We start from the raw sequence: 72,089 nt of genomic DNA on the forward strand, positions 1-72,089 counted from the left end.
AAACTGTCGACCGTTATCCGAGATGAGGACCCGAGGTACTCCAAATCGGACAATGATGTTCTTCTTCACGAACTTCCGGACTTGTGCCTCCGTGATGGTGGCCAGTGGCTCTGCCTCCACCCACTTGGTGAAGTAGTCGATGGCGACAATCAAAAATTTCCGCTGGGCCGAAGCGACGGGGAATGGTCCGAGGATATCCATTCCCCACTGTGCGAAGGGCCAGGGCGCGGTGATTGGCGCCAAGGGGACAGAGGGGACTCTCTGGACGTTGGCGTGGCGCTGGCAGGCGTCGCATTTCCGCACGTGGTCCTTCGAGTCCTCCAACAAGGTCGGCCAATAGTAGCCTTGCCTCATGATCTTATGCGCCAAGGACCTAGCCCCCAAGTGCGATCCGCAGATGCCTTCGTGGACTTCGCCGAGGGCGTAGGCCGCTTCCGCGGGGCGGAGGCACCTTAAGAGGGGGGCGGTAAACGAGGTCCGATACAGCCTCCCTTCATAAAGTACGTAGTGGGCGGACTTCTTTACAAGCCGCCGGGCCTGATCTTCGTCTTCAGGGAGGATTCCTTCGGCGAGGTAGGCGACGAGCGGGTCCATCCAAGACGGCTCCGGATCAATTGCCATCACCGCTCCAGCCCCGTCAATGCTCGGGGCATCCAGGGTCTCCAGGTAGATTGCCCTCGACAAGTTGTGCGCGTCTGCGTCCACTAGGCGGGACAACCTGTCGGCCCTGGCATTTTCGCTCCTCGGGACCTGCTGAATGTCAACACTGCCGAGGTCGGGAATGAGTGTTTGCACCTTCCGGACGTAGCTCTGCATGGTCGGGCTCCGCGCCTCGAACTCCCCTCGAACCTGCCCGACCACCAGCTGGGAGTCGGTGAAGACTTTCAGACGCCGGATGCCGAGCTCCTTGGCGAGTTTGAGTCCTGCGACTAGGGCCTCGTACTCCGCCTCATTGTTGGTCACTGGAAATCCGAACCTCAAGGCATACTCGGCTATCACTCCATCGGGATTGGTGAGGACCAGCCCAGCCCCTCCACCTTCAGGGTTCGACGACCCGTCAATGTGGAGCGTCCAGATCGGGAGATCGAGGCTGGGTGTCTCCGGCGGCTTAGGTTCCGCCTCCTGCACAGTGCACTCAGCGAGAAAGTCCGCGAGCACCTGGGCCTTGATGGCTGGTCGGGGCTGGTAGCGGATGTCGAACTCACCAAGTTCTACTGCCCACTTCACCAGCCGTCCCGCATTCTCTGGATTGCTGAGAATCTGCCGCAGTGGTTGATCGGTCAAAAGGGTGACAGAATGAGCCTGGAAATAGGGGCGAAGCCTCCTGGTCGCAGTCAGCAGCGCGAAGGCGATCTTCTCAGCCTTCGTGTACCGCGTCTCGGCATCCCGGAGGACTCGGCTGATGTAGTATACAGGCTTCTGAAGTCTTGCCTCTTCCCGAACCAGTACTGCGCTGACTGCGGTTGGGGAGACCGCCAGGTAAAGGTAGAGCATCTCCCCCTCTTGCGGCTTGGACAGCAGGGGAGGAGACGCCATGTACTCCTTGAGCTGGTCGAACGCCGCATGACATTCGGCCGTCCAGAGGAAGTCTTTTGGGCGCTTCAACACCTTGAAGAATGGTTGGCAGCGTTCGGCCGACTTTGCCACAAATCGTCCGAGCGCGGCGACCCTTCCAGCGAGCTCCTGAACCTCCTTCACTTTGGTCGGAGGGGACATATCTTGGATGGCTTTGATCTTGTCCGGGTTGGCCTCGATCCCGCGCTGGTTGACAATGAAACCGAGGAACCTCCCGGCCGAAGCACCAAAAGCGCACTTCGCTGGGTTTAGCTTCATGCGAAACTTTCGCAAGGTGGTGAAAGTCTCCTCCAGATCTGCAATGTGCTGGTCTGCATGGCGGCTTTTTACCAGCATATCGTCCACGTACACCTCCATATTCCGGCCGATCTGCTCCTTGAAGATTTTATTGACGAGGCGCTGGTAAGTGGCGCCAGCGTTCTTCAGACCGAAGGGCATTATCTTGTAACAGTACAGCCCCCGGTCTGTTATGAAGGCAGTTTTCTCCTCGTCCTGTGGAGCCATCATTATTTGGTTGTAGCCGGAGAAGGCGTCCATAAAAGACAGTAGCTGATATCCGGAAGTCGCGTCGACCAGTTGGTCTATCCGTGGAAGCAGAAAGCTATCCTTGGGGCACGCCTTGTTCAGGTCGGTGTAGTCGACGCACATCCTCCACTTCCCGCTCGCCTTCCGGACAAGTACGACGTTTGCCAGCCACTCGGGGTAGCTCACCTCTCTTATGAAACCTGCCTCCAAGAGTTTGTCTACCTCCTGGTCGACCACCCGGATCCGATCCGGGGCACAGTGTCTCTTCTTTTGCTTTACTGGTCGGTGGGTCGGGTCGACGTTGAGGGCGTGAGAAACGACCTCCGGGTCGATCCCAGGTACATCGGCCGCCGACCAGGCAAACACATCTGCATTGGCTCGGAGGAATTCCACTAACCGGAGCCGAGCTTCCAAGTCGAGGTTGGCACCGACCCGGACCGTGCGGTCCGGGCGGCCTTCTTCGAGGGGAACTTCGATTACGCCCTCGGCCGGCTCCCCGTGCCGCAAGGCCACTTCGTCTCTGGCGTCAAGTGACTCGACGCTTAGGGCCTCCATGGGCTTCTTCCCTTTGAGAGTTGCTAGGAAACACTGCCGTGCGGTCGGCTGGTCACCTCGGACCTCTCCAATCCCGGCCGCTGTGGGGAACCGCATGAGCAAATGGTAGGTAGAAACCACCGCGCGAAGGGCGTTCAGTCCGGGTCGTCCGAGGATAGCGTTGTAGGCCGAGGGGACACGGACGACCAAGAACCCGAGCCGCACCGTGGCTTCTGCGGGTGCAATGCCCGCAGTCACAGGCAGCTCGATGACACCTTCGGCCGAGATAGCGTCTCCAGTGAATTCTATGAGGGGGGTGGATGTTTTGTGCAACAATTGTCGGGAAAAGCCCATCTTTTGGAAGGCCTCATAATACAAAATATCAGCTGAGCTTCCACTATCCACAAGAACACGCCTTACATCATAGTCCGCCATAGTGAGAGAGATCACCATGGCGTCATCGTGGGGAGTCTGAACCCCCTTTACATCTTCATCACAAAAAGTGATTACATTTCCGACCCGCTGCCTCTTCGCGACGGCCACTCCTGATACTTCCGCCGAGCCCCCTGCGTTCCTCACGGGCCGAGAGCAGCCCCCAGTGATGGTGTGGATCACTCCCGCAACGGGTCGATTCTGCTCCCGAGGCTCCTGAGGGGCCGGGTCGGCTGGACGCGGGTCTGCGGGGGGACGTCGGTCGTTTACATATCGACCGAGACGCCCTCGGCGAATGAGAGCCTCGATCTCGTCCCGAAGCTGGAAGCAGTCTTCGGTATCGTGGCCGTGGTCTCGGTGGTACTCACAGTACGCCCGAGAAGGCTTCCTCCCAGGGATCTTCTTCATCTGCCTCGGGACCGGGAGGTCCTCCCGCCCCTTGACCTCCATGAGGATCTGGGCCCGGGGGGCCAGGAGTGGGGTGTACCGGTTGAAGCGTCGGTGCGGAGAACGAGGGCGTGTGGCGCCGTGGTTCCTTGCTGGTGACGGGCTTCTGCGCCGGCGTTGAGGCGTCGGGATCCTCCTCTGGGGTGCCTCTTTTCGCCTTTTCTTCCCGGGCTTTAGAGGGGCCTCGGCGGCCTCCTTGTTCCGGTGGGAGGCTGCCTCCTCGGCGTCTGCATACTGGTTTGCCCGAGACAACAGCTCCGGGAAGCTCCGCGGCAGGCGTTTGTCCAGGGAGAAGGTGAGTCTGCCCTTCCGGAAGCCTCGCTTCAGGGCTGAGAGAGCCACCTCCTGGCTCAAATTCCGGACCTCCAGTGTTGCCTTGTTGAAGCGGGTGAGATAATCCCGCAGGCTCTCTCCCTCGTTCTGCCGGACATCGAAGAGGGAGTCGGAGACCAGTCTTCGCCGGCTACTGACGGCGAAATGGCTGATGAAGAGACGGGTGAACTGGTGGAAGGACTGGATGGAATTAGCCTCCAGGCCGGCGAACCACGCCCTTGCCGGGCCGCGGAGGGTCGCCGGGAAGGCCTTGCAGAGGAGAGGATCCGATGCTCCATGGAGGAGCATAAGAGTCCTGAAACTCTCCACGTGGTCCCGTGGGTCCGCCGCCCCGTCGTAGGGTTCGATCGCCGGCATTTTGAACCCCGGCGGGTTTAGGGTTCGCAGGATCCTTGAGGCAAGCGCCGGCTGGGAGGAGATTTCCAAGTCGGCGAAGGGATCTTTGGAGTGGCCCTTCAGGACCTGGAGCTGTCTGTGGAGATCGTCCACCCGCCGGTCCAGGGAGCGCGACCGGTGGGTGGGAGACAAGGAGCGGCGCGAGGGGGACCGACTGGAGTGCGGGCCCCTCGAGGACTGGGGTGTCTGAGAACGCGCCCGGGTCCGCCTCTCGTACCCCGCGCAGCTCCGATGAGAAGGTCCTGGCAGAATGGACCGCACTCGAGAATCCTCCCCGCGCCGGCGCTCCTCTCCATGGGAGAGGAAGGAGCGCGGGTTGTGAGGAAGAGGCGAGAGCTCGGGGAGCAGCGGCTCCTGAGCCCGCTGCGGCACCCGAGAGATCACACCCTGCAGATTCTGCACTGCCTCCGCGAGGGTGCGAACCTGCTGGGCTAGCTGGTCGAACTGAGCAGGTTCGACCGTCTGAATGGGAGGAGAAGCGGTGGAATGCTGCTGAGAGTGTGTTGGGGACGCAGCAGCCTCCCGGCCAGAGGCGCGAGAGGCTCCGCGACCGGAAGCATTGGAAGCTCCGCGACCACCTCGCCGTGCCATTACGATCGTTCTGAGATTAGTCCCTTCCTCTAGCGCCAACTGTTGCTGGTGGTCCAAACCGAGAACGATTGACACGACGGTGTGAACGGGGTTCCGCCTGAGTTGTCTTGGTTGGTGCTGGTTGCGCTCCACCTTCCGCCAAGGAACCTGCAAACAAGCCTTGCACCACCACCAGGGTGGTGATGGCCCTCCGACGGTCAAGTCAGAGGAGATTGGAGGAGGAGAGATGATAATCACAAGTGGGAGAGAGTGCTCTGGGAGGTATTGCTTACCCCCCCTTCTCCCCCCAGCCGCATATATACCTGGCTGGGAGGTCTCTCAGGGGGGTTTGTCGTCGTGGGGCACGATAGAATGGCCACTGACATGGCCGTTACGGGGCGTCGTGGAGCAGCGCTGGGTACGGTCATGGCAGGGCGTAGTGGAGCTCCGCTTTGTACGGTTGATACAGGAGATCGTGGGCAGCATCGGGTACAGCCGTTGCAGGGAGTAGTGGAGCAGGAGGCCGCGGCGTGCCTCTGGAGAATAGCCTGTCGTTATCAAAAGATCTCCGACTCGGGGTCGGAATGCTGGATCATAGGGCAGCCGACCCGGGGTCGGGCTGCGGAGCCGAGGAGGTCCGACTCGGGGTCGGAGTGCTGGATCATAGGGCAGCCGACCCGGGGTCGGGCTGCGGAGCCGAGGAGGTCCGACTCGGGGTCGGAGTGCTGGATCATAGGGCAGCCGACCCGGGGTCGGGCTGCGGAGCCGAGGAGGTCCGACTCGGGGTCGGAGTGCTGGATCATAGGGCAGCCGACCCGGGGTCGGGCTGCGGAGCCGAGGAGGTCCGACTCGGGGTCGGAGTGCTGGATCATAGGGCAGCTGTAGCTTTCCTGGATACGCGTGCCGATCACGTGGGGCATGGCGGCTCAATTCCCCCATAACAAATACATATGTAAAATTCAACGGGGACATAAAATAAAAGATTTTTATAGTTCGATGTCAAATCTTGCCATAATTTTCTCTGAAGACTCCACGGTGCGCAAAATAAAAAATTATTCATAATTCATCCCATTAGATATTCTTCCGACTCAAATGTATATAAAACCATGTCAGAACTATTCTAAGAACTTATTATGACCGGACAAAAGAAAACGCATTCTAATGCAATTATAAAATTCCTATGAAGTTCTTATTTTTTTTTTCTCTCTCCCGCGATCGTGTAAGATCTCCGGCTGTTTTTCATTGAACACTCCATGCATAAATTGGCATGTAAATCACTAAAAATTCATTTGATTTGTGGAAAAATTTTTATCTAACTAAAATATTTTTTTCTAAAAAGCTGATGCTTGGATATACGATATCTAAAAAAATAATTTTATATATTTGATTGACCATAAAAAAGTAATATGGAAAACATATTTTTCAAAATAATTTATATTTGATTGAGCATCTATTTTTTAATAAAGTTGTATAACATACCTATTATCTTCTTAATAAAATTATATAAAATACTTGTAAAATATCACATGCCTAATTTTTAATAGCTATTTTAAATATATTTAAATCTAAAAATATTTAAAAATATTTTTAAATATTTAAAATAGGTATTAAAGATATTTATTGGGTTGAGTTTTTATAGTTCTAACAATTTTTAATACTTAGACAACTTCTTTATATTGTGATATTTTTTAATAATTATGACTATATTTTTATATTAAAATTACCATAATAGTATATTATTAATAGTTCAAGATTAACTATCAAAAATAACTATTAAGAAGATCATGATGGTTTAAGAATATTTTTTATAATTTTTTATCATCACAATTTTTTTATCTACGGAAAAGTTGCTTTCTTATGTTGCACATATATTTTTCTTTTATAGAAAATGTATAAAACTTATTTCTATAGAAAAATTATCTTTCTATTTTTTCTTTAAAATATCTAATTAAATATATATATATATATATATATATATATATATATATATATATATATATATATATATATATATATATATATATATATATATATATATGATCATATTTTCTCTCATCCTCATCTCAGAACCAAATGAGTCCTGAATGGTTCTGTTCTCACTCTAAAACCAAACACCTGCTTTCCATCAACCCTCCTGCAACCGAACTTGCAGCGTTCACAGGGCCGGCGGCCCGCACAGAAATAATTCTGCGGCTGCCCAGGAAATATCCACAGCCACGGAGGCGCCGCTCGCACGCATGACGCATGGTGTTCTCCGGATCTTTAGTCGCTCTCGAAAGGCTCCAAAGGGAAATCTACGTTCCCCTCCTATCCGAGTGATTACGTGAAAGGAAAGGGGCAAAATCGTCTAATAGAGTTACTCTATATATTCAACCCTTGACCCTCCTTCCGATGAAACGTGAACGCCGGCGCTGGTTGCTGTGCTCTCGTCTTCCGGGGGGAAACGAAAACTGTCGCCGGGGAAACGCGCGATTAAATGCCTTCTTCTTTCTGATCCGAGAGAGGAAAAAATTCCGGATTAGGGTTTCTCGTCTGGTTCTCTCTTGGGTTTCGTTTCTCGGTGGAAATTTCGCACCCTCCCCCGAAAAGAAAGTTCTGATTTAGGGTTTTGGGAATCTCCTCTCCGCGTCCGGAGATGGACGGGCGGGATCGGGCCGGCGATGATCGGACGTTCAAGGTCAATTTCACCACTGAGGGCGTGTCGAAGCTCCGGGATAGGGTGAACGAGAAGCTCAAGGAGTTCATGGGGGATTACACCGACGACACCCTTGTGGTATGATTTCGCCTATTTCTTTTTTATCTCTTCTTAAAATTTGGAGTTTTTGGAAACGTTTGGACCTCAAAATGCTATTTGTAAATCAGTTAATATGTTCTGCAATATAAAGAAGGGATTTTTGGGTCGTATAATAGCGTTTGTCGCTGTTATTTATGGTTCTAGGAACGGTTTGAAACTTTAATTTGAGACTGGGCTGATGGGTTGAAGTTGCTATATGAACGGGCTTGTTAACTCAATTGGGCGTAGTGAACTAACCAGTCATATGGTCTCGAATTTGTACAGTTCTGTCTGTCATGTATGTCACAGGAGGTCCATTTATAGCAATCAGTCATCTGTGTGGTTTCCTGCAATGCATTTTTCACAAAGTTTTCCACTAACTGAAGTGGAGATGTTTTCTTTTAGAGTTGCATGGGATGGTTGGATGCAGTGGGTGTTCTGCTCTTCTTTATCTCAATATGAGCTTATTTTAGGAGAGAACAAAGAAAGTTTCAAGAGAGCAGAATTGCTTGTTTTAAAGACAAGCATATATCTATATATATATATATATATATATATATATATATATATATATATATATATATATATATAGGCACCATAGCATTCCAGCCCACATCCATAAAGGAAACTCAACTACAATGAGAAACAAATGCGAATAAAGTCCTAACTAGGAACTATTTCAAGAGCAACCTTACTATGCCATGTTACTTGCTCATCTCCTAATACTCCTAAAACAATAGGAAATCTTACCAGATCAACACGACAGACAACAGCTACAACATAAAACACTATGTAGTGAACTGCTAAATTACCAGGTACTATAACCACTAACCAGATAATCCAGTAACTGCTTACCAGAATGTATCACTTGCCCTTTCCTGAAACAATTTTGTCTTCATAATGAGAATTGATGAACCATTCTGATCGATTTTGACAAAGCTCCTGTGCGGCATTGCTTTAGCTATTCTTTGCCACTTAACAACCAAATACCTCAGCACCATTCTATGTCCTGGATGGCCTCATGATAATTCTAAATAACTAAATAACTTGCATCCAGGGCAATGGATGTTAGTTTAGGAACATTATCTCCCAACCTTTCTTAAGTGATCATGGTGAAATATCAAGCCTAGATGCTAAGGTGCCAATACATTGTATCACTTGATAGGGAGCATAATTCCTTGGAGATAGCTGAAGGGCCTCTTATAAGGCCACTAAAAGCTGTTGATATGGTTGAAACTCCCACCTAAAATCTGTGCTCAGCCTTTCCAGCGAAGCTTCCGCTTCAAGCAAGCTTTTGAGCGGCATGCAATTTTTTCTTGAAAATTTGTTGAAAAAAAAAATTGACTTTCCTCCTTCAATAACAAACCTTCATGATACCTACAACATGGGATAAGAGACAAGGGGAAGATAGTGCATAGGCTGCTTAAATTGGAGTTGTTTATTTTCAAATATGAAGAACTGTGTTAAATTGCATCTTTGCTGCATGAACGAATTTAATCCACTTCTTTAGTCATGTTTTTGTGAAACACCCTAGGTGATTCTCTCGGTACTTGACAGTTCCTTGGTTAGAGGCATAATAAATCATACATATCCAATCTCCCAAAAGTAAAAAAAAGAAAAAGAGAGATAGAGAGAGAGAGAGAGTTCAAGGGTGGTGCTTTTGTTAAAGTTAAACAGTTATATACGTCGAGATCTTTTCACTCTTTGGTACATATCCATTAAGAGAACTCAACCACAACGAGAAACAAACCCAAACAGATTCCTAACTATTTTGCAAATCCTCAACATGTCAAACCCCTCACCCATCTTTTAGTATTCTTAACAAAATGGGAACTAATGCCTAATTTTACTAGCCGACACCCCGAGAATTAACATCCATAATTTAACATACTACCTCATATCAACTGGGCTCAGGAGAAGAATTTCATTAGATGGTGCAATCAATATTTATTGTCTGCATTAGTTTGTTGCACAATATTAGCTGTCTTTGCGTAAGATGATTATTGTGGAAGAGACTGGGATGCGGTTGAGAAATTAGGGGATAGAATAAGAGCATGTGTGTAGGAAATGAGCTTTCTCGGAAAATCATATAAGCAGCCTCTATGGGTGATGAAGTGATGGTGAAGGAATCCTGATCAAATATGTGCAATTAACTTGCTAGGAGGGCGTATGGATTTGAATTTAGGCATTTCAAGAAGAGTGATGGAAGACATGAATTCACCTTCTTAGGATTCAACAGTAGGACTTGATTTGCTTTTGTTGGCAAAAAATGCTGTTTTGTGCAGGATTAGATAAGGATGAGGACATCAATGATTTTCCTCTGCTGGCAAATAATAACGGTGAAAGACATTTAAAAAATGGCAAAATGAAATGTGTTTTTTTCCTTCCTCCATGTTTATGATATGCCTTTTCTTCAATGCTGGATTATTGGTCATTTTATTATTTCATGTTCTTGTTGGTTCTTATTATCATAGCCTAAATTTGTTTAGTTGATTCTTGAGATTTTGCTAGTGGTTTCATGCTTTGCTTCAGTTTTTGCACAATTTTAGTGATTGTATGATGTAAGCTTAAAATAATTATAGACAATTTTGACAAAGCATTTCCACATTAAGGAGGAAGAGTTTAACTTTTTAAGTCACATTTGCAGGAATATGTTATTGTCTTGCTCAGGAATGGCAGGCGCAAAGATGAGGCCAAGAAGGAACTGGATGTGTTTTTGGGGGACGACAGTGTCTCTTTCATATCCTGGTAATTCTATCTTTTTCTTTTAGATATCTTCGGATGCAACCAGTTCTGAAGGATAGGTGTAACAGTATGATATTTGGCTTGCTTGAGATGATTTTGTTTAAACTATCTTGCCGCAGGCTCTGGGATCATCTCTCTTCAAAGTTGCATCTGTATGTGCAGCCACAAGAACCTTTTCCTGATGAAGCGGTTAGGACCAGTTCCTTATCGAATCAACTGTTGGGGAGAGACAGTTCCCAACAGGAGCATCTGACTGGTAGTGTGCAGACTGATTCTGAGTGTGAGAGAGAAAAGTTGACTAAAGTGTCTAGAAGTCGGCACAATAGGGAGTGGAAAGGATTGGTGCGGGAGAATACTGAAGTATTTCCTCTTCGAAGCATTGTGACTGACATTTTGCACTCCGAGGAAAAAACTCACCACAGAACTAATCATGATAGACAATCTTATTCTCCTGAGCCTCAAGTTCACAAAAAGCGGAGCAGAGAGGATGGACGGCAACAAACTAAGGTTAGTCATGCCTCCTTTTTATTAAATTGATGGACCATAGGCATGTTTGACATTGCAATAACTAATATATGGTCATAAGATATCAGTTAGATCTTATAGTACAAACCAGAGGATATGTATGCATACATATACAGAAACACATGCACATCATTTTGATGCTTATACTCCGAGATTGATTGAATTCGCTAAGTTACTTTGGTAAGATTTTGAAAAGGTGCAGCTAATTTACGAGCATGCATGAATTTCAAGCCTAAGTGGCATTTTTCTGTTAATGGGGATTTTTCTTGTCACATTCAAGCTAAATGACACTTTTCTGTTTTTAAAACTTCCATATCAAAAATATCAAACTTATACCTTGTTGAAGATACAGTTTTCAGCATTCACATTATCACTTATTCCAAGCTGCATCTTAGACATGTAATATGATTTCTTGCTATTTAAAAGTACATAAAAAAGTAAAAGAAAAATATTTTGCTTGTTTCTTTATGTGAGAAATTGTCAGTGAATATGTATGCATGCATCTGTGCATGCGTGTGTGCTTATGCACGTGTGCATGCTTTTGTGTGGGTGGTGGTTGTTTTTTTTGGGGGGGGGGGGTGTAAGACTCTCAGTATGCGAAGTATGTGGTTAGTGAAATGAGGTTTAGCATATCATCAGTATTCTTTCAGGTCCTCATTCCTCTTGTAATTACCTTATTAATTGCATCTCTGAATTGATGTCAGAGAGAGTCAGCTTCCCATCCAATGATTGGTGCTCCGTGCCGGCTTCTTCAATTTGCTGTTCGAGATGCTGTGAGGACTGTGCAACAATCAAACTCTAAAACTGAGCCAGCTCCTAAACGACTTCGTTCTGTGGTTTCCACAACCACTACAGATTCTGTGCAGGATAGGAGACCCCAGAGAACAAAATCTGTTGCAAGAGTGCCGGGTGCTGTGTCAAGTGCACTCAAAGCTGCAGCAGAAGCTGCTGAGGATGTACTAAAGGTTAGACCTCCGCGTAGTGTTTTTGATAGATTGGGTCATGGTATTGACACTGTGGAGCCAGTTAATCAGTCGTCAGATTTTAGAGCACCGGACGTGGAAGATGGAGAGTATGAAGATTTTGACCAGGTTCCAGCATCAAACCATGTTGGTTATCATGAAAGAAGTGACTATAACAGGAAGTTTGCCGGAGATATGACTATGGCAGACAGGGAAACTGGGATGGATGATGATTCTGCCTCGGATAATGATGGATATGATGTAGGTATTGTAAGACATCGCGGTTCAGATGCTTCTCAAAGTGCCTCTTCTGGTCACAAGGACAAAAAATCACTGATGGTGGAGTCTAGTGTTGCACAGAATGCTGATGAAGTAGTTAGGAAAACAAGAGTGATGGATCAGGATCCACCTGCTAGTTCAGCAGCAATGACATCTAGCAAGATTGTAAATATATCTGTTAATGTGAATACATGGAAACCTCCCGACTACCAAATGCCCAGGGATGTTGCTGAGGCGGAGAATCAAATGACTGTAGAAAAGAGTGAGATCGATGCAGGGAAGCCCAATGTTAGGCTGCCAAAGGAGAATGATGCTACTATGGCCAAGAATATAAAAGTAAGAAGTCTTTAGTGAATAATTATCTTCTTTAATGCAGTAAGAATGTCTTATAGCTCTTGTGGCAAGATTTAGCCAAGGGTTGTAAAAAATTGGTTTACTTGTCTATAGTATAATCATATTGTTATGGTGATATTTTCTCTTTAACTTAAATCATGAAGATTTTGAAATGCAAGATATATTTTCAAATACTTGAAGTCACCTTTAAAAAGTGAAAGTTGAAAACAACTGAACTGGAGCTTTGATAAACTTCTATGAAGCTCAGTGTGCAAAATATGGATGCTGCCATCTCCTTAGCTGGACTTCTAAGAATTCTTCTATTGCTACTATGATTCTATTTTTTCTTTTTGTTAGTGCTTGTTCGGAACATGATTGTATAGATTAACATCATAGAATGAATGCCTCTTGTACATGTAGCTATTAGATCTGGGAAGATTCTGTAATTTTTATAAATTAAAGCTCTGTATCAGAATTTAGGGGGTGTTTTGATGTTCAACTGCTTAATTCATATATTATAACATGGGTGTGAAACTGACTTGGACCTTCGATTCAACTGAGAAGGGAAAGGGAGAATTAAAAATGATTGAGAGAAGCCAATCTTTGCAATTTTAAAATTTTCCGGACACTGCATATCAGATTTTGGATCGGTTGCAGAGTCTCCTGTGTTGAATTATTTGAAGACTTATACTCCAACTCAATAATATATTAATGTCATTAATACCCCTTCAGCATATTGTCCTGGGTGCATATCCAATCCATGTACAGGACATTCTATGGATATCTTGTCCAGTCACCAGGCATACCCTGAGGTATGTGCCATAGTTTCTTCTACATTATTATATCTGTCGAAAATGAGAATTGGGACACATTTTGAACATCCAGTACCTTTGCCTTCGTTATATGGTGTGACTAGAATCAAACCAGTAGATCTTCTTTAGATGTTAGCGTTTTGGTTACTCTAGGATGCAAAGGAGTAAGTCGAGTAGTTAAGTGTTTCCATTTACATTTACGTTTAGTATGCTTTATTTTGATTAAAATAAGTATCCTAGTTATCTTTTATATTGAACTTCTGCAGACATTTTCTGTACAAGTTTGATGGTTTCTTCTTTGCAGTGTAACAGAATGGTCTCTGTGAATCTGTTGGTGCTTGAAATATGCTTTTAGAAAATCTTGTTATGAATCAGTTTACTGTACAAGACTCTGAATCTTTTGTTAATGTCGAACTCTGTTTTATATATATTGATAGCCAGCAATATTATTGTCCTTTTTTACCCATTTATCAAATTTAATGGAGGAACTTTTATGGCCACCTTAACATCAGGAAATGGAGCGTGCAGATGTCCAAGGGTCTCAGAGGACTACGTCGACACCTGGTATGTAATGGAATTGAGTCCAAGATGTTTCTGATAATTGGAAACAGTACCTAGCAGATTGAACAACTCATATATAGTTTATTTATCTTGCATCTATTGTTTCGTGAAAATGACTTTCTTTTCAAAAAACACTTCATTTTTGGGGGGGTGTCATGTCAAAACAAAATAGTGTATGTGGTAAAAAATAAGTAATCTATTCCCTTTTTCAAAAAAAAAAAAGATCTTGGAGATTGTGTAATGCTTACTCTCAAACTATTCGTTTATACAGTAGTGATATTCTTTGTTTCTCTCTTCATCTTCGGATTATGATCATGTTGTATAAACCTAAAATAATTGTAGCCGGTGTTAGTTAGAAGACTCATGTTGGAGAGAATCTGCTTCATAATGTAGTATTATGAAATAATAAATTCAAATTTGACCATTCTGGTTGCGTGAGCTGAGAATATCTCAATTTTTTTGCTGGCTCGCTGTTAGGCAGAAAAAATAGTTGGCTATACTAAATGAGGCTATTGCAATAGAAATAGTGTCGTTTTCTTCTTTTTCATTTTCATTGTTTCATATAATCCGATTTTGTACCCTGGATGCATTCACTAAGAATAAGGAATAGAAGGTTCTTTTGTTCATATCTGAAATGAAGTAATGGTTACTTTTCAGTAAACAGCCAATTCCATACCTTAAAAAGTTTCCTGTATTAATGTTCCTGATTTTCTTTTCCCATGCAGATTGTGAAATAAACATTTTTTCTTGCAATTGCAGGTTCATATACAGCTGGCCTGCCTTCCGATGGTGTTGATTCTCGAACTCTCTTTGTCAGCAATGCAAGTATCTCTGTTGACTAACTTCCCTGTGCTAGAAAGATGAAACTCTGCATAAATTCTTATAGTATTGCCGTTGGATTTGCAGGTCCACTTTGCTGCCACTAAAGATAGTCTTTCTCGTCATTTCAATAAGTTTGGAGCGGTGCTGAAAGTAATAATTGTGACTGATCCTGCAACTGGCCAACCCACAGGGTAAGGTTCCTATTAGTGGCTTATGACTAGTGTAATTAATTTTTGATCAAGATTCTTCTCAGGGTAACTCTTGTTTTCCTTCTGAAACAGGTCAGCCTATGTAGAGTTCTTGAAGAAAGAATCGGCGGAGTCGGCATTATCTCTGAATGGCACATCATTTATGTCTCGTATTCTGAAGGTAAGCTGATCAGTTTCCTTACATGTATCAGGATAGCCATTTCTTTTGGTTTATATAGGGGCTATTTGGGTGCTTGGCTTTCCTATCTCGATGATATCCTCCACGTGTTGGGGAAGCAGCTGAAAGATGAGACCATGTGAGAAGTGGGTGAGGAATGTGTAGGCTGTTGATCTGGCAATTCAGATTTTGGGATGCCGGAATCTTTCTGTTTGTTTTATCGGGCAATTAAGATTTTAGGGCTTCCATGAGCTGCAGCCTTAATATCTGTTTGTTTTATCTTGCCCCTTTAGCCACTTTGCTCTGCCATTCATCCATGTGAGGTATATCACATGGAAACAGGCTCTTAGTCAATCATCTATTCTTTCTAAATTCTTAAACCTAAACTAAGGGAAAACTTGCTGAAAAAAGAGTGGGGGGGGGGAAACTGCAAAATCTATCTGATGTTATGTGTGCTAGCATCAACGGAGTTGAATTCAATAACACTTGCATGAAACATTCAAAGTCGCTTACATTTCTTGCTTTTGGAGGTTGCAATATTCGATGCAGAGGCTGCATAATATCATGCTATGCTGCAGGTTGTTCGAAGCAGCTCTCATGAAACTGCTCCGATGGTGGGTTGGCCCCTCATTTCACGAGGTTCTCCATTTGCTCCTAAGCTCTCCAGAATACCATATCCAAGGGGTGCGATTGCTGGTGCCTTTCGAGCCCGCCTCCCAGTTAAGCCTGGAGCCCGGAGCCTCCAGTGGAAGCGTGAAGCTTCGAGTTCTCAGCCCACTGAGGGCACCAAAGGTCCTCCTAATTCCTCACTAAACTCCAGAAACAGTGCTCTCTCTCCAACTGCACGAAGTCTCACCTATACCCGGACTGAACCAAAAGCAGATGCGAATTCTGGTCCAGCATAGTTATTGCATGTAAAAGGAAAGGATGACAAAGGGTTCGGCTTGGAGTCTTTAACTTTTTTTCTGTTTTGTGTATGATTTGGCATGCAAAAGACAGCTACGGGCAACATTGAAGATGGAGATGGAGGCTTTCTTATGACTTCTTGCTTCTGGGGTAGCTCTTTGTAGATGGAGATGGGTAAAGAGCTCCAACTTTCGGCCTGTAGTTATAGAAAATTGAGACAAGGTTCGATCTTTTCTATATGTCGCTTTTGATATTAAAGAACCGTGCTGAGGGAGGTCTGTGAATAAAGGGGAAGTTTTAGGAAATATGTGGGTGCCGAGATTAATTTTTCTCAGTCAGTCAAACAAACCACCTTTTCTTTTAATATATTCAGTGGATCATAAGATTAAGTTATCCTGGTCTTTCTGGTGTCATGTCTTTTTAAGTCGAGAACCTGTGAATTGGGGAGCGCATCTTTTCAAATATATGATTTTAGTTTCATAACTTCTCATTTATCTCGTGGTAAATTCCTGGAAGTGTATCTAGTATTCCCATGCAATTGGTTTCAGCATTTTTTCCTTCGTTATTATCATGTGTATGTGCGTGCATAAAGGTAGATTAGAATCTGATCAAATGGATCTTCATTTAGATTCTTTCAGATTTAGATTAGATAATGAGATCTTGAATCGATGATCTGAACCATCAGATGCGATCGGCTATTTTCAAAATATTAATATATTAAAAGTTATATAGTTTGGAGATTTTTAATTTATATATCAAATGATCAAAAATTAAAATGTTTATAAAATAATGTATATATTATTTTTTTAAAAGAGTGGATTATATTCGATATCTCGGATCATTGATGTAAGATGAGATGTTTGTAATCCAATATATCGATTCGCCTGTCTACTTTTCAGGGATTCTTGCTAAATAATTTACTGGCCAGACCAAGATTGGCATTGCCTATAGGGAAAGCAGCTGCTGGAGTTGCAGCGACGGTACGCCATATGCCACGTACCGACGGGCACGAGGGAGGAAGGCAAACATGGGAGACAAAATAAATGTTTAAGGACAAAATAAATATGGAAGGTCCCACCACCGGACATGGCACGCGTTCTTATCCAATTCTCGAGGACGTTGCTTTAATTGCTGTACCTATTTGAGGAGCTGTTTCCGGTTCTGTTCTCGAACGAGAGGAAATTGCTTGGGGGACCTTTATGGAACGGATTTGAATAGTACTATGCGCAATCATCCTTGTATTTATGTGGCACGGTTCATGTCAAGTTAAAGGCAATGTCGCATAAGGTATCCATGGATCTTTGTAAAAATTTGATGCTGCCTAATGATCTCAAAGGACAATTACTGTAGACTACTGCAGTGGGACTCAGGACGGAATTGAAAAGTCTTCTACGCACGATGTGTGTTTGAGGCTAGGAGCTTATATCGGGCGAATTCTACGGTAGAAGCCCAAAGAAAGGTTATCAAAAATAGTGTTGCTAATTGAGTTGTTTTTTTTTTTTTTTTTCTGCCCATTATTTTAGAAAGATTTTCTGAATTCGTTTTGTATCCGTTCCTCTATCTTAATGTCGATTTTTTTTTTTTTGACTTAGATGACCGTGCTCACACGAGATTAGTATGGGCAGCCAATATAAAAATAAAAAATAAAAAATAAAATAAAAAAGAGATAATTACTATGAACTTTGTTTTGCAACACTCTTCTATTTATGAAATATTTGATGCCCGTGGGACAACCAGCCATACTATGCTCATTAGGAGTGGCCCAATGTATTTGGGGGTCTAAGGCCGTTTTGTCTTTAAAACCTTTTCTGCAGTGTGTCTGTCTAAGGCGGACTCACAGAAGAATTTTTTTTTTCCATTTTGTCTTTTCTACGGTGGCTTTTCTTCGGGTTGTGGTCTTAAACGACCGTTTTAGTTGCCTAAGGATTGGACTAGCCTTGATGCTCATCCATGTATAGTTGATAATACTGTATGAGAATCAAAAATCTATGATCGTAATGTTCCTCATTTTTACAGTCAACCAGAACATGGACTTTGTGGTTGCATCTCACTTACATTTAAAACTTACATTTTCTTAATTAAGTGTTAGACGCATATTAATTTTTTTTTATCACTTACATAAACTTTGGATTTATTTTACTCGGGCAGAATCCGTGCAAGCCTGCAGCAGCCTCCCACATAAATATTTTGGCCGGGACTGATGGATGTCATGTGCTAGGCCTGCATTCAGACACAGCACTGCATCAATCTCATGCATTTCGATAAGACATGGCAAGCAAAACTAAGTGAAGAAGGCCCCCACCATTACCAAAAAGAGCCTAAGATGGGATAGATCCGTGTATTTTCCGCTCACGGTCTTCTTCCACAATGAGATCCCCCGGGCTCTGCTTTCACTATTTTGCCTGCTTTTCTCTGTCCAATCAGAGAAAATGTCACCTCCAAGGCTCCCAGCTTGATCGAGCTCTTGGCCAAGTGCCTTAGAAATGAGGATGGATGGATATCGACGTTATGGTACAGCAGCGGCACAAGAAAAGAAGGAAGGCGTCACATCCTTCCTCGGATAGCCCGTGCCGGATTTGACCCATACCAGAACATCTTTTTCTACTTCGTGTCTGCATTGATATGCATTGCTGTGCATCGGTTTTTATACATACATACATACATACATACATACATACATACATACATATATATATATATATATATATATATATAAAATATATTTGTGTGTACTCAAACAAGCATGATAATATATATGAATACTGTTATCATAGTTGAAAAATTTGTATTGAAAATATTATTTGAATTGTTTGTGTTGCTCATACTAATGTGCTTTGTATGCAAGTTGAGCCTCAAATATAGTATAATATTGCAATAAAATTCTATCATTGTGAAAAAAATACTAAAAATTAGATATAGTATAATACAATGGTAAAATTTTATGATTTAATACAAATATTAAATTTGAACATGACAATTAGATTCCATAACTTTTGGAGTAGGCATGAATCATATGCTAGAGTATGACATGTATTTTGATTAAACATATTTCTTATGTAAATAAATAGTAAATAAATACTAGAGGAAGAATTTGAACTTTAAATTTACGATTGAAACATATAATAGAGGGGGGAGAGAGAGAGAGAGAGAGAGAGAGAGAGAGAGAGAGAGAGAGAGAGGAGGAGGAAATGCATGAGATGGGAAACTATGTAATAGAGAAACAGAGAGTTCGTATGGTATAGATATGAAGGCATCAAAAACCAGCGAGTAAAGACGGGCTCATCACTGGCCCACCAACAGTTCTTGCAGTTGCTTTCGCTCCTCTTGAGGCCTGGAAGGGGCGAGTTAATGAGTTCAACTGCGTGGGTAAAGAAAAGCTGGTGAACTTTTCTCTACCAAACACGCACGGGAGCACCAAACTTCACCATGAGGGGAGAATGAATTGTACCTATTTTTTGTGGTTAATAAGCCCAAAGATCACCGAGATATCCTCAACCAAAAAGTAGAAGAGAAAAAGACGAGATGGTGAGGTTCCCTCCAAACTCCATCCATTAAACCATTAAAGCTAGTTGGCTCTTTGAAGTGATCCAGCTGTGAGGCATGTGTATCCACACAGTGAGAAGGAACCAAAAGGGGATGACACGTCGCTGTAATCATGAGTTACCTTGTCGCTTGTTTGATTGTTCTGCAATCTGTTAATGGAGGTGGCCATGGAATTATTATTTCATCTACCAAATGAAATGACTCTTGACATTGGTCAGAGTTTTCGTCACAACTTTAAGAACAAAAAAAGGGTGATCAAGTGAATTTTTTGCTCACGGAGCTTGTCCCAATTGATCCATATGGTCTCTTTATAGTTGTTCAGGTATGTGAAAAAGGTGCTTAAACTGCTTGATGGCTCTGCTACAATGGGCTTAGATAGACTATATATCTAATATTTTATGGCTTAGAATATGTGAAAATACGCTCCTCTTGCGACTATCTTCTCATAAGTTTATATGGAAAAAGTGAGGTGATACTTGATATTCTATCAATTTGATGCAAAATTAAATTTTATTTTGATGAAGAAATTATACCATTGGTCATGCACAATCAAGATGGCAATTCAACATCACGGAGCATCTGTTTGATGGCCAGCATAAGTCGAGTAGTTTTGCCCTATATGGCACTTCAAAAAAATCGTATACCTTGCCTGCTACCACTGTTCTACGGGAGGACCACATTTATATTAGAAAAGGACTCTAGAACAGTCATCTTCTGAATCACAGCAGAAGACCATCGACAGAGGACATTCATCCATTAATATTGGATATTTAGATACTTAAAATCGAGTATCGCATCATGTGTAATCAAGCATATTTTCAGAGAAGCAAACACAACAGCTATGCTTATTTTCGAGATATTTTGATGACTGATATGATTGATTGTATTTATTCAAGAACAAAAGAAAATAAAAATCTTGCATCTTAAAATGCTTGCTTGGAGTAGTTAGCCTTTGACTCCACAATCCCATTGAAAATTTTCAGCTAAAGAGACATTCTATGTGTTGAAATAGGAGCACTGGTGTCTCATTAGCGTTCTACCGAGGGGCCCATGGGCTTTTATTCCGGTGGGTCCTGGGGGAACATGGTGCGGTTGAGATCACGGGTGGCTTTAAGCCAAGACATCCAACGTGCATTGACTTGTGTCTCTCCTCTCCTCGTGAAGTCCAATCCAACAAATAATCTCCAACCTCTCCCTCTTTAGATTCCGAGTCCTATATTCATGAAATCTATTCTTTTAGAATAGCAACATGTAACCACGTCGCTGTACGCCCTTTTGACGCAATAGAGGGTTAGAACGCCACCCCAATCTTTGCGATTCGCAAACTCCATCGAGTCCGTCCGACTGGAGGAGGCCTTGGAGATCAAACGGATGGGAGGTGCTCAGTAGTCAGGGGCCAGGCCTCGGGGACCGCGTCGGCTCGTTGAATAGAAGAAAGCAAGGTCGAGGCGTGGACTTGTTGTCTCTCCTGTTTTGCTTAGGAAGGAGCGGGGTGGGGATTCTTCTGACATGTCAGCACCGAATCACGGGCCTTCAAACACTAAGCTTGCTTCTTTAGATTATTCAATTGTTAGTTAACTAGAGCTTAATACATCATTATGGTATTCTACCCTTTAAGTTATTCTTGTATTTTATTAATATACATCTAGGTATTATGTTCTTTAGGTTATTTTGTATTCTATTAATATCAATTACTTGGATTATCAGTATTCTATAGATTCAACCGGAGAGAGAGAGAGAGAGAGAGAGAGAGAGAGAGAGAGAGAGAGAGAGAGAGAGAGGAGAGATAAATATATTTCAGACATGGATAACTTGAAGATTACAATACCCATTTTTGTATTTTACACCAATGATTCTACCATCTTATAAATGACAATGCTAATAATGATGGTTTTTATTATTACTGTATATAAGTAATGCTAATAATAACATCTTGGAGGATATTATTTTTCATCTAGAGAATCGTTGATGATAACTTATTTGAGTTGCTAAAAGACTTATGGTTATATTATGTTCTTGTAATGTCGTTCTTGTTACCATGGATGCAAAATTAGATTATTTTGCTGAATAATATTCATTCGGTTTATTATTTGGAAATCTAATTTTGCTTGTAAAAAAAAAAAGAGAAAGGAAACGACTAGTTGCATGGTATTTTATTTCCTTTTTACAGCGAGTATATCTGGTTTATACATTCAGAAATATTATTCAGAAAAGAAAAGGAGCTGTTTGCTGCTTTTTTTTCAACAGGGAATTTGTTTTCAAGGACTGTTTTAACTCAGGGTACTCATATCCAATAATGTCTCAAACCTCAATTAGTAGACAAAAATGTGGCATACCTTGCCTGGGGTTGTGGACTTGTGGGTCCACAAGATAGAGCAATAGGATCTGAATATCTGATAAGTGATAACCCAGTGGACCATAGTTCATGTGCTTTATTTCTGTGGCAGCACTAATTCATATTTCAGCAATGATGTATATACTCTAATGACAGATTATTTTTAACAAAATCAATAATATACTGAAGCAATAAACTCTCAACATATTTACTGTCCTTGTGTCTCCTCCTCTGGGCTGCATTTATGGAGAGAATTTTTGATGTATCTACCGATTTCTCTGGTTTGATGCCGATAGGACTGAATACTACTGCGAACAGCAAGTGAAATACGAGAGGCAAAATAAATTACAAAGCATAAAGCGTTGCAGAAAGGCATCATCCCTGAAGCCTGCTGCGGTGCATAAATACCCCTCTCAAACCTTCAGTCCCCACTCCCACCACCCCACTAAAACCCACCAATGAATATATCCACTACAAATCCAATACAATCCTTTGAAGGGTGGAGGAAAACCAGAGAGAAAACATACATTTTTCCAATGGCCACCACCTTCCCTCCACCACCACCAAACCACCACCACCACCACCACCACCACCACCACCACCACCTCCTCCTCCTCCTCCTCCTCCTCCTCTCTTCTTCCACAACCTCCACCTCTACCTCAGAAGCAGACATCCTCCTCTCCTTCAGGTTTTCCCTATTGGACCCCAGCTCAGCCCTCTCCAACTGGTCTCCTAACATCACCCACCTTTGCAACTGGACTGGAATCACTTGCTCCAAGCCCTCCCCACCTTCAGTCACCTCTCTGGACCTCCACAGCTTCAATCTCTCTGGCGAGCTCTCCTCCTCCCTCTGCCAGCTCCCCCAGCTCTCCCACCTCAACCTTGCTAATAACCTCTTCAACCAGCCCATCCCCCTCCACCTCTCTGAGTGCACCTCTCTGCTCACCCTCAACCTCAGCAACAGCCTCCTCTGGGGCACTCTCCCAGACCAGCTCTCTCAGCTTTCCTCTCTCACTGTGCTTGACCTCAGCAGGAACCATTTCGAAGGCCAGATCCCGCTCGTCTTGGGATCCTTGCAAGACCTCCAAGTTCTCGACTTGGGGAGCAACTCCTTCTCAGGTACCCTGCACCCTTCTGTCTTCAAGAATTTGAGCCAGTTAGTCCACCTCGACCTCTCGGTCAATCCTTTGACATCTGAGTTGCCCGAAGAGATTGGAAAGCTAAGCAGTTTGAGATGGGTCTTAATGCAAAACTCTGGTTTTTATGGTGGGATCCCCGAGTCCTTTGCTGGCTTGCCTGAGCTGGAGTTCCTGGATCTCTCCCAGAACAATCTAACGGGAAAGATACCTCTGGGGTTCGGGTTGGGCCTTGGGAAGCTGGCTTCTTTGGATTTATCAGTGAACAAGCTCTCTGGGTCCTTCCCTGCTGATGTTTGCTACGGTAATGCTCTTGCGGAACTTAGCCTCCATGACAACTCTTTCACCGGTTTGGTGCCTGCTAGTATTGAGAAATGTTCAAGTCTTGCGAGGTTTCAGGTGCAGGATAACGGGTTCTTTGGAGACTTTCCATCCGGGTTATGGTCATTGCCGGAGATAAAGCTTATTAGAGCTGAGAACAATCGATTCTCGGGGCGGATACCTGATTTGGTTGGAGTGCCTTCTCGACTTGAGCAAGTTCAGATAGATAACAACAGCTTCACAGGTAGCATTCCTCGGGGTCTTGGGCTGATTCACACAATGTACAGGTTTTCTGCATCGCTTAATGGTTTCTCCGGAGAACTCCCGGAGAATTTCTGCGACTCGCCTGTCATGAGTATCATCAGCCTCTCCCATAATTCTCTCACGGGTTCAATTCCAGAGCTTAGGAATTGCAAAAAGTTGGTATCTTTATCATTGGCAGATAATAGTTTCTCAGGAGCAATTCCAACTTCTCTGGGGCATTTGCCAGTACTGACATACATCGATCTTTCCAACAACAAACTCAGCGGTGAGATCCCGGAAGAGCTACAGAACTTGAAGCTTGCGTTGTTCAATGTCTCCTATAACCAGCTATCAGGCAGCGTCCCATCCTCTCTAATTTCAGGTCTCCCAGCTTCAATCCTAGAAGGAAATCCTGGCCTTTGTGGACCTGGGTTGCCCAACCCATGCAATGTCCAACGAAAAAAACGAAGCTCTCGAACCAGAGGTTTGATTTTTGCTTTGATCGTGATATGCTTTGCTGTCAGCTTCATGGTATTAGCTGCTGGATACTTTGTGGTGTATCGCTCATCTAGAAAGAAATCCCATTCTAGCAGCTGGAAATCAGTGTTCTTTTACCCTCTCAGAATCACCGAAGAGGAACTTCTGATGGCTTTAGATCAAAAGAACACCATTGGTAGAGGGGCATTTGGAAAAGTTCATGTGGTTCAGCTGCCTGGTGGAGAATTTGTTGCTGTAAAGAGGCTAGAGAACTGTGGTAATTTGTCTCTCAGAGTGGTGAAGGCTGAAATTAAGACATTGGCTAAGGCCAGGCACAAGAACCTTGTTAGGTTGTTGGGTTTTTGCTACTCAGAAGGTATGGTCCTTCTCATTCATGAATATATGCAGAAAGGGAGCTTGGGAGATGTCCTTCGCAGATCAGAGTTATTGTTAGAGTGGAGTGGGCGCTTGCAAATTGCTTTAGGGGCTGCTCGAGGCTTAGCTTACCTTCACAAGGATTATGTCCCTCACATACTTCATCGGAATATGAAGTCCAATAACATTCTTCTTGATGATGATTTTGAGCCAAAGATTACTGCCTTTGGGCTTGACCGTGTTGTTGGGGAGGTCTCGTATAAATCGTCGATGGTTTCTGAGTTGGGTTCCTGTTGCTACATGGCACCAGGTATGATGTTGATCAAGTTAAACATTTACCACCATTTCGGTGTATATTGTTGCTCTGCAAATTCCTCACTTCACCACTCTAGTTTATCTCCCCCAAACGTAGTGAGTCAAGTCTAACTGCATATATGTACAACTTTGCTGAATTTATCAATTTATGTTGTTTGTTGATGTGATTTGGGTTACTTGCTGTATGTCAATTAGTTTATAATGCTGTCAGCAACATAGGTGTGGTTGAGTTGAACTGAGTCTAGCAATAAACTATTTCTTTGAGACCTTTGGCTGCTTGTTAGTCAAGAGTAGACACACCACTCCATGGGAGGCAGTGTGCAGGATTTAGTTTCTCCACAGGAACATAGTTAAGGTGTACCAATTGCTTTGATACCTTGTTTTTTTTTGAGTAGACAGTTTTCTTGATACTAAATTTGCCTAAATGCATCTACTAACAAGCAATGCAGGGAAATATTGTTTGTATAGTAAGTTGAGTCAGTATTAACTCAGTCTTATCATCCCATCAATATATATAATGCCTGAGATGTCTATTTGGATGTGAAATTGTGACTAGATGCTTGTGCTAGTTACTTCATTGCATGGATGGAAACGTTAAGCACATGATTAGAGGATATCAAGGTTTAAGTTTTGAGAAAGGATTTTGAGGACTTTGCCTTGGATAAAACAGGAATGACAAAGTCGATACATGATGCTGACAACAGGATAAAATGAATAAAATGATGTCTTAATTTAATCTTACATATGCATATTGATTATGTTACTGGTTTTTTTTTTTTTTGGTATCAGAAAAAAATCTGGATCTATAATCAATTAATCATGCAGCAATGTACTGTTTGCACCTGAGCTTTTTTTTTTTCTGTTGTTTTTTTGGTGATACCTGACTGTTTGTTGAATGTGTTAAGATTTTGCATTGTTCCACTACTAAGAAGAAATACTAAATGGAGCTGAGATCTTATGCATTCATTCATATTGGGTTACAGAGCATGGCTGTAGCAAGAAACCAACAGAGCAAATGGATGTCTATAGCTTTGGAGTCGTGTTGCTGGAACTCATCACAGGGAGGCAAGCCGAGCAGCCTGAATCCAGGGAGGCTCTTGACGTTGTCAAGTGGGTAAGAAGGAAAGTAAACATGATGAATGGAGCTTTTCAAGTATTAGACGCAAGAATCACCAGCTCAGCCCAGCAAGAGATGTTAGGAGCCCTAGATCTTGCTCTTCGTTGCACTTCAGTCATGCCTGAGAAAAGGCCTACCATGGATGAGGTTGTCCGGTCATTGCTGTCGCTCCAGCCTATTGCCCAACCATCAGGGGTTTCCTCAGGTGAGTTATCTATCTCTGATGGCCACTGAATGATAATTGAACCGTCCGCTATAGTCTTCTATATGCGAGAGTGCGAAAAATGGGTTGAGATGGACTTTAACAATATCTTAGCGTTCAGAGGTGCTGTTTTTAATTTATATTCTCTCTTCTCACTTTTTTGATTGAAACTTTAATTTGTGGAGTCTTGTACAGTGGAAATATAGCAATCTACTGTGGTATCTGGACCTCTTTAAGCCCCCACTTTCATGATATGAAAGATTCCCGTTTGATATTTTTAATGATGATTTCTTTCAGATTGCATAAGTTTGTTAATCGCAGCATGCATACCATATCATGCACATGTTCATCTTTTTGAGTGAATTATGTACCACTTTTTGATGGTCATGCTATCTTTGATGGTGCGTAAAAACAACTCCTAAGCGTATGACTTGTTAATCTACAGTTTCATGTATCTGTCTGCTTCATAGCATCCAAGGAGATTCATTAGAGAACATGAATTAAATTCACACAATACTAATAAAGTAATGCAATGTGGTATGTGCAATCTAGCATTTACGAACAGTTTCTTGTGTTGTTTTCTTTTTCTCTTGTTAATGTGTTATGTTCATTGTTGGTCATGCATAACCAGTTGTGGCTAGCTTTGCCCTAATTCGTAGTAGTTATCTTTTGGTATTATGATGCCATATTTTATTCTCAAGATGAAATAAATTCATCAAAGAAGAAGGGATGAAGGTTCTTGTTGATTTTCTTTTAGAAAAAAGCTCAACAAGATATAAGAAGTGTCAAAACCTATAATCTCTAACACAAACTGCGAAAGTCTGGCAGATAGGTAGCTATAAATGCTACTGAAGATGGTAAAATTTATAGCATTTATGGAAGAATTAACATCAGCCTGTCTTGGACTGCTATGTTTTCTGTGAAGTAGTCTATCTGCTCTCATGGATCTTCCACTTTGGAATGCTTGGGCTATGAATGGAGGAAACAGTTGCTAAGTAGCATCCTAAAGAAGTTGCAGCTCGTGAGAAAAAATGAAGACATGGAAAAGCAGTAATTTCATATATATTACTTTTGCTCTCCAACTCTTACATGGATTTTTTAAGACAATAGCAAGTATTTCCAACTTGGTAGCAAATTTTTCTCTCTTTTCTCTTGTTTTTTTAAAGCTGTAAGACATCCATGCATTGACCTCAGAATTCTGCAATACGCCCCTTGTTGTACAGCTTTCAATAGAAATATCATTCATCTTGACTACGTCCCTTCCAACTAGAGCCAGAAGCACAGGGGTCCCAAAATTTCAAATGAATCTTCGTTAACAGAGTAAGATATCAGATAAAATCTTTAAGCTTCAGTGACAAATGTTGAGCCACATCAGATCAATAATAATGCAACGATGACTTTAGGTTGCTATTCTGACTTGTTCCTTCACCATTTTTGAACTGTGAATCTGTGATCATACTCATGTCCTCTGAGGGCTTCGAGGTTTTCGTTCTTCATTTATCTACCGACCAGCCCTCTCCATATCGACTCTGAATCCTTATTCCAACTGTTCTTGCATAGCCCAAGAAACATATTTGTTGTGGCAATAAATGATCGGTATGATATGGCGTGCGAGGATTCGTCCAATTCATGACTTGTGTGGCGGATTCGACACATTCGAAAATTTTTGAAGGCATTTTGGTTGGACTTTCTTGAGCAAACATGTAGCTGAGCAGACTAAAAGTGGCTGACCTCCGAGGTAGGCTGTTTTTAACCCAGCTCAATGACCTTAACTATTAATCCAAATCGAGTAGAATCCTCCTTATGAAAGAAGCAGCGCGATCTTTACGTCTTGAAAGTGTGCTCAATTTCATCGTGCACGAGGTTGTTAGAGCACGTCTTCAAGATTGTTATGCTATGCCAATAATTTGTTGGGACATAATTTTGAGTTTGTTAGGATGCGATCTTAGAAGATTCGGATTTCTAGCTATAAATAAGTCTGAAAGTCCTTAGTAAAAGAGAAAATGGGAGAGAGAGAGAGAGAGAGGGAGAGAGAGGTAATTACCTGGATTTGGGGAAGATTCTATCTCTCTATTATTTTTTCTTCCTCCTTCATTTCTACTGAAAATCCTCTTTGACTCAAACGTCGGCCTGGCTAGAGCACATTTGCCAAGCTTTAATTTTGTTTTTTTGTCTCGCAGGTCTATGAAGGTGTTCACCTGGATTAGAGGTGATCACGGGCCTTCTGGCCCGCCCAGCCCGCCCGGCCCGGCCCGAAATTTTTCGGGCTTGGGCATTGAAAAAGGGCCCGTTGGTCGGGCCTGGACAGGAAAAGCGGCCCGACCAAAAAAATCGGGCCGGGCCTGGACACTTAAAAAAAAAAGCCCGATTCGGCCCGGCCCGACTATAAAATACTGATAATATTTAAAAAAAAAAGAAACCCTAAAACTAAAACTAAATCCTAAACCCTCCCCTCCCCTCGCTGAGAGCCGCCGCGACCAACCCCCCACCCAACCCCCCCTCCCCCAAACCCCCCCCTTTCCGTCGCTGAGAGCCGGCGCCGCCCCCCTTCCTTCGCTGAGAACCGGCGCCCCCCCTTCCTTCGCCGAGAGCCGCCGCCCCCCCTTCCCTTCGCCGAGAGCCGCCGCCCCCCCTTCCCTTCGCTGAGAGCCGCCGCCCCCCTTCCCTTCGCTGAGAGCCGCCGCCCCCCCTTCCCGTCGCTGAGAGCCGCCGCCCCCCCTTCCCTCGCTGAGAGCCGCCGCCCCCCTTCCTTCGCTGAGAGCCGGCGCCCCCCCTTCCTTCGCCGAGAGCCGCCGCCCCCCCCTTCCCTTCGCTGAGAGCCGGCGCCCCCCTTCCTTCGCCGAGAGCCGGCGCCCCCCCTTCCTTCGCCGAGAGCCGCCGCCCCCCCTTCCCTTCGCTGAGAGCCGGCGCCCCCCCCTTCCCTTCGCTGAGAGCCGGCGCCCCCCTTCCTTCGCCGAGAGCCGCCGCCCCCCCTTCCCTCGCCGAGAGCCGCCCCCCCTTCCTTCGCCGAGAGCCCGACTCGGTGGGGGGGGGGGGGGGGAGTGGGAGAGCTCGGAAGTTCCGAGTCGGAACTCGGAGAGGGGGCGGGGGGGGGGGGGGGGGGGTGGGGAGGTCGGGTCGGGCCTGTCGGGTCGGGCCTATCCGGGGGGGAAGAGAGGGAGGGAGGTCGGGTCGGGCCTGTCGGGTCGGGCCTATCAGGTCGGGCTTGGGACCAGATTTATAAGGTCGGGTCGGGCCTGGACAAAAATTTAAGCCCGACAGTCGGGCCGGGCCGGGTCTGGGCATAGCCATCGGGCCTAATTTCTGCTGTGGAGCCCGGCCCGACCGGGTTTTGATCACCTCTAACCTGGATGTTCTGCGATCAATGATAATAACATCTATCAAAAGCAAGGGGTACACGGCCTTATGATGTGTTTCCATGATTTTGTTCTCGCTATTTCTTCTATTTTTTTTTTCTTTTTCAAAATGATTGATGGTGCCCTTTCTATTGTTGGAAAGAAGTGTTAACTCGTTTAGTTGCTCAGATCTGGCATAAAGGCTGCAAATATCTTCCATTTCGGAGGATGTTTCATTTTGAAACCTCACTTTAGGATATGTTTCTCCAGATATCTGGCAAATTGGCATGCATAATTCTTTTGTTGCTTTTATGAATATCCTAAAAATTTTACTATCATTTGTCACGCTCCATATCTGGAATATAACACGGCCATGCTATCAAGAGGTATAGCTCACGATAACATAAAATCTATTCTATAATCTATTCTATAAAGCCAATAATTATATTTGTTGGAAAAATTCAAATATGTACTTGGCCGCGTGCGCATTTGAATTTTGCGAAACGCCCGCTGGGGCGTTCGCGAAAGACTAAAAAGACTAAAAAATTTCTGCTCAAATATCCCTAAAAATACTTTCTATTTCATCCTATTTTGGACACGAAAAATTAGAAAAAAATACCAGAAAAATTCTGAAGAAAAGTTATTCCTCTTAGCCACTTCTGATTTTTATTTTTGCAATTCTATTAAGTTTATTTTATTCTTTTTATTTCATTTTTCGCTGGATCTGCAAGTTCGATCGGATTCGATTTGGCTTTTTCCGAGACGTACCGAAAAAGAAGTTTAGGGTCGTCGTATCTCCGAGGAGGATTGCTGGGAGACCCGTATGTGGGGGCAAACATTTTTTTGGGATAGCGTCTACGCGCTTCGACTTGCCTTCAATCAGGCTATTTTCTCTTATCTTTGTTTTAAATTTAATATTAGTAGATCTGTAGGATTTGCAATTTTATGATTTAAATTTATTAAATAAATAGATTTATTTTATACTAGAATAGATTTCTTTTGTGATAAAATAGATTTATTTTGATACCAAATAATATATATATATATATTATTTCTTTTAAGAATTTTTATTAATTGTAATTATAGATTTATTTGCTTAGTTAGGTGATATATTGCTAACAATATTTATCTTTCAAATCCATCACAAACAAAATATAATAAAAGATCTAATTTCATCATCTATTAAATAATAAAATGAACACCGGTTCAGAGCATCTAAATTCAAATAAAAATAATAAAATTTATAATCTTTAAAATTCAAAAATTACTAACTATAATTTATAGCTAATTAAAGAACTAAAATTTTGCTACAAAATCGCCAAGTTTGTTAGCACGAATTCTAAATTTGGACCATCCTTTATTTTTAATGATCTTATTCGTCCGAAAAAAGATAATAATAAAAAAAAATGAGTTGTACATCTCAGTAGGTAAAACTTACACTACCTTATCGGATCAAGTATAATTTTTTTCATAACAATACATTATTTTAAAAAAATAATAGATATTACAAATATAAAGTATTTCATCGTACAATATGTTAAAACAAGTCATAAAGCCAATTATGAATGCATAAATCATTAATATTTCATAAACATGATTTCAAATATATATTGTACAAATAAAATCATAAACCGTTCTTTGTCATTTAGCCATATCATAATTTGAAACATTGCTTACAGATATTTGTGCTAAGGTCATTTTATACCCAGGATAGGGCCTATGTTCGTAATCAGCAAGGTATTATGTTTTGTATGCTAACTTTTTATCTGCTAGCAGAGCTTGTGTTGGTATGGATGCTAGCTCCAAATGTCAATCTTCACTAATTTTAGGATTCATGCATAGCTATCTGAAAGTTTTTGAAATATTCATTTTTTTCTTGAAATATACATATAAGTAGATGAAAAAATATTAAACGACATGATCAGATTCATATTTCATAAATAAGTTATTTTTCTTAAAAAGCATTCATGGAACCATTTTTCATAACAACGCATAATTTTTATAATTCATATGTTGATCCTTTATGATGACCCAAAAATATTGATTTTGATGATCACAAAACCTTGAAGTATAAATACTAATGTTTGTGTTGCAAGGAGAAAGATATTTATTTTGCAAGGAACATAGCAAGTTGAAAGAACACAAGAAGGCCTCCAAAGCTCTCAAGAAAAGTTGGAAGAAAGCTACAATTTATTGGCCCAAGTTTCAAGTTCAAAGGATTCAAATTGGAGGAGCAAATTCAAAGGAAAATTCAAAAGAACAGTCTTCGAGTCGACTCCAGAGTAGAACGAGTCGACTCCAGGGAGTAACAAGACAGAAAGACAGAAAAGACATTTAGGGCTGAGATTCGAGTCGACTCTCAGTGTTACACAAGGAAAAAGTCAGAGAGCAGTTTTTCGGACACTGAGATTCGAGTCGACTCCCACAAAGTCCGAGTCGACTCCAAGACAGCGCAACCCCAAAGACAGAAGATGGTATTTTTGTCTCTGAGAGGCGAGTCGACTCCAAGACAGTTCGAGTCGACTCCAAGGCAGCGCGAACCCAAAAATACAGAGGATCAGTTTTTCGGGCTCTGAGAGCCGAGTCGACTCAAAGGGAATCCGAGTCGACTCGAGGAAGAAAATCAGAAAGTATGTCCTCTGGATTCCTGAGAATGAGCCGACCCCCAAGTACCCGAGTCGTCTCCAGCCATTGGCGAGTCGACTCCAGTTTGATTCGAGTCGACCCAAGGACAAGGCAAGCACATTAATTCAAATTTGGAACAGTGGCCGAGTCGTCTCCAGTAAAGCACGAGTCGACTCCTGCAACAGGCGAGTCGACTCCTGATCGCGCGAGTCGACTCCGATCCCAACAGTAATATTGTCAGGAGGTGCAGACTGTGTCCAACGGCTCTATTTTTGTCTCTAACGGCTAGATTCTTGTTTCCACGCCATCTAAAGCTATAAAAACAAGAGGAGAGCTAGGGGAGAAGGCATGGAAGTGGGAGAGAACATTTAGGAAAGAGATTTCAAAGAGATTACAAGCGAAATCTCTCATAAGCACAAAAGGGCCACTCAAAGTGAAATAGAGAGAAGAAGAGCATCCAAGTGCATCCCAAAGCTTCCTCTCCATCCGTGTGCTGCCTCGGTGATCCTCTACTTCGTGCCAAATCAGAAGAGGGTCAAGTAAAGAAGAAGCCGAGCTCCTTCATCTTCAAAACTCGTTTGAGGGCTTCTCTTTACTCTATTTGTTTATATTGTTATATTTGCTTGTTTAAGAAGCTTTGATTTGTTTTAAACTTTGTTTTTAATATCTTGTAACTTGATTCAATCAAGGGATTGAATCAAGGGGTTAAGGTTTGTTGGTGAGCCAAAAGGAAAACCAACGGTGAGAGGTTTGTTGGTGAGCCTAGGTCGAAACCAACGGTGTAAGGGTTTGATTGTGATCCCGGGAAAACAATCGGGGCGGTTCTAGTCGGTGAGCCTGAAAAAACCGACCGAGTTCGTTGTGCGCTCGTAAAACAAGTTGGGTTGTGAGTTTGTAAAACAACCGGCTGTAATCTGTAGGATTATAGTGAAATTCCCAAGAGGTCTTGGGGAGTGGATGTAGGTGCTGGGGTGCACCGAACCACTATATGTTTGTTGTGTTTGTAATGCCTCTTGTCATTGTCTAACTAACACACTTACTTACTTAGATAAATTGCTTGCTTTACTGTTATCCGCGCATCCTTTAGTTGCAAGCATATTCAATCAAGTCACATTCTATACATCAAACTGTTGACTTTCACTGTGCATCCATACAACTTAGCATAATTAATCAAAAACTTTCAGAAGTAGGTTAAAAGCTTTAAAAGACCCAATTCACCCCCCCCTCTTGGGTTGTATCTACTGGGCAACAAGTGGTATCAGAGCAGGTGCTCTAAGATTAATTATTGATATCACGATCAAGAGCCAAAGATCATGACAACTCAAATAGATAGTTTTCTAGGAGAAGGACAATCAATTGATACACCTCCACTATTTAATGGCATAAACTATACACATTGGAAAGCACGCATGCGCATTTTTATACAATCACTTGATTATAATTTATGGAGCATTATAGTCAATGGAACACACACAAACACTAGTCATAATGAGAAAATGGTTCAACAAAATTCAAAAGCCATGAACCTATTATATTGTGCACTAGATAGGAATGAGTTTAATTGCATATCTTCTTGCATGACTGCTAAAGAAATATGGAATATGCTTGAAGACAAATATGAATGCACTAACAAATCTGAAACATCATGTGTAGAACAAGAGCAGTATCATATTGCAAATCCATGCTTCGTGGCACAAGAGGTACATGCTGAAACTGAAAGCAATTTTACATTTGATGAACTCCATGATGCCTTTTCTGATTTGTATTTAGAATATAAGAAACTTATTTGTAAGAACAAGAACTTGAAGAATGAAAATCAAATTCTAATAGATGAAAAACTGAAACTAACTAGTAAAATTGAAATCTTAGTTAAAGAAAATCAAGAACTAAATCAAAGAGATCAACTTCTCACTGAAAGTCAAGATAAACTTAAGAAAAACAATGAATTACTTTCAGAAGATAACAGAAGATTAACTAAAGAAGTTGACAAATTAAAACCTATTGTTGAACGATTTACCTTCAGCTCTGAAAAATTGAACCTAATGATAAATAATCAAAGAGCTGAATTTGATAAAGTTGGATTAGGATATCAACCTTGGTACACCCAAAAATCTTTTAAGAATATGTTTGTTAAAACAGTTTTTAATTATTCTAAAACAGATTCTTATAATACTGATAAACAAAAGCTAAGTAAAATCTCTTCTGTTATTCCTAAATCTATACATTACAAATTTGATGAACCTAAAAGGCAAAAACAGAAAACTGAAGGTTTATCTACTACTTATGTTAGATCTATGTTTGTTAAATTCAACAAGAGGATACAGAAATACATCCCTTGTAATCCTAAAATCTTTAAATTTATGGACAAAATAGCTATTAAGAAAATATGGGTTCCAAAAGGAACAAGTATAGCTAACCTACAAGGACCCAAAAGAGCTTGGGTTCCTAAGTTGAAAATATGATTATTTTTCAGCAAGCATGTCTAGCTATCCAAGGTTCTAATGAAAGATGTTATCTAAACAATGGGTGCTCTAGACATGTGTTAAAGAATTGAATTTAAAATGTAATTAAGAAGAATGATTTAAATGAAAGAAATAATGAAATAAGTAATTCTTGCATCCTCTCGTATTGAAATTACTTTATTAGTTGATTAAAACATAACTTGCAAGTATTAATCATTTTTGTGATATAAGTGATATTTTTTTTGGTATGAAAAGAAAATATATTCAAGTCACTTCATTTTATAGTATGCTCCACTCACTATTGGATAAGTTGCTAAATGATTAATTATTTTATTAAAAATAACTCTATGAATTCTCTATATGCTTGATTAAGAACTTATATCCATGGCATTATTTTTATTGATCATAAACATGAGAATGTGTACTTGGTATACCTTTGAATATATGTATTTAAATACTAAGATCAAAGAATCCTTTTTGGCATGTAAACTTACCTTATGCTAGTGTGGACCTAATTTCAAAAGACCTTGTCATCGGTTTACTTAGATTATCTTCTGTAAGGTCAAAGTTTGTTATGCATGTTAACTAAGGAAATAAACAAGAATCAATTTCTAAATCTAAGGAAGTTGTTTCCATCACTAAGTTTTCAAAAGCTTACATTGGATTTGTTCTTGACAAATAAAATTGAAGTATTTTCTGTATTTGCTAAATCTTGTAAAAGTGTTTCAAATGAAAAAGGTTTCCAAACTGTGAAGATAAAGAGTATCATGGCACAGTGTTGAAAACCAAAATCCTGATAAAGTTTATACAGAAATTAATTATTTCAGCACCAAGGACACCTTAAGTAAAATAGGGTTAATAGAATTCTTGAAGAAATGAAAAAGACAATTGTGTATGATAGTCATCTACTTAAATGATTTTTTTTTAAAAAAGGGCTATCATCACTGCTTGTCATACATATGACTTCTATTAGATCTATTTTTGATGAAAACTTCTTTTGATCTTCTGAAAAATAGAAAATGAACTATTGCATATCTCTCATATTTTTCAGTCGTACATACTATGCTTGATATGTTCTTATGAAAATAATGCCAAATCTGATAAAGATATTTCTATCCTTGGATATCATTCATCAAGCAATGCATATAGAACATTCAATGAAAAGTTTCGAGGTGTAGAAATATCAATTCATTTTATTTCTTATGAGACTAATGATTTATTATGAAGATACTAAAATTAAATTATATATATGGTTAATCTTTTACATATAACAATCTGAAAACTTGTTAATAATTATAACAAAATTGAGTGTTTCAGAAATGCACTTAATGAAGAAAAATTGATGACTACTAAAAGACTAAATCAAGAAAAGATGAAATAGATCTTGATTCTTGCATGATTAGAAGTAAAGATCACCATTATCATTTGCTTGCTTTATGAGCTTTATATTCTATCAAATGAATGTGTAGAATGCACTCCTAGGTGCTTATTTTATTAAAGAAGATATATGTTAAATAACCACCATATTTGAAAACACTCATTACAAATATGATAAAGCAATATATGATTTGAAACAAGCATCAAAAGCATGATATAAAAAGCTTAAGCAACCTTTTTGATATAAAGTAATAGTGATAATTCTTTGCATCAAAAAAATGTGATATCTTACTTGCTCAAAGTATACATTAATGACATCATTCTTGGTTCTACTAATGGAGATTTATATGAAGATTTTACTTAGCTCATGTAAGGTGAGTTTGAAATATGTATGATGAACATCTTCTCTCAAACTCCAAATTAAGACAAACAAGAAAGGAGATCTTCATTGACCAAAGTTAGTCCACAAGAAAATCCTTATAGAAGATTGGCATGAAGAAGGTATGTCTATGACCCCATCTTGTAGAATTTGAAAAGGATGAGCAAAGTAGATCTATTGTTTAAAGCTGTATTGAAGGATGATAGAATAATTATTTTATCATACAGCTAGTAGACCAGATTGTATGCTTATTATGTGCCCTTATGCAAGACTTCAATCCAACTTTAATGAATCATATTTTATTGATAACAAATAAATCATAATCTGAATTTTGATAGAAACAACCGTTTAAGATAAGTTGATTAAAAGTTAACTAGCATGTCTTATTGACAATTATCTTAAGCAAATAAAATCTAAACTAAATCGATTTTGAAAATAAGAAATTGATTTGACCTTGATAAATCTTCCTATTGCCTCACATGCTTGTCCTTGAACTATCTTGGTTAATGAAACTATCTCTTTAGTTCAAGTGATATGTGCTTGCTTATATTTAGGCAATCTCTTGAGTAAAGTGACTCAACATGCAATTATTGTCATATCTTATATTGAGTCATCTAGTTAGAAATATGTTGGATGAATGGTTTGTATCTTAAAGAAACTAAAGACTTTCTTTCAAAAAAGAAAAGGAGTTTGTTAATAATGCAGGATCCTTGAGCAAGAAAATGAGAGATCTCAACTTGAAGGATATCTCCATGTAAGATACAATAAACATTCACATGCAAACAAGAGAGAGGACCTTCTTCAGCCAAAAGTTCATGCATAAGAAATCTAGTAGGTATTTGACTTGAAGAATGCAGAATGAATCGGTAATTTTAGATACCTCTCTCATAAATTAGCTAAGCAAAGTCAATAACTTAAATCTTATTGTGGCATGATTAAAATCTTTAAATATTAATTTCTAGATATCATGTCTATATATGCATTAATTGACTTATGCTTTTAGAAATTGTTTCATGGTTTACTCAAACTAAAATAATTCTTTGCCTATATCATAACCATGAAATATACAAGTAAATGCTTAAAATTTTGATTTAAAATAACTTGTGAGAAGTTATGAATCATTGAGCACAATGAAAATGTTGTTTGCATGATATACATTTATATGATACATAAGATTATTTCTTTATTCTGCTCTTTCATGTAAATTACTTGAGAATAACAAAAAGAGAGAGAGATAAAGAAAAGAAAATGGATATTATTCAAGAGAAGTAAAATCTAAGTAAAGGCAAATACTCCAATCTTAAGAAAAAGCAAAACAAGCATAATATATTTGGCACATTTGTGAGACTTGTGTGAGCATTCTTTTGGAAGGGATAAAATCTGTAATTAATTATACTTAAACAGGGAGAGTTTGAAGTAAACATTTTAACATTTCTATATTGCTCATCATAGGGATGGTGCCAATGGGGAGGCTAGTGGTAGTACCCGGCACTATTTGACCCAACTATTCGGTGTAGGACATATTAGGGACGGCACAAGAGGGAGGCTAGTGGTAGTACCTCGTGCCCCTTCCCAACTCCACCGGATAGGGAGCAAATAGAGTATAGAGCATAAGAAAGTAAACATGAAAGACAAAGTTAATGAAAGTATATAAGAAGAATCAAGTCAAATTTTTTTTTAATCACTTGAAAACACAATTTAGGGATGAAATCAATGCAAGAGTATATTTAAATAGGGGGAGTTTTATTTGAAAAGAATTGATTTTGATCATTGACATGCTTGTTATTTTAATACATGACTTAACACATAATATATTTTGCATGTGGCATGATGTCTTGAATTATGGGCTCTCAATATTTTGTAATGCTCCATGCTTGGACAATTTGATTGAATGTTTAAAATACTACATAAATCTTTGTTTGGTATTATTGAAAAGAAATACTTCACAATCATTGTTAAAATCTGAAAGGTGAATAAATTTGTAAAAAGGAGAAGAGAAGGATATCTCTATTTAGGCAAAATGAATTGAGTTTGTTTTATCCTTCAACTTGCTTAACTTTGGTATATAATGTTCTAATTCATACCAAAACTCAACTTAAATGCAAATATTCTGAATATGCTCTTATATGTTTGAAATATGTGTTTTCAATCGTAATGATTTAAGATGAGCTACAATGTGGAAGATACATATCTCAAATTATGACTTTGAAAGCCTCTATTGAAAATCTTTATGAAATTCAGAATCTGATTTTATATAAAAGCTTAAACTTAACTTAAAAATGCTTATATCGTTGCATCATTATAACCTTAGTTATATGCTTCAATGATCGTGTCATTTTGAAGAATAACTCAATATGATTTCTAAATGAAAACTTTAACACAAGAAAAACAGAATTAATTTTAATGCCTTGGTTGATTGTCTCGATACGCATCCGAAACATATCTTTTCTTATCGTTAAAATGTACTAATATTGGTCTAAATGATGTGTCTTTCAATGATCTTGATTGCAAACAAATATTTTTTAACTATATGATTTCATTTTGATATTAAAAATTTATTGGGCTTCATGTATACATTGCTGAAAAACTATGATTAAGAAATTGAGATCTATAACTATATATATATATATTCTTAAAAGAGTGAATGATCTTAAGTCTAGAAATATTTCAGCTCACTCAAATGACTCTTAAAAGAAAGAAAATGTAAGTGCTTTTGAAAGAATTTGAGCTTCAAATGAATCATTTTCTGATTAATATTTCAGTACATTTTCCCAAAGATTAAGAGGAAGCATAACTTATTCTTGAAAGATTAAAAAGAGTGATTGCTATAAATTTTGAATAGTTCTAGATTACTCTACATTCTCGATATCATAGAATTTCAGTTTTATTCACGCTTGTCATTAAAATCTGAAATTCAACAAAAGAAAAGAATGATTAAAGAGGAATGCATCTTTTGAGGGGGAGCTTTAGATATTCAGTATCTTATCCTAAAGTTACTTTAATTTGATGCATACCTTAATTTTTATGGATTGATTTTGATGAACCTCCTTATATTGCAAGACTTGCTTTAATTATATAATAAGTTTATACCTTGAGATGAGTTCTATAAAGGTTGTCTTATCTCAAACCTTGAGTCTTATGAAAATAAGCTGAAACTTATAGAAAATATTTTTTTGAGATTGACAATTTTATTGAACATTATTTTCAAATTCTAAACTCTTAAATGGAATGATTAATTGAGGGGGAGAAAGAAAATTTCAGAAGGAGAGATCTTATGGAACTTAATCGCATAAATCTATAACTAAAGGAGAGAGAAAGAATACTAAATGAGATGTGATCCTAATACTCTCCAATATGTATCATTTGAAATTTAAATTTGAAAATCTTTATGATACACCTTGAGGCTTGTTATTTGGTTAGTATATCTTATGCATCAATCATGAACCAAATTACAATTCAAACAGTTGATCTTAAGAGCCTCTAGTTTAATGAAATAGAGGAAGAATAATGTGTTAAATTTTCTTGAGTATCTCTTAGAAAATCTATTTTGAACTTCACTAATGAGTCCTAATTGGCTTGCTCTTTAGAACTTCAATATTGTACCAGTTCATTATTATATGTACCAAAATGTGTTTTTTTTTAAAGGAATAAAGTCTTTAAAAGAGCTCTAAAAGAACCTTCAAAGCTTTGAATTTTATGTATGCTCTAAGATACATCAAAAATTGCATGATTTCATATTTTGGTATTTGTGCCCCAATGCTCTTACTATCATAAAAGAACTTTGAAGTCATTAAGAATTAATGATCCAACATGATGATATGTTTTTCAAGTATGTAAGTTTTGATCTTATACTCTGAAAATTAATTAAATTGCTCTCATGTTGATAAAATACTTAATAGATTGGGCAAAAGATCTTAAATGAACAAGCTTTCATACTTATTATTGAAGAGAGGTTAGATTTCCATTCGTGTTTTTCTTGAATATCATTTGTGGTACTTCTTGAATTAATTTAAGAAAGATTCCACCTACACTTGATTAGAAAACTATCTGTGGTATCAAATTAGAAAACTTCTTGAAATCACATTCGATGTGTTCTGCTCTGAAATTATCTTAATTGGCTCTGATCTATGCTCATTAATCTGATTCTAATATTATTGCCTTGAGTTATATGATTCATATCCTTGCAATAATTTGACATGCAACTCAGAGTACAATAAGGAAAAGAAATATATGAGCATTCTGATCTTTGTGCTTTATGTTTCACTATCTTTTTGATGTTGTCAAAAAGGGGGAGAAATATCTAAGTATATGCTCATAATGCTTTGTGTTTTGAATTGAATACAAATCAGCATAATGCTTTGTGTTTTGAATTGAATACAAATCAGCTTAAATTGAAATATATTGATTGTGTTAAGATGATTAAATCTAAAGCATTATCATGAAGTATGTTTTTTAAATATATATGTTTTCTACTTCATGCAACTTAGCTATGTATTACTTCTAGAACACAATATATTTTATATTGCATATACTCCAAGTTTTGTCATCATCAAAAAGGGGGAGACTGATGACCCAAAGATATTGATTTTGATGATCACAAAACCTTGAAGTATAAATACTAATGTTTGTGTTGCAAGGAGAAAGATATTTATTTTGCAAGGAACATAGCAAGTTGAAAGAACACAAGAAGGCCTCCAAAGCTCTCAAGAAAAGTTGGAAGAAAGCTACAATTTATTGGCCCAAGTTTCAAGTTCAAAGGATTCAAATTGGAGGAGCAAATTCCAAGGAAAATTCAAAAGAACAGTCTTCAAGTCGACTCCAGAGTAGAACGAGTCGACTCCAGGGAGTAACAAGACAGAAAGACAGAAAAGACATTTAGGGCTGAGATTCGAGTCGACTCTCAGTGTTACACAAGGAAAAAGTCAGAGAGCAGTTTTTCGGACACTGAGATTCGAGTCGACTCCCACAAAGTCCGAGTCGACTCCAAGACAGCGCAACCCCAAAGACAGAAGATGGTATTTTCGTCTCTGAGAGGCGAGTCGACTCCAAGACAGTTCGAGTCGACTCCAAGGCAGCGCGAACCCAAAAATACAGAGGATCAGTTTTTCGGGCTCTGAGAGCCGAGTCGACTCAAAGGGAATCCGAGTCGACTCGAGGAAGAAAATCAGAAAGTATGTCCTCTGGATTCCTGAGAATGAGCCGACCCCCAAGTACCCGAGTCGTCTCCAGCCATTGGCGAGTCGACTCCAGTTTGATCCGAGTCGACCCAAGGACAAGGCAAGCACATTAATTCAAATTTGGAACAGTGGCCGAGTCGTCTCCAGTAAAGCATGAGTCGACTCCTGCAACAGGCGAGTCGACTCCTGATCGCGTGAGTCGACTCCGATCCCAACGGTAATATTGTCAGGAGGTGCAGACTGTGTCCAACGGCTCTATTTTTGTCTATAACGGCTAGATTCTTGTTTCCACGCCATCTAAAGCTATAAAAACAAGAGGAGAGCTAGGGGAGAAGGCATGGAAGTGGGAGAGAACATTTAGGAAAGAGATTTCAAAGAGATTACAAGCGAAATCTCTCATAAGCACAAAAGGGCCACTCAAAGTGAAATAGAGAGAAGAAGAGCATCCAAGTGCATCCCAAAGCTTCCTCTCCATCCGTGTGCTGCCTCGGTGATCCTCTACTTCGTGCCAAATCAGAAGAGGGTCAAGTAAAGAAGAAGCCGAGCTCCTTCATCTTCAAAACTCGTTTGAGGGCTTCTCTTTACTCTATTTGTTTATATTGTTATATTTGCTTGTTTAAGAAGCTTTGATTTGTTTTAAACTTTGTTTTTAATATCTTGTAACTTGATTCAATCAAGGGATTGAATCAAGGGGTTAAGGTTTGTTGGTGAGCCAAAAGGAAAACCAACGGTGAGAGGTTTGTTGGTGAGCCTAGGTCGAAACCAACGGTGTAAGGGTTTGATTGTGATCCCGGGAAAACAATCGGGGCGGTTCTAGTCGGTGAGCCTGGGAAAACCGACCGAGTTCGTTGTGCGCTCGTAAAACAACAAGTTGGGTTGTGAGCTTGTAAAACAACCGGCTGTAATCTGTAGGATTATAGTGAAATTCCCAAGAGGTCTTGGGGAGTGGATGTAGGTGCTGGGGTGCACCGAACCACTATATGTTTGTTGTGTTTGTAATGCCTCTTGTCATTGTCTAACTAACACACTTACTTACTTAGATAAATTGCTTGCTTTGTTATCCGCGCATCCTTTAGTTGCAAGCATATTCAATCAAGTCACATTCTATACATACTTTCACTGTGCATCCATACAACTTAGCATAATTAATCAAAAACTTTCAGAAGTAGGTTAAAAGCTTTAAAAGACCCAATTCACCCCCCCCCCCCCCCCCTCTTGGGTTGTATCTACTGGGCAACACTTTATTTTAAGAAAAATGTGATATCTTCATTGGCAAATTGTCTGCATGGAAAATATAATAATTTAAATAATAATAAGAAGTGTAAGATCTACTTACAAGTTTGAAAACTAGTAAGGAGTATAAGATTTACTTATCTCTTTAAATAATTTCTATATGCATAGATAACAGAATTCATGACAAGTTCATTTTTTTGTTGACAATTATAAATTGCCAAATTATGAAACAAAGTGAATATCTAAAGCTGTTCTGATTCAATAATCTTTGAAGCAGTGAGCGGCCCACATTTTAAGAAAATTTCATAAATTCCCCCTTAGACCTTCAAACTTCACTAGGCAAATCTACTATACCTTGGTTTCGGTGGTGTTCTCCGGCCTTGATTTTTGATGGCAATAGTGCTAGATTATGGTGAGTTCGAAGGAAGGAAGAGAAAGAAAGAAGAGAAGACTCGGTGCTCGTGGTGGAGGGTCACAGTTGAAAGAGGCTTCCTATTTATAGAGGTAACTTAGGGTTCTGGCAGTTCTAGGAGAGTTCTAGCAGCCTTAGGTCTTCTATTTCTACTAGAAGTCGCTTGCTTCGAATGAGAAAGTAAACTATCGGGAGTCTACTACCGCTCATCGCATGCGATCCATGTGCGAGTCCAGTATCCAAGTTGGGCTGGTCAAGTGGACTGTCCCTGTCCGGGCCATGACATCATCATCTCGGAACATAGCAGCTAAAAATGAAAAAGGTGGGAGGTCTAATATTGAAGCATCTTGTGATATAGGTGTCACAGATAAAATGGTAATGACATAGGTGAATGAATTGATAAGGAGCAGCGGTGATGTTATGATGGCAAAAGTTCATGATCAGGGCTTAAGACTTCCTGCTAATAGTCCCATTTGTCTCAGTCCGCAACTTGATATGGTGAGCCATGAATTGATCAGCATCTCACTATTCTCAGATAATGGATGGAGCTTAAATTCAACACCTGGAAGGCCTTTCTCATTGTTGGTCTCTAGAATTTTGGATCAACTGACCTAATCCATTCGGATGAACGCCTGGTTTGAACTCTAGTAATTTGTCTAGAGACTATTGGTCATGGTGGAAACGATATTTATTAGACATAAGAAGATTCAGATATAGCTTCTCAAAAAAGAAGATTCAGGTATACATTCGTTTGCCATAGCGTCTTATCATTCAAAGGCACGTTAACTCTTCATTGTGGACAAACTCATCTTATTGGATCTACGCCTGTATGAGATTATACACTTCAATTTTTGGTGTTTTGAACGTGGAACCTCTCTTCAAAGCATGCAATGAGTAGAGAAGTTGCCCTGATGGCTAACTCTAATCCAATTCAGCTTCTATGGCTTTTAATCTTAAGCCAAGCCAACCTGGCCTTGCCAGTATCAAGAGAAGTTCGGATTGGGTCGTGTTGCTGTCTGGTTGGGCCGGATTAACAAAAGTAGGTTAGAAGGAAAAGTCTGGAACGCTGCTTCAAATTAATGTCCGGTTCGGCTGGATTTTGACATGGAATATGTGTGATATCTCAACTCTCTCTTTTTTTCTTTTTCTTTTTCGGTAAATCAGATTTATTATACTAGTTTAGTATAAATATAATTGTCAAAATTAGAAAATAAAATATCTAAAAATTCATAAGCAACATCTATCATCTCATAGAAAATGTAGAGTTGCTACTGTCACAACTCAGAACCTCACTCAAGAGTCAAGATAGCTAATCAGAAGATATTTTTTGGATTTTTTAGTTTTGTATAAATACCCAAAATTTTCTCGGCGAATAACCAATGTAGGACTAAATATATGCCCACACGGATCCTCACATACTTTTTTTGTTCATACCCTAATATCTTCGTCATGCTAAGGGTTCAAATCTATTCAAATCTAATTAAAAGCACTAATATCGGCCTGTGATCAGCCTCCATAAATTCGTGCTGCAGTGTCCTCTAGTTCATATAGGCTATGGGTCGAGTTCGCTTTGATACCATTTGTCACAACCCAATACCTCACTCAAAAAAGCTACCCGGAAGGTATCTTTTGAGTTCCTTAGTTCTGTATAAGTACTCAAGATCTCCTTGGTGAATAATCAATGTGAGACTAAACATACACCCGCATCGATCCTCACAGCTACCATTCTCTAGCAATTCTATATGAGAGAATGAAGATTGGCCTATGTAGATGGTGAACTAGATAACCAGCTAGCAACTGCCATAGAGTTTCCTCAAGTGTAATATGAGAAGCTTTGAGAGTTTTTGCAACATATTTCAGACCTTCCTATGCAACATATAAGTCTGCCATTGGAACTGTAGTATCAAGCAATCTGATGCCACGTACTGCCATCAGTGCATCGCCGGTACTTCTAATGATGAAGCTTGCCTCACCATCAAAGTTGATCCCAAGAGCTTGTGGCTTCCAAGAGAAATAAGTCAATTGTGAGAGCGCAGAACCTGCAAAGTAGGAGCTACAGTTTTTTTCCGGCTGTGAAAGATCCCTTTGGAGTAGATGCATAGATGTACTTCTAGGCTTGGATGAAGGCTCTCATAAGGATCATCCTGGGACATTGAAAATTATTTTGGAAGATGTAATCGTTTCTGACCAACCAAATTTGATAAGCAATATAAGATATCAATGGAGTCTTGGTACTCTGATTACCTTTAGAGGATTTCTTTTTATAGCATGGAGCAAAACATCAATAGAGAGATGGTAGTTGTGTCAGGAAGAAGGGACTATCTCCAAATCTAAACTATAGAATAACACGAGATAGATTCCTCAATATTGGAGCATAAATCATAGTGATTCGGAATATGGAGACTATGTTGGTATGAATACCATGATATGGGAGCTGGTTTCATGCAATTTTCTGTATAAACAGAGCAATCTTGGGGTGAACACCAATCTTCCATATCCATGCAATGCTTCGAGTTAACATGGTTTCTGGCATAAAAAAGCTTATAAAGATTTGCAACTCTAATAGTCAACCTAGAGAACATACCCCGGCCAGAATTCTATTTGCCATCTTTCAAAAGTACTGGATGAATTACATGAACACTAGCACTTGACCCAGGATTGGACTAACAAGCAAAATACGTAATGAACACCATTCGCTGCACTTGAATCATGCTTCATGCAAAATACGTAAAAAGCCAGTTAAGTGCAGCCACGGGAAATGATTCATGGATGCAAGTTGATGGGTTTAAGTTCAAACTAACTAGCACTTTACTTTTGGACCTTGCCCCAGACTTCATCGAATTAGTTCGAATAATGAATGGAAACCTAACCTTTTGTCCAATGCATAGATATCGCTGTAACAACACAAAATCATTTGCTTTCCTTCAAACCTAACTTTTTATCATTTTCTTAAAAAAAGATGTTGTAATTGCTTGTAATTAACGTCTCTCTCTATAAAAATAGCTCATGTCATTACCATATAACATTTTCAAGCTAGCCTGTATGGTTAGGTATATAACTTAAACAAAATTATCGGATCTTAACATCATCATTTCTGCGTTGATTGGATTAAAACCGTGTGATCGAGGAGGACGAACGCATGCGACCACATCCTTGATAGGATCCAAATTTCCAAACTTTATCATGCACGAGACCAAGTCTCCAAACGTAGTACTGCGGTACAGTACTCCGCCGGTATTACCTTGACTCACGCCCTCCAGTCGTGGTCTCGGCCGTACGGGTTCTCATCAGCTGATCCATGCCGAACGCGCGACACCATAAATCCGACTCTCTTCGGGATGCCTCTAGGGATCTCCCCGGTTCGTAGGGCTCGTGGCATTTGTCTGTTGGTTGCGAGGCAGTATCTGGTGTTTGGGAAGGAAGGGGGCGAGCGTCGCGACACGCCGACCGGACGACACGTGGGTGGGGGGTGGGACCCTCGTGATGGACAGAAATAGAGTCGCTGGTGGCGGTCAGATTGGGCGGCCGAGCGGCCAGCGGTAGGAGAAATTATTAGATTGGCCAGTTACGGATTTGCCCTTACCTGCCTTCCAAGTTACGGTTTTGCCCTTCGCTGCCTCATATAAACCGAGGACTCGGCGCATATGAACAGGCTCGTTCATCAGATTGCTGGAGTTGATTCTACTTGCTATCTTGTATGTTAGGAGACAAATATGTGGTCTCTACTGTTGGGATCCCATCAAGTTGTGGCCCACATTGACAAATGGCGTCAATATGGTCCAAATGGAAGAATGTTGAATCAAGAGTTCGAAGCAAAAGATGACAGCTGCTTCAACAATGAAGGCTGAGTTATTAGTATGCTACGATGCAGTGACACAGGCTATTTGGTTGAGGAACTTTATCACGGGCCTACAGATTGTGGACACTATTTCAAGGCCCATAAAGTTATATTGTAATAATTTAGCAGCAGTTTGCTCAATAAAGAATAACAAGATATTCAATGGAAATAAGCATATGGAGGTGAAATATCTTGTTATAAAAGAAAAATGTGATGACCATAAAGTTTCAGTTCAATACATCAATACCGTGCTTATGTTGGCAGATCCTTTGACCAAAGCAATAGCCCCGGGATTGCATAAGGAGCATGTCGGTCAAATGGGCCATTTTCTGTATAAATTAATTGATGTATGATGACCCAAAGATTGAGTTAAAGATTGATTTTGATGATCACAAAACTTTGAAGTATAATTACTAATGTTTGTGTTGCAAGAAGAAAAGATAATTTATTTTGCAAGGAACATAGCAAGTTGGAAAAATACAAGAAGGCCTCAAAAGCTCTCAAAAAAAGTTAGAAGAAAGCTACAATTTATTGGCCCAAGTTTCAAGTTCAAAGGATTTAAGTTGGAGGAGCAAATTCAAAGAAAGATTCAAAAAAAAGTCCTCGAGTCGACTCCGGGAAGTTTAGAGTCGACTCTGGCACTCTAGAGTTTCAAGAAACAGTGCTCGAGTCGACTCCGGCACTCTACGAGTCGACTCTGACTGAGAACAAACAAAAAGACAGAAAGTTGATTTTCAGCGCTACAGTGATCTCGAGCCGACTCCAACTTCAGCGCTACAGTGCGGAGCCGACTCCCAGCTACAGTGTCGGCAGACTACTATTCACAGATCGACTCATGTTTCAGCCGAGTCGACTCCTACTTCAGCCGAGTCGACTCGAGCACGCTGGGAGGCATAACGGCTAGTTTTTTCTCGATTCCAACGGCTCTATTTTTGTCTCTAACGGCTAGATTTTTGTTTCCACTCTCTCTAAAGCTATAAAATCAAGAGGAGAGATAGGGAAGAAGGTATGGAAGTGGGAGAGAACATTTAGGAAAGAGATTTCAAAGAGATTACAAGGAAAATCTCCCATAAGCACAAAAGGGCCATTCAAAGTAAAATAGAGAGAAGAAGAGCATCCAAGTGAATCCCAAAGCTTCTTCTCCATCCGTGTGCTGCCTCGGTGATCCTCTACTTCGTGCAAAATCAGAAGAGGGTTAAGGGAAGAAGAAGCCGAGTTCCTCCATCTACAAACTAGTTTGAAGGCTTCTTCTCTTTACTTTACTTATTTATATTGCTATATTTGCTTATATGAGAAGCTTGTATTTGATTTAAACTCTTGTTCTAATATCTTGTAACTTGGTTCAATCAAGGGATTGAATCAAGGGGTTAAGGTTTGTTGGTGAGCCAAAGGGAAAACCAACGTTGTAAGGTTGTGGTTGGTGAGCCTTTGGGAAAACCAACTGGATTGATTATGAACCCGGAAAACAATCGTTGTAAGGTTGTGGTTGGTGAGCCTTTGGGAAAACCAACTGGGTTGGATTGTGAGCCCGTGAAAACAATCGGTTGGTTCTAGTCGGTGAGCCTGTGAAAACCGACCGAGTTCGTTGTGATCTCGCAAAACAACAAGTTGGGTTGTGAGCTTGTAAAATAACCGGCTGTAATCTGAGGGATTATAGTGAAATTTCCAAGAGGTCTTGGGGAGTGGATGTAGGTGCTGGGATGCACCGAACCACTATACTTTTGTTGTGTTTATGATGCTCTTTGTTGTCTGACTTCCTCACTCACTTACTTACTTAGATACTATGCGTGCTTAACTCTTCTCCGTGCATCCTTTAGTTGCAAGCATATTCAATTTACTTAATCAAGTCTCATTCAATTGAATTGCATACTTGGGCAAACTTAGACTAATCTTTTATTGAGTCCGCTGCTTAATAGTTGATTAGATTAGAATCATACTCTTGCTAAGTTTAAATTCCACTAAGCATCCATACAACTTAGCCTAATTAACTCTAAAAGATTAGAAGTAGTTGAAAAGTTTTTAAAAGACCCAATTCACCCCCCCTCTTGGGTTGTCACCTTGGGCAACAATGTATTATTGTGCACATTTCAGATGGTTGTAAATCACATTTATTATATTTTCTGCTTTAATGAATTCATGTGGTTTATGCATACTATGGTAGCAGAAATTGTGACCAAAGAATGGATTTCATGAGAAGTTCATTCATAAGGGTTTGGTTATGATGGTTTAGTAATATAGTGATCATGGAAGGTTATACGCCAATCAAATAGGTGTTATTTCCGTCATGGTTCATATTATTATTCTCAAAGTAGTCAAACATAAAATTTGCCCAAATTGATATCAGAATAGAAAGAATACGCGTATAAAGATTATAAAATTCAAGTGCTAAGGATATTTCACTTGTCAATATGGTCCAAGTGGGAGAATGTTGGGATCCCGTCAAGTTGTGGCCCACATTGACAAATGGCGTCAATATGGTCCAAGTGGGAGAATGTTGGATCCCGTTTAATTAAACCTTGATCCCGTTTAATTAGAACCCACATCTTGACAAGTATTACTTGTAAATCCTGATAATCACAAGGGCATTAAGGTAATTGCACATCAGTGAAAGGTTGCCTTGATGGGGGGTGACTCTTCACGGGTGTAACTAATCACGGCGTTTGGTCCCTGGAGAGGACTATAAATAGCCTGTTAGACCTCTTCTCTTATACATGCATTAAGAGCTCTCTCTAGAAGATCTCTCGCTAATTTCTGTCCAGATCAGAGCAATCTCAGTTGATCGGAGCTGCGCACGTATCTCCGAGTTCAATCCAAGATGGATATAGCGACTCAAGGTATGATTTATGAAGGTTATGAAAGAGTAGATGCCCTACAAGCCAATCGCAATATGTATTGTGAAGGATTTTCTTTTGATTTTCCAAATCATGTACATGACATTTAATATAAATAAAGGCATTGTGTTTCATCATATGCTGTTGATTATATTTGTGATGAACCTCTTAGATTAAGACAATGATTTTGAGGCTATGATGAGATCATACTAGTGAGACCTAAAATCTTAAAATCCTAATCTTAAATATTCCCAGTCATTGGTACATTGAGTCGAGGATCAATGTTTACCGGAAAGACTGGCACATCTTATGTATGCTCGATGCAGAGGGTGATTGATCTCACAATCACTTGTGTGGAGACACTAATACAAAGATGTGGGTGCTCATTAGAGAAATGAGTTCACTGAATTGACCTACAAAGAGAAATCTTATGAAGTCTTACTTACATGTCAAAAGATGATTCTCTTAGTAGGAGTTGTGCAACTGATCCTTTGACCTGAGATCACCATAGTATCTTGTGCACATAAATCCATATCTTGGTTTCCACTCATTCATGACAATAAGTTATGTACGAGGTCTTCTGGATATGGTGGAATGTGTACGAAGGTTATGAGTAGGTCAATAAGGAATTAATCACTTCTAGTAAGAGAAGATCGCATCCTATTTATTCTAATCATATGATAATTCAGAAAGTCTTTGATCAAAGCACAATGAAAAGTAGAAAGAGTTTCTAATATTTCATTATTCGAATTATCATTAGAAAATTGAGAAATATGTGAATATAAAATTGAGTTTGACATATATTCATACTCATATATATATTCGGGATGCAGTTTGATTAAAGGATTGAATTGCACGGTAACTTGCCACTGAAGGGTATTTTTGGTATTTCCACCAAATTCCATATTTTTCGGGTAGACATGACATGTTGCTAGACGTCAATCTTGTCTTATAGGTTTGATCGAATTAAAGAGTTTAATTCGATCACCAATTAGAAAGGATTCTAATTGTTAAGTTTGGGTTCGCGCAGTTTGGACTTAAATCGATTAGAAGAGTTCTAATCAAGTTGGGTCAACTTGCACTCACACCTATTGCTGGCTAAGTATGGAACCCAATGGGTCACACACAAGAAAACTTATTAAGGGTCTAATTGGATTAGATCATGTTTGCAAGATAGACATCCTAGCAGGTGTTGCAAACCCTTAGCTCTTGATTCGAATTGGATTCGAATCTGATTCTTAATTGATCTAATTTGATTAGATCATCTTCTAATATGGGTTAGCCAAGAGTTGGCACCTAATTGGCTTGGTTTGAGTCTAATTGGATTAGATTTAATAAATCATTCAATCTAGACCGTTAGATCTTGATCTACCGTTGGATGAAGACATAATGGAGAGTTGGTTTAACCCAATTGGATTGGGTTAGAGGATGGCTATCATAATTGACCATTGGATCTTAATCCCACCATTGGATGAAGACATAATGGGTCAAGTAAATGGCGCCTTGCATTGGAGCCCTTGGATCATCATCATGAAAGATCAAGAGGTGAGGCGTGATGGACATGTGATTAGCATGTGATGTTGACTTGGTCAAAATATGGCACCACATGAAAGGACATATCATTTGATACACCTCTTCACTTGATCTGCACCTCCTCTTATTTGATATGGCCCTTAGATGATGTCCTTTCATGAAAGGATGTGTGGATGGGATGCATCCCTTGGAGATGCATCCCTACACCTATTATAAATAGGCTAGCACTCCATGAGTTTCATCATTCCAACTCCACCCCACTCCTCTCTTCTTTCTTTCTTACATTAGTTTCTTTCTTTCTAGCATTGCTTCTAGTGTGTCCTAAGCCAAGACAAGGTGGTCTTCTTTAGGACAAAAGGATTAGAAGTGATTTTAGAAGGTTAAAGAAAAATAGAAAGAAAGGAAAGCCAGCCATTAGAGTTCTTTAAGAATTCTGCATTAAGGATCAAAGTCTTTGGAGCTTAAGACTTAAATCAAGTTTTCGTGTGGATCAACGTTGGAGGGTGAACACTTGGGCACCTAGTGGAAATTCTGCATATTGGATTAGCGTTAGAGGTATTCTTCTATTTCTGCATTTATATTATATTATTTGATTGCTTCCATTAAGGTGATCTTGGCTTATAAGGGTTTTATGTTAAGGAACTTTATCAAGAAATTTTTAAAATTCCTAGCTTCCGCTGTACATTATAACATGCTAAAACCCTTCAGGTTAATCATTCCATCAGCTACTGCATGGATTAACCACTTGGATGACAGAGAAAAGCCTTTTTTTTTTCTTCCAATTTTCTGTCAATGATATATAGAATCTGAAGTCACATCATTTCTGAACTAATTGAAATTCTTAATCTCCTATAATTATCTAAAAGGGTACAAATCCAAAATACTGCTAAAAGTAAAATTAACATTTTGGTTCTTTAGACATCCTTACTTTCCATCTCTCTTTATAAGAAAAGAAAGAACAAAGAGAATCCCATTTACATCCTTTTGGATAGCTATGAGGAAAGTATTATCAGTGCTCTCCATTATAACTCCTTTCTTTGTAGCTATCCTTTCCTACAGAGCTGAAAACTGTTCCACTTTTCAAGTTGGATAAGTATTTCCTCCTTAGCTATTGTCGCAAGCTGAGCAATTGGAATCCTCAAGTAGGGTACCTTTGCATTCAACAACTGCAGGTGGCGGAGCTTTTTTAATTACACTTTTTTGAGTTGGCTTGGCATAGTGTAGTGTGTAATAATCATGGAATAATTAAATCAAAAAATTACAACTAATCATCCCAACTTATACTACTCGAGAAAAATAATTTTTTACTTTGACACATAGAAATTGTTGGAGTTTTAACTTCAAAAAGAAATAATTTTAAAAAATAAATATACTAGTTTTATCTTCTAAATTTTTTGTTTAAAAATATTGCATCGTATCAATTATCGGACAGAGTCTATAAATAGGCTCTGGTCCAGTAGCTTAAAAAATCTCAATTCACATTACTACTAGTTTGTTTTATGAAACGAAAATTCTTCTCTCCTCTTTCTACTCAATCCATAATCACAGATAATTAAATTAGAAACTTACAACTAATTATCTCTACTTATACTGCTTGAGAAAAATAATTTTTCATTTTGGCACATGGAAACTTTCATTTTTCCTTCTTAAAGCTTACTTGTTTGTAGCATAAATCCTGCGTGCGGACAGCGCAATGAACCCGGCCCACCATGCTTGGCGGCTGCTATCTGGGTCCACCATGGTCGGCGGCCCACCCGATACTATTCTTCTTCCATAGTGTGTGTATATATATATATATATAATCAAAAATATCAGGGGTAATTTAGCCACCGCAATGCCGACATTATGTCGCCATATCCGTCTAAATAAAGGGCAATTGCGTAAAATAAGCGTCCAATCCAGGGCCAATCTCGGTATTATAGCTTCTAGAGTCGTCTGATCCGCGTGCCAACGCGGCTACATTTCCTAACGTCATGACCGGCCCTCTACCCCTTAAAAAAGCTCTCTCCGCCCCCTCCTCTTCTCTCCACGCTCAAACCCCTCGCCCCCAATTCCTCCTCTCCCAAACCGTAACCCTAACCCTAACCCCAGGGAGCAATTGAAGAGGAGAAATGGCCCAGAGAGAGAAGGAGCTCCAGGTCCCCGAGACCCGCACCCTCTGCGTCAACAACTGCGGCTTCTACGGCAATCCGGCCACCAATAACATGTGCCAGGCCTGCTTCCAGGCTGCCGGATTCGCCGCCCCGTCGTCTCCCCCGTCCTGTTCCAGCCACGAGAAGCCCAGATCCGCCCCTGCCCGGTCGCCGGATCCGGCGGCGGAAGGCGGGTGGGGAGAGGCCAGGGGGCCGCCGGCCAAGCCCGATGCCGCCGCCGCCGCCGCAGGGGTGACGCTGGCGAAGCGGGTGAACCGGTGTGCTGGGTGCCGGAAGAGGGTGGGGCTGACGGGGTTCCGGTGCCGGTGCGGAGAGCTGTTCTGCGCGGAGCATCGGTACTCTGACCGCCACGACTGCAGCTTCGACTACAAGGCCGCCGGCCGGGAGGCCATCACCCGCGAGAACCCCGTCGTCCGGGCCTCCAAGATCGTTAAAATATGAGGAGTTGTTGGGGGAACTTTTCCGTTTTTATTTTTCCTTTTGGTAATCTCTCCTTTGTGTGACCGGAAAATTTCCAGAATCGGAGAGAGAAGCACCTTGTTTTTTTTTTTCTTTTTTTATATAAAGATTAAATTAAGAAGAAAACCGATCTCGATCTTCCGTTAAATTCTCGAATTTCTGCGTTTTTCCTGTTTAATAACTACGTTGTGTTCCGGGACGGAAGATTTTTGGAACTAATCCTGGTTTGGTGATAAATAAAAAAAATGATGAAAGGTTGGTGGCGGTGTGGCCGGCCTCAAAATCGCGTATGCTGTGACGTCAGACCACGTTTATGGGTTGAGGACGTTGTGGTGCGCCCTCGGAACGGAAGAGCCGCCGTCGATGCGCGGTGGTTCGATGGCACTGTCATGGTCGTTTGTTGACCGCATCCGGTCAAACTGTGACTTCCTTCTGGAATCCAAACTTGGGCCGGTGCGTCCCTCCCTACGGCCCAACTTCTTTGGAGGAACTAGGAAGTTGGGTTCATTGCCTCCGAAAATGTCCGCTTGTTCTATTGGTTTTAACTTTGGTATCTTAGAAAGCCTTGTTGCCTGTTGCTATAGGCCTCGGGCTTTTGCTATCTTGTTCCTGTGAATATAGCTTAGCTTTAAAATTAAATAACTTTTTTTTATGAATATCCTTTCAAATATCGAATTTTATATGATGTCCTTTTAAAATTAATATTTGTATTTATATTATCGTAAAATATTTGTTTTGCTATTTTATTCTTCTTTCATTCTTCTTTTAGCATATGCACCAACGCCATCTAACGTCGTTAATAGTTTCAAATTAAAATGACAAAAATATTTTTAATGGATAGATGTACAAAAAGAAATATTTACAAGGTGATCGCGATAAAAAACAAAAAAGATAATTTTAAAATTTTAATTTATTTTTAATTAAAATAGTTATGGTTTCATTAAGGGTGCTAGAAGAACAGTTGCCTTCGGCAGGTCGCTCCAGTGAGCAATAACACAAAAAAAAAAAGGAAAAAAAAGAGATTATGAGGTCTGTTTAAAGTAGCAGTAAAAATTGGTTAAATTATATTAGGGTCTTTGTGCATAAATAGTATTTTTATGAGAGTATAGAAATAAATATAAATTTTAAAAAAAATATTCATGCAAATTTAAATTTTTAGGAGGATACTTGTGTAATAAAAAAATCCAAATTAAATTAGACGATTCCTCTTGTCGGGGAAAATTTAAACCGGTAGTGCTTCGGGCCCAGCAAGAATTTTACTCATTATAGGCTGGCCTTCGCTTCAATGTATGCAGCGGGCCAGAGACACTGCTTCCATGAGTCCATGTGAAAGCCCATTAAGGCCATAAAAAGGCCGAGCTCTTAATGCTTGGCACTCGGGAATATTCCAGCTAAGCCTCGTGCAAGGCGTGACGGCGATTGGTTTAATCTGCATTCCAAATGCGAGTACAAGGAAATTGAACTCGCACCAAATTACTTTTGTTGCATAGCAAATTAATTTTATTGTCTTTATAAGGCGCAGGAAGATGGCCACTTGGCTGGAAACTTGTTCCTGCATGTGACTCCATTAAAACCCCATTTCTCTCTCTTTCTTTAATGGTTGCGTCCTCCAGCCTCTAACAGCTCAGAGAGATTTATGTTAGATGTGACCTGAAGCACTATATAAATATAAAATTACTAATTTATTTTAAATAAAATAAAATTATTTTAATTTAGATATGAACTTTAGGTTTTTTTTTAATTTAATCCAAAAAATCATCACCGTGGAAATAAAAGTTTACGACCTATAATTTTAGAGAATACATAATTGACACAATCGAGAATATTGTGAATGAGAGCTCATCAAATAAACAATGAAAGCTTAAATATAATTAAATGAGAGAAGCTAAGAGGATCAATTAAAGGAGGAACTAGCTGAGGTGAGGATTTTTTCGGCGATTTTGGGAAGGGAGTTTTAATTGATTTAAGTTTTCTGGTGGGCTAAATAAGTTTGGATCTAGGTTGAGTCTATTATTCTATTGGAGTAGAATAACATATGGACTAAGCCATGTTGGATTAGAGGTTACAAAATGTAAATCCTACTCGGTTTGAAATTATATCTATTTTTTTTATCCTGATTAGAAAATGGATAGGACAAATCTAGTCCAGCCCGAGCCTAGGTCAGGCTAAAAGTCAATTTGACCAACCCTAGATGCAAATGCAAACCTTTCGAACACTGAGATGATCATTTAATAAACAAGTTGCTGGGATCGGAGGTATCATTTTCTATCGTAGCATGAAAACTTATTGTAGTACTGACATAACAATTTTATATTTTTTTTCATGAATAAAATTTATTAAACCAATTTAATGTGAATAAATTCGTATGCATCTTAAAAAAAAATAACTAACGATTTAGAAAAAATAGCCACCACAGTTGTCTGCAAAGTAGGTCTTCTATGATCAGCAATATATGACACCATCCTACAATATTATTAGCTTTTTCTAGAAATATATTTTACTTTATAAGACTAAAAAAATGTTTCATTCTTTCTAGGATGAGAATGGAAGGTTAACTTTTAATTACATATGAAACATCTTCTCATGCAGCATGTTAGTTTTGCCATAAAAATTATAGAGAAATAATCTAATATTTTCTATTGTACAACTTGTACTCTTAATAATAAAACTTGCTTTGTTAGATTTATTTTTATTTAAATATTATCATCAAAATTAATTTTGAGAAAATCAGAGAGTGGTGTTTTAAACTTTTTGGATATCTATGGTATTGATTGATTTTTTATTTTTTATTTTTTATCGCAAAGTAGGTGAATTAGTGAAACATATTGACAGGGCCCGAGTGCCGCTCGTGAATGCTGGATGGAACGGGAGGAAACAAGATCATTAGTTTGCGTTCCGAGAAGTTTCATGGTGCTATATGAATTGATGGTGGTGACATCCTCTTAGGCCTGGTCCTCCTCCTACCTTATGGCAGCAAATGCTTGGTTTCTCTCTTTTTTTTAAAGAAATGGTGGAGGAAGTGAGACACTTCCACCAGCTTTATTATTGATAAAAATGCATGCTTTTACAAAAAAAAAATAGCATGGATCTTTCCGATGATCAATATTCTAATAGGGCTCGTTTGGTTCGTCAAAAGTATTTTTTCTTCTAGAATTATGATTCTTGCGAAGGAGATTTCTGAAAAGAGAATTTCTAAAAAAGTACTTATGGCATGTTTGGTAGACAATGAGAAAGTGACAGATTTTCAGAGTGCTTATGTTTGCTTGACCATCTACTTTTCTAAAAAAGTTATGTGCAATTCTTATTATAACTTAATAAAAATTAGGTCTTTAATGCTTCTTTAATGCTGAAGATTTTTTTTAGAAAAAAATAAAAGCGAAATGATTTTTGGATCACAAAAAAGTAACTTTTTTCATGTTTCTCATGGAAAATGCTTTCTTATAAAACGTGGGAATCATATTTCAATGAAAATATAAATTTTTCGTTTATCTCCTTTAAAATTTTCAACCAAATAACAAGCATCTCATTACTTTTTTTATCGGCCATACTGTTCTTTCCCCTTCTTTTGCGAACCAAACGAGCCATGATGAAGGCTGTGGGTTTCAGTGTGTGTCTTCCTTTCACTTTCCCTCAAAATGGTTTCTAATAATGATTATTCAAGCTAAATCAATGCCATCAAGATCCTGCCAGTTTTTCCTCCCCCAAGGAAATAACGGTGGGTAGTTACTAAAAAACAAAAAAGACAACGATAATAGTTGATAGAGCATGATATAACCTCTAAAAAATTACATCCTACATCACATATACTACCATATAGTGATCCACCAAATCAATCACAGATATTTGTTTCTACGAGCCCCATTCATTCATTAAGTGCTTGTCTCCTGAGAATAAGTATCTGTGTTTGGCGTGGTGCACCCCGTGGTGTACGATATAATTTTGCTTCAAATATAGGAGGAATGCAACTGTTGGACTATAATCTAATTATCTGAAGATGACTAAATTAAGCTCAAGGACATAGTTCTTCATCCTTGGTTGTGGTACACAGTCACATTAAACTTAAGATAGCCATTAAAATAAATAATCAAACTTCAATAGGCACCTGCAACTCATGGACTCAAAATCCTAGAGTTCACTTCCATTACTTGATCCGATCACTTTATGCTCAAGGATTAAAATTAACTAGTTGCATAATATATGAGCTTTTCTCTGTGCTCTCTCCAGCCAAAAGATTAATGCTGATATTTCATGAGATTTTTTTTTTAATGATGATCCAGAAATAACTCTAGGAACTCTTGGCAATAAACGAATTGGTAACTTGTGATGCGCCAAAATATTTTTCCATGTACCTGGGAGAAGTGGTAGAGAAGGCACCCGGATAATAACATAGTTTTGTAGTTTTATTTTTATTTTTATTTTTTTACTGTAACGGATGTATCATAGAGCGGATACGAATACATCCAAAAAACTCAAAAGATAATAAGCTCCGAAAAGCATCGGGTAGTCCCTTCTTCCTCAGCCATAATGTCTCTCCAAAGTGGTTAGTCACATAGGAGGCTATCCAATCTGCTGCCCCGTTGGCCTTTCGATACACATACTTGCCTGCTGGGCCATGCCACCCCCACCATTTTTCGAATATTCCTAAGAAGTGAATGGTAATCACTCATCCCTCTCACACTCTGCTGGATCCATCTAATAATAGTGGCTGAGTCGTCTTCAAGTACCAAGGTATTAGCCTACAATACGTGCCAGGCATACCTTGGGCTGGTCGAGGCAGCCGAAGGGGGTTCCAATCATTCATGGATCTTAAGTGCAGGTCTGTTAACGAGCCGAGCTGCTCGGGCTCAGTTTGGGTTCAGCCCGGTAAAAGCTCGGCTCGAGCTCGGCTTGTTAGTCAAACGAGCTAGAGCCCAAAATCAAGCCCGTTTAAACTCGAGCTCGAGCAGCTTACGAGCCCGTTTGAACTCGTGACTTAACCCTTTTTGAGTCTCCCCAGTCCCCTCCCTCTCCTTTGAATATTGCTCTCTTGCTCTAGAGTCCGGCTCCCCCGACCTAGATCTCAGCCTGCCTCGCTCGAATCGACCTCCTCCACGCCTCTCTCGACAACCTCCTCCAAATCCCTCAGGCCCAAGACCCTCTCCGCCGCCCCGCCTCCACCCTCTGGACCGACGGCCTCCTTGACTACTTCCTCCGCTTCGCCAACTCCTACGGCTCCTTCCGATCCGCCCTCATGTTGCTCAGACAAACCCAGTCTGAGCTCCACACCGCGATCCGTCGCCACGACAAGGCCCGCCTCGCATCCGCCCTCCGATCTTAGAAAAGAATCGAGAGAGATCTCGCCAGATCTGGGCACCATCTCTTCCTCCACTTGTCTCCCACCTGCCTCCCTCGACCTCTCCCACTTCTACTGCTGGACCGAGGATATCCCCCCGGCCCTCCAGGCCCATCTCGCCGCCGCCGCCTCTCTCGCCCGCCTCGACCTCCTCCGCCGAGGGCGTCCGCGTTTCCGAGCTCGCCGCCATCGTCGTTGCCTGCCCCAACCTCCGTCCTCCTCGCCCCTGCGTCTTCAACCCCCGCTACTTCGAGTTCGTCGACGACGCTTCCCTCCTCACCCTCGCCGCCGCCTGCCTCTGTCTCTCCCTCTTCAACCTCGTCGACCCCTCCATCCTCTCTCTCGCCCGCCCCATCCCCATCTCCATCTTCGAGCTTAGGCTCGAGCTCGAGCTTGTAATTCAAACAGGCTTTACAAGCTCAAGTCCGAACTTTTACTGTACCAAGCAAGCCTGAGTTTAAGTCCAATATAGAGCCCGGTATCGAGCCCGAGTCAGAAATTCTGTGAAACGAGGAAGGCTGGGGCTGGGCTCGTTAACAAGCCTACCTAAGTGGAAACTTGGGAGGGTTCTCAACGCGGCGGGCGCGAGGAGATAAAAAAATGGCAGGCATGGGCGTGAGACTCGCGCGCTCGGGCAGTGCGGCGAGGAGATACCGTAATCTTAGTCGAGCACCGAAAGTGTATAAAATATGGCCTCTACTGCGTCTTGTACTCTGGACCACTCTGTACGTCCCATCACCAGGGGTTCAAGTGGGATCCATCGTGGAAGCCACCACTCTGTACTCTTTTTTTTCTTATTCAAGGATATTAGAATTAGTCCATAGTTCATGAATTCTGGATCTTTGACGGATTGTTCTTGTTTAATGAAAAATAATATATTTAGTTTAATTATGAAAGATGAAAAAAAACTCATACAATAAATATGATTTGTTCTAAATAAAAAAATCTTTTTAACAAAATTGTGTGGATTACTAGTCATTTAATGGAAGCTTCTTCTGCAACCTTTAGATCTATAAAATATTTTTCTTTTATTGCAGCAAGCAGAAAGTATAACAAAAAAAATATATAATGTTTATGTGGTTTGATCTATTGATTTATCTCAACGAATAAAGACGATGCAAAAATTTTACTATAAAAATTGAAAATTATAAAATATAAAATTTTCTTGGAAACTCTAACCTGGAAAATATTTTATCTCTGCAATATCCTATTATATATATATATATATATATATATATATAATAGAATAAGTTGATTTAGATTCGAATTGGTGTCTCGTAATGATCAGGTTAGCTAACTATTTCCATACCTTCGGCTAACTATTCGAGAGCTCCGCTCCAAAAAAGAATTCCTTTTTGACTCTCTATTACTTGTAAACTTAAAGGCATATTCAATGCTTTTCATTATGTAAAAAAAGGAAATTAAATCTATTTTTCTAAAAATTATTATAATTAGTTATTTCTCAATTTTTGCTCTTACATGAATGGATAAATGTAAATATATTGTATATCATATATCAATAGTATTAATTGCTTGCATTTTATTTAAAATTGTAAAATATAGGATGGACCGCTTTATCAGTCTATTTCATGCTCTAATATGTTATCTAATGAATGGGATATTGGTCTAAATCTCCATGTGACACTTATCTAGCCCCTCAATATTGCATCAATCATCAACCGACACAATAAGTAAAAAATAGAATTGGAATCGATGGCAGTAACCATTCAGTCATTCCAACTTCAATAGAATTTTATAGTTTGTGCTTAGATCTGAATAACAGCCCTAATTGAATCATCGTCCGTCAACCCTAAATGTAGAATTTCAATGGTTCCGATGTTTTCGGTTGTGGCCCATACTTGAGGACCATTGCTAGCTTCTGCTAGAAAATTGATGGATGGGATACCTAGAACTAATCATCCAATTTTTGTGACTAATTGGTAGGTCTATGGATCCATCGGACGGTTCTTAGCAGTGGACCCACCAGTGATGGGCTTCTAGAATTCGGTCAATTGTGGGCTTCTAGCATTGGTGGCAAATGATATCTAGTGATCATCACCTCCAATGAGCGGTAGTGCATGAAATAGTTTATAGGAGGAATGTTTGAGTATAAGTAACCACAGCACGGCTACAACGAAACGCACTTGTTCATAGTAGTGCAATTCGCAGCTTTTACTTCTCTATGCCGTTAGCTCTTCTTGTGTGAATCATCTAGTTTAAAGCTATAGGGTTTCATGGATTTATGAATCCAACCTTCTTTTTTATCTTTTAAAAAGTACATCTTTTTTGTAAAATAACAATAGGAATGCTGTCATTCTTTTAAGCAAACTGATGGAAGATTGAACTCGCGCACCATTCAGTGAGAAAGAAAACGAGAGGAGCACTAACACTAATAGTGATTTCATAAATTAAAATGATAGAAAAAATATTTGTTTGGTGGACTTTGAGAAAAACTTCTAGGCTGGATAAGGAAACCTTTTCCAAGTGGACGAGGGTTATTCAACTCGAAGTTTGAGTGCTTGGATGCCATCAAGGTGGTCCAAGGTTTTGGGGGATGGCTATTGGCAACGACATAGGGCTGGGGTGGTTGTAAGTTTGGTGGTTTAAGCTTACCAGCTAGTGCCTTAAGAGTAGGTTGGCCACTTTTGTGTTATAGTTGAGGCTCTTTTTTTCTATCATAGTGTAAGAATCTATGTGGACGTCTTTAGTCTTATATCAGCTATGCACTAAGTAGATCTTGGGTACTTATACGGGGCCAAGAAACCTAAATAATATCTTCTGACTAGTCCTTTTAGATAAAGTCTTGGGTTGTAACAAATCGTATCAAAGCGGACCCGGCCTCGGGCCTATGTGGATTGAGAGATATTGCAGCACAAGCTTATCGGGGTTGACCACAGGTCGATTACGGTGCTTGTGATTAGATTTGAGTGGATTTAAATCCTTAGCCTAGCGAGAACAGCAGGACTTAAATGACAGAAATATATGAGGATCCGTGTAGACGTTTGTTTAGTCCCACATCAGCTATATACTAGGTAGATCTTGGTTACTTATACAAGGCTAAGAACCCAAATAAGACCTTCTAACTAGCCTTCTTGGAAGAAGTCCTAGATCATGACACATATAAAGGGTAATATATATATATATATATATATATATATATATATATATATATATATATATATATATATATATATATATATATATATATACTTCTATATTATGGTTTTAAAATTTGAATCCCCATGCTATTAATGAAGCCAAAATAATGACCACCAAAATCGAGAGAATTTGAGGAGTTTGACGCTTGCTACTTTTTTTTCTTCTTCTTTTTTTGATAGTGTGAGTTGCTCACATTTACAGAGAAGGATATGGCATTGTGGACAAGCTAGCAAATCAAGCTAGAATGATGGAGGAAAACACTCGAGCTAGCAAGGGCATATGAGATGAGAGGTGATCATGCTTGGTTCAGGAGTTTTCCCTGACAGATGTGCACCAAGAAAGCAATGGTGTAATATGAACTGCACTACCATCTTCTGTTTGTTGAAAAGTCATAAAGATATGCTACGGGGGTGCTTGAACTGTTTGGTTTCCTTTCGCACTAATCGCTTGTCTAACAAGGTCGAAGTCATGATGGGTTAGGTTTGTCCCACAACTCCACACGAACGACTTTCTACAATTAAATGAAGTATAGAAAAGAAAAAAAAATAGTTAAGAAGTACGGGTTTGTGACATAAGTCACTCATACAAAAGAACTAAAACCAACATGCAGACGTAAAGGGCAGTCTGTCTTCCTAGCTAGTTTGGACATCATACCAACCATAGGGGTATTGATTTTGGGCAACTAATATATCTCCAAAACAAAGTTAGTGACATGGTCACAATTTTTCTTTTCTTTTTTTTTTTGTGTGGTAAAACCGGATATACTATATTTATTATATTATATTTGAGTAAACACAGCCACGAGAATCAGCATGTAAAATATTCAATAACTAAGTGAGAATCATGGAAGTAGAAGTATAGTACATGACATTGTCACAATTCTTCTTCTACTGTGGCTAAATGGATAAATTAGAACGATAAAATTATTCTTGCTCAAAAGTGACAACAGCATGAGAGAAAGGATGCCATTTATAAATGATTTGATTCTAATTCTACACCTTTCACTCAGCGTCTCCCTTTTATATCATCAAGGAACAATATTCAAATCATAAACAAGAGCCATTCTTTCCATCATCACCTGGCTGTGATGGCCGACCGTGCCGGTCATAAGAAATTCCCCCTCCCTTTGCTTTAAAGCGCATCATATATACTTGCTGCCTTCCTCTTTAGACAGTGGTGGAACAACACAAAGGGAAGCAAGGCAGCTTTGCCCCCACTCAAGAAGTGGAGCTTAAGAATTTCGCACGACCAAATGATGGTCGACCAAACCCCACATCTTTTTGAGGCTTCGAACGTCTGTTCTTTGTGCAGCTAAAGAGAACATTTGCTCGTGAATGGGTCATGCCAAACATCCAAAAAGAAGGAAAGAAACGGAGAACACTTGGCTAGTCTTAATGTACCCTAAAGTGGGGGAATAGAAACTTTTGGTTGTGGACCTCTTTCTCCCCCTCCCTCTCTCTCTATCTCTCTCTTCTCTTTCTGGATAGGACCAGAGGGAGAAGGGGTTTGCACTTTGGACCTCATGACAAGGCTCGGAATGGGCATCATGAACATGTTTGGTTGTTCTCCAAAACCATCTAAAAGAAAGCATTAAATGGCATCCACACTTTAGCAAGGCCTAGTCATGCACATGGCCTTCTCATAGAAACAAACAAGACATGTATTAACTTTCATGACCTCCACAAGCACACTTGACACTTAAGTTTGGAGCTTTCTAGCTTTATAATGGCTGGTGGATTCGGGCGGTCGATATGGAGTTTAACTTTAGGCTCCATGATTAGTGTCTCTTCGACGGGATTAGCAGCCTGTCTTAGTGCTTGGTACATAACAGTGACTTTAGTTTAATTTTTCTAGGTGATGGTTCGATATTGCGTTCATCTTATCCTTAATAATGCTATGATTGTAATGTCGAGATGGGTCGTTCGAATAGTGAGATATGATTTAGTAACTAAAGCGACTGTGATTTTGACCAAATGAATGATAGGAGGCACATGAAAGTGACCTAAATGGCATTGCAACTCAACTGAAACAGTTATGAAATAAATGAGGATAATGTTACGGGATAAGCCCGAAATCTTTGCAAGTTAGATGATCTAGGAAATTTCCAACAATTAGTTAGTTGTGGTTATACATTTTGCCGATCAACTATTGCTAAAACATCCGAATAGCCAAGCAAACCAAGTCTCTTAACTAAGTTTTGGGGTGTTTCTGCTTGTGAGACACCAGCATCCGGTCGAACATTGAACTAGAGTTGGCAAGAGGATGATATGGATGGAAAGGCAAGCAAGGATAAGATACCATGCATCAACTCCCAAACAATTTATGCAACAACAGTCTAGTGCTTTAATTTGCTTAAAAACAGTTGAACAGATGTTTCAAACATAACTTCTTTCTAAAACATGCTTTATTTATATTACATAACTAGACATACAGACACAACAGCATAAGACTGACCATCACATGGCTTCAGATGGAATGCGCATGGCATACCACATAGCTTCATGTGCCATTGTGCAGGCCACTATATATGACCATATGCCGACATTAAACATTGGATGCTAATCCTTCCAAGTATAACATCATTTGATTCTCTGAGACGCATCCAGGAGTTTGATGCCCACTTCTTGGCTCAATGCATCTGTAAACAGAATTAATTCCATGGAGCCGAAGTAGATGCTTACAGGGTCGACAACAGTAATGGGCTGAAGGTTCTTTTGTGTGCCAGTGTCTCACCCTATTCACACATTCCATGGCCAACTGCAGCCACAGTGGGGCACCATCCATGTTATGAGTTCTTTGATTTGAAGTCCATGCATAAATGCTGCTGGTTCTTTGATTTGAAGTCCACACTGATGAGAGTTTTTGAGCCTACTTGAAGTACTATGATGTAATGTGGGAAAAAGTAATTATAATTTATAATGAAGTGATGATTAGCATGTGGGATAACCCACACATTCCTCAAGCTTTAATATAACCTATGTATTGTGAAATCTTCAATCATTTAATTGAAGACTGGCTGGTTTTCTACTTGAAAATTTTATCTAGTTTAATTATTTTGAATGACAAAAAAGTATAGTCTTTGTTAGATTATTTTTGGTTGGATATGCATGAAAAATGCTAATATTAGTTTAACTGAAGTCAAGAGCCCATTTGGTTGTCTTAAAGGTTCCAAAGAGCTTAATAATTAATTCACTATTTTTTGCCTTGTTGGCTGATTGTCTCTTTCTCTTACCATCTCCTCATTAGATTTTATTTCTCCATTATGGTCGGGCAATTGCTTGAAAACTGTATTCTTTAATGATTGGCAGCCACCACAGTAAACACTAATCTTATTTCAAACGCAAGGCAGTTCAATTCCTTCCATTATTTATAAGAATTTATTTGTATATTTTCTGCACGTGCATCTGCTAATCTTTGTATAAATTTCTACGGTTGGTGGTTGAGACCCGTCAAGGTGGATGAACCTATTACATTAAGGAGACGACCTTTTACTTTTTCTCCAAGCTGATGTCAAGCTTCTAATCAACATACTCCAATCCTCCTAATTTTTTTTGTTATTAATCTCTTTGTTGCGTCGGACCGAAGGAAGAACGAAACAAGAAAGAAAAAATAGAAAAGTATAAGAGTACACCATATTTATGTATTTCGGTCTACTGACCTACATTCATAAACAAAATCGATACAGAAGTTTCACTACACAAAATTGAAGATTGCAGAGTATACGATTTTTTCTCGAACCCTACCTCCCAATACATCTGATTCCTAAAACAATTAATTACTCTCTTTTTTTTTTTAGGGTTATATATATCAGGTTAGTCTGCTTGTGAGGGCTCCACCTCTGTGTCCCTGACTAACTAATCATGCAGCCCAAATAAAACAAGTACGCCTGCTAGGGAGGGGTGTTTGTTCCTCCGCTCTGCTCGCTTTGTTGGCTTCACTTTGGAGAAAAAAAATTATTTTTGCATTTTTAGATCTTACAAACTAAAGATATACTCCATACCCTTTTGAGTAGGAAATTAGTTAACCTATCATGGCAGTCCAAAACTATAACCCCATAAAGTCAAAAAGAGATGGAACGTGGAGGAAACACGACTACCTCATAATATATAGGTCCTCCTAAATATCAAATTTTGCATGAATATCTTCTCAAAATTGATATTTACATGTATACCCTCGTAAAATACTTATTTTGTTATTCTACATTTTTTTATTCTTGTTTTTGCATATATACCCACGTCATCTAACATTGTTAAAAAATTAACTGTTGACTAAAATGCCCTTAATGGATAGATGCACAAAAAAAATAAGGCGACCGTGATGGGGGGACAAAAATTTTAAAATTTTATTTTATTTTTAATTAAAATAAATATAGCTTTTATTAATGGTATTAGAGGTATTTGTGCAAAAACAGTATTTTATGATGATATAGAAATAAATATAAATTTTAAAAAAATATTTACATAAATTTAAATTTTTAAGAAGAGTATTCATGCAAAAAAAATTCTAATATATATATAGTAGAATCCCCAATATTGCCTAGAGAGCATCAATCTTTTGTTTTGGTCACCGGTCATTGGTCACAGCACAGTGCTCGTCACTGAATAGTTCTAGCAATTCAAGGAATGAACCTGTCTGGCCTTGTTGGATGATCACACATCAATTCCTGCAGTTCATGAAAAGAAGAAATATGACAAAAGAAAAAGATGATGATAGATTAAGAGGAGGTCACCCAATTTCAGCCTGAAATCAAGGGGGCAATTATAAAATCATTAGAAAAAAGGTCACCACCAGAAAGTGACTTGCAATATTGAACTTAAAATAGTAGCTAAGAATCAACTTGAAGCCAAGTCAAGCTCACTGTTCCAAATAGTTGAGTCGCAACGACAGGATCTCTACTGTTTTAAAAATGATCGAAACGTAAGAGATGGTGTTTCTGCGTACCATTCGATCACCAGTGTGAAAATTTAAGACCATATCCCCGAATCAAATTCAAGTTGATGGGTGACACCTAGATCTTGTCTCAAGGTCCTGGTTGATTCATTTGGTGGAGTACGGTAGACCAAGCATCCACCAACTCTGTTGTGTCTGAATCAAGCAAATTAAATTGGCTCAATTAAGACTAGTTTTGTGAGACAAGAGGCGTGCAGATGACTATTGAAGGGTCAAGGGTTCAGAAGAAGCCAAGCAGTGTGCAATTCAGCATGTGCTGATCATTTATTTGCATGTGCTGATCATTTATTTGGCAAACTTGAATGAAGGATGATTGCTAGGGATATCTTATCTGAAAACCGACATAAAACCTAGGCGAAGACCCACCGGTTAAGCTTGCTTGGATCATGGGAATTTTACTCGGAGGCTGTTAATCATAGGATATATAGAAGCCAACTCATCATTTCAAATTTTCGATCCCAGTACAAGATGTCTTTTATAGGATTTTAGAGGATTGCAAGAAAAACAAAAACAAAGGTCTTTGTTCGAGCCACGATCTATCCTCAAGGATTATAATCCCTGGAGACCATGGAGGTATGAAACATTATATCTTAGGAATAGACATCAGAATCACCTAGGAAAATCACGCCATTCATAAGGAAACGCTTCAATTTAGTGTGCATCGCCCAATCATTCTCAACCATGTCTTTCCTTGTAGTTTATTTTGTAACTTTTCCACTATTAAAATATTTACAGAAGAAGGAAAAAATAAAAGAAAAAAAGATGAAGAAAATAATTTTATTTTTTTGCTCGATCATATTTGGTACATCTCAAGAGTTATATATGCTCGTGTACAGATTCCACACAAAAAAAATAATATAGGCTGATATAAGATCATACTAATAAAAAAAATAATGCTCGTCGATATAAATTATTATGTTGATTGATACAGGATCATACTAAGAAGCAAAATAATACTAATCAATACAGGATCATGCTAATAAAAAAATAATATGAATTGATATAAATTGTTGCGTGATTCCTAAAATTATGCTAACATCCACATAATCACATCCTCACGTTTGCTTAAGGAGCCTATTTTGTTCTTTTTCCTTCTAGTATTGATTTCTTCTCTCTGTTGTAATGCTCTGACCTTATATCTCTACTTCCTCTCTCTCTGATGTATCTCTCGCCTAAGCTTTGGTAAATTCTCGTGATCTTTGATATGTAATAAAAGCCAAGTGGCTGCGTTATCATCATCCAAAAAAAAAACAGCAAGTAGAGCTTGCAGGCATCCCTTTGGTTAATGCCTGCAGTGATGCAATCAACAAGCTGAATGGAGTCTATCCAGAGAGAGAGAGAGAGAGAGAGAGAGAGAGAGAGAGAGAGTGAGTGATCGGCCCCAACGGTTGAATAAGCTGGGGACCAAATTGCTTAGCAAAAGCACAAGTTAGTCCAGAGTCTTATCCGGTGCTTTCCATTTCGGAGTAAACCGTTTGATGGTGTTGCAAGCGTATTTTTAGGGTTCTGGTACTCTGAAGCCTTCCCATGTGCGCATCCCCCAAAATAAACCGTACGTTTGTCCCTTTCTCATCCTCCACCCCGTCCTATCCAACCTAACCATTCCCAATTCATACATTCTAAATTCGCCCCCCACACGTGGTTATCATACCTTCCCTCCAGCTCTAATCCCCTTCCTTTTTAATTAAGCCTCAAATTTAAATATCTAATCGAGCAATAAATAAATTAGTAAATGTGTTATAATAATTTCATTAAACAAATACCATCTGGGTATCATCTTTGGATTCAAGATTACAAGAGAAACTAATCACAACTTTTAACCCATACAAGTTTTTATATTGTAAATGAAGATTGCCTGTTGCTTGTTTGCTTTTAATTTGTCTTCGAGATTTGGTTCAACATCTTTTTTTTTTATGTTTTTTTCTATGTTCTTTGATTTCACACTTTTTGAATCTTCCCGTGCCTTCCAAGTCCAAACGTCTTGCCTTACAAGTAAATTGAAATGGCATATATATATAATATCTATCAAAAAGAATGGCACGTAATACCATAAATATTAGGTGATGTAAAAAAAAATATTATTATTTTACTTTACTACATGATCATAGTTTCAAGGCAGTTAGGTATGGGATTAAAACCCCTCACTGTTTGAAAAATAATAAAAAAAACACATGTATGTAAGAGTGTAATCACTGTGTTAGGCCAGACATTCTCCCTCCGGCCATTCTCAAATGCAAGAAAAAAAAACACCCGATAAAACGAAGGCAAGCTATTTACTTCACCTACAGGTCGTCGGATTCCAACTAAATAAAGCTAAGAGCTCCTGCTAATTAAAGCAAGAGACAACTAAATAATTAAATAATCATAATAGAGAGACAACTAGACTAGATAAATAAATAATTAACTTAAATCTTTTAAGGGGAAAATAAAAGATAAATTCTAAAAAAGTACAAGTAATAGCCCCACGAGAGCCAACTCACCACCTTTTTCCTCTCCCCACCCCCTTCCCTCCTCCCTTATATCCGTTCTCCTGGGAACAAACCTCTCTCAAGAGTCCTCCTCCTCCTCCTCCTCCTCCTCCTTCCCAATCCCCAAGCCACTACTATAACTACATTCACGAACTAGAGAAGAGGAATAGGAGAGGATATCAGGAGACGAGAGAGAGAGAGAGAGAGAGAGAGAGAGAGAGAGAGGGAGGAGAGAATTTATCGATTGATAAGATTAATGTGATATGGAGCTGGAGCTGGACAAGCTGAGCGCGGTTCGGGTCCTGGGGAAGGGGGCGATGGGCACCGTGTTCCTGGTTATCGACCGGTCGGACCACCCGTCACGGCCGCCGGTGTTCGCCCTCAAGGTGGTGGAGAAGCACTCCCCCACCGCCAAGCCCGACGCCGACCGCCGCGCCCGGTGGGAGCTCTCCGTCCTCTCCCGCCTCGGGTCCCACCACTTCCTCCCCTCGCTGCTGGGCTCCTTGGAGACCCCGGACTTGTTGGCCTGGGCCGTCCCATTCTGCCCCGGCGGCGACCTCAACGCCCTCCGCTACTCGCTCTCCGATCGCATCTTCTCCCCTGCCGCCATCCGGTTCTACGTCTCCGAGATCGTCTCCGCCCTCGCCCACCTCCACTCCCTCGGAATCGTCTACCGCGACCTCAAGCCCGAGAACGTCCTCCTCCAGGCCTCCGGCCACGTCACCCTCACCGATTTCGACCTCTCCCGCCACCTCGCCCCGAAACCCCTCCCCTCCTCCCCCGCCTACAGCAATCCCATCTCCCTTCCTTCCCCACCCGAGAACAACCATCGACGTCGACGCGGCCACCACCACCGCCGCAACCTCACCCGCATCTTCTTCGGCGGCCACGCCAGCGCCACCGGCGGATCCCCTGACAACACCGGCGGATACCCCGACAGCACCGGCCACCTCCGGCAGCAGCTCAAGAAGGCCAAGTCCGCCCGCGTCTCCCCCGTCAGCCGCCGCCGCCCCAGCATCTCCGGTGGGGTCGCCGCCTGCGAGCGGTCCCACTCCTTCGTCGGCACCGAGGAGTACGTCTCCCCCGAGGTCGTCCGTGGCGACGGCCACGAGTTCGCCGTCGACTGGTGGGCCCTCGGCATCCTCACCTACGAGATGACCTACGGCCGCACCCCCTTCCGCGGCCGCAACCGCAAGGAGACCTTCCGGAACGTCCTCACCCGCCAGCCGGAGTTCGCCGGTCGGCAGCGCGCTGACCTCACCGACCTCATCGCGCGCCTCCTCGCCAAGGACCCCGTCCGCCGGCTCGGGTACGCCGGCGGGGCGGAGGAGGTCAAGGCCCACCCCTTCTTCCGGGGAGTCCAGTGGGATCTGCTTGCCGACGTCAACCGCCCGCCCTTCCTCGCGCCGCTGGAGGACCTCGAGGAGGAGGTGCTCGCGCAGAGCGGTGACGGGACCGCCGACGCCGTCGAGGGGTTCGACATCCGGGACTACTGCAAGCGGCTGCGGGAGCAGCAGGCCTCGCCGGCAGCGCCGTCGCCGTTCTCCTCGTCGGTGTCGCTGGCGGAGTTCTGACGGCAACCGTTAGTTGGTTGCTCTTCTTTTTTTTAACCTTTCGTTTTTTTTCTTTTTCAAAGAAGGGAGGACTTTTTCCCGTTATCGGGTTGTACATAAGCAAGGAGGCCGAGACGTGCGGAGACGGGGACTCGGGGAGGCTTCGATGGGGCGGGCGGCGGGCGGTTGTAATTAGGGTAACATGTAGGGTGTATTTCACAAAATTTTGAGAAGACACGTGTGATATGCGCACGCGCGTAGACTGCTTTCAGGGCCAATCATGTTGTATGCAATATTCCTCCCCGTATTTTGGAATGAACAACCACAGCATGTAGCGTTTAGATGGACAAATCTTTATCATGTTTTGATAATTGCTGTGATCTGATCTCTCAATTTTGATGAAATATATCCTTCAATTTCCCTCTTCTCATTCTATTTTTTTCAGTTGGATTATTTCAGCCACTATGAAGTCTAGAACAGCATGTGCATAAATTAAAGTGGATATCTTAGTCTCTTGCCCTTAATCAGCCACTTTTCAAACACTTGTATGTGGTGCACTTGAATTATATGTAGATAATACGCATATATGGTGACATACATAAGAAAAGATATATAGATAGATGGATGGATAGATGTAAAAAATCCTTATTAAAAGGTACACGGTTAGTCTAATTTATGAGACAATAGCTCATCAAATAATCAAACATCACATAATGAACTCTCTTATCTATAATAACTTCACAGTTAAATATAGGGTCATTAACTACTTGATGTTTCCAAGATCAATTCATGGTTTTAATCTACTAAAGCGTGGTCGGTTAGAGTGGATTAGACAGCATAGCATCATATCAGA

The 72,089-nt window shown here is 40.3% G+C and overlaps 4 protein-coding genes across 4 annotated transcripts; all 4 read left to right on the forward strand.

Annotated features, from left to right (window-relative positions):
* The first annotated feature begins 7,199 nt into the window (after positions 1 to 7,199).
* Positions 7,200 to 16,379, forward strand: LOC103717744. The gene is made up of 9 exons (XM_039117371.1): positions 7,200 to 7,585; positions 10,233 to 10,333; positions 10,450 to 10,837; positions 11,560 to 12,432; positions 13,754 to 13,805; positions 14,562 to 14,623; positions 14,709 to 14,815; positions 14,906 to 14,993; positions 15,569 to 16,379. Exons 1-9 carry the CDS (start codon positions 7,448 to 7,450, stop codon positions 15,893 to 15,895), a joined length of 2,136 nt encoding a protein of 711 aa, XP_038973299.1. The 5' UTR covers positions 7,200 to 7,447; the 3' UTR covers positions 15,896 to 16,379.
* A 5,827-nt stretch (positions 16,380 to 22,206) lies between these two features.
* On the forward strand, positions 22,207 to 26,241 carry LOC103717743 (probably inactive leucine-rich repeat receptor-like protein kinase At5g06940). The gene is made up of 2 exons (XM_008806237.3): positions 22,207 to 24,636; positions 25,625 to 26,241. The coding sequence occupies exons 1-2, from the start codon at positions 22,233 to 22,235 to the stop codon at positions 25,990 to 25,992; spliced, it is 2,772 nt and encodes a 923-aa protein (XP_008804459.2). The 5' UTR covers positions 22,207 to 22,232; the 3' UTR covers positions 25,993 to 26,241.
* A 26,907-nt stretch (positions 26,242 to 53,148) lies between these two features.
* LOC103696655 (zinc finger A20 and AN1 domain-containing stress-associated protein 1-like) lies at positions 53,149 to 53,922 on the forward strand. Its single transcript, XM_008778339.4, has one exon. It carries the CDS (start codon positions 53,274 to 53,276, stop codon positions 53,754 to 53,756), a length of 483 nt encoding a protein of 160 aa, XP_008776561.1. The 5' UTR covers positions 53,149 to 53,273; the 3' UTR covers positions 53,757 to 53,922.
* A 15,804-nt stretch (positions 53,923 to 69,726) lies between these two features.
* LOC103696656 (serine/threonine-protein kinase UCN-like) lies at positions 69,727 to 71,666 on the forward strand. Its single transcript, XM_017840490.3, has one exon. It carries the CDS (start codon positions 69,947 to 69,949, stop codon positions 71,255 to 71,257), a length of 1,311 nt encoding a protein of 436 aa, XP_017695979.2. The 5' UTR covers positions 69,727 to 69,946; the 3' UTR covers positions 71,258 to 71,666.
* Positions 71,667 to 72,089: the final 423 nt, after the last annotated feature.

This window comes from Phoenix dactylifera, unplaced genomic scaffold (genome assembly GCF_009389715.1).
Source record: "Phoenix dactylifera cultivar Barhee BC4 unplaced genomic scaffold, palm_55x_up_171113_PBpolish2nd_filt_p 000207F, whole genome shotgun sequence".
Taxonomy (NCBI): Eukaryota; Viridiplantae; Streptophyta; class Magnoliopsida; order Arecales; family Arecaceae; genus Phoenix; species Phoenix dactylifera.

Excerpts from the sequence above, each read along its gene's own strand:
- LOC103717744 (XM_039117371.1), top strand. The coding sequence starts at position 7,448 with ATGGACGGGCGGGATCGGGCCGGCGATGATCGGACGTTCAAGGTCAAT. Across the intron at positions 7,586-10,232 it reads ACACCGACGACACCCTTGTG|GAATATGTTATTGTCTTGCT; the intron begins GTATGATTTCGC and ends TCACATTTGCAG. Across the intron at positions 12,433-13,753 it reads CTATGGCCAAGAATATAAAA|GAAATGGAGCGTGCAGATGT; the intron begins GTAAGAAGTCTT and ends CCTTAACATCAG.
- LOC103717743 (XM_008806237.3), top strand. The coding sequence starts at position 22,233 with ATGAATATATCCACTACAAATCCAATACAATCCTTTGAAGGGTGGAGG. Across the intron at positions 24,637-25,624 it reads CTGTTGCTACATGGCACCAG|AGCATGGCTGTAGCAAGAAA; the intron begins GTATGATGTTGA and ends ATTGGGTTACAG.
- LOC103696655 (XM_008778339.4), top strand. The coding sequence starts at position 53,274 with ATGGCCCAGAGAGAGAAGGAGCTCCAGGTCCCCGAGACCCGCACCCTC.
- LOC103696656 (XM_017840490.3), top strand. The coding sequence starts at position 69,947 with ATGGAGCTGGAGCTGGACAAGCTGAGCGCGGTTCGGGTCCTGGGGAAG.